The sequence below is a fragment of the Crocodylus siamensis genome, chromosome 2 (genome assembly GCF_052110815.1).
Source record: "Crocodylus siamensis isolate JL-2025a chromosome 2, ASM5211081v1, whole genome shotgun sequence".
Lineage (NCBI taxonomy): Eukaryota > Metazoa > Chordata > Crocodylia > Crocodylidae > Crocodylus > Crocodylus siamensis.
Window position 1 is genome coordinate 87,688,741 of NC_143396.1, and position 72,089 is coordinate 87,760,829.

The 72,089-nt window shown below is 42.5% G+C and overlaps 1 protein-coding gene across 1 annotated transcript; it reads left to right on the forward strand.

Moving 5' to 3' along the window:
• Positions 1-8,155: 8,155 nt before the first annotated feature.
• Positions 8,156-37,417, forward strand: GASK1B (golgi associated kinase 1B). Its single transcript, XM_090036294.1, has 5 exons — positions 8,156-8,402; positions 9,031-10,296; positions 22,300-22,514; positions 32,865-33,091; positions 35,073-37,417. The coding sequence occupies exons 2-5, from the start codon at positions 9,339-9,341 to the stop codon at positions 35,278-35,280; spliced, it is 1,608 nt and encodes a 535-aa protein (XP_089892420.1). The 5' UTR covers positions 8,156-8,402; positions 9,031-9,338; the 3' UTR covers positions 35,281-37,417.
• Positions 37,418-72,089: the final 34,672 nt, after the last annotated feature.

Sequence of the window (72,089 nt, forward strand, 5' to 3'; positions counted from 1 at the left end):
GTCTGTCTATAAAATGAATTCATGAGGGATCATTTAGGTAGTAACTCAGATAATTTAAAGTTGCTAACTGAGGGGGAGAACCTTGAGATGACTTTTATATTAAACTATGGTAGAAATGTGCTGTACTCATGATACTCATTTCCTCCACTCCCTTACTTGGAGAAGCCATTTGTAACAGAATATCCTTTGGCATAAAGGTTGCATTTTCAAATAAAAACTTCCTTTGTTTTCAGGTTAAATTTGTTATTGTCTACAGCTAAAAGACATGCCTGGTGGCACGTGTACCTTCCAACATTGTTGCAGAGTAACAATATCAGAAATAAACCAACAATTGGAATATACTTGGAAGGAAGCATTTCTCCTTCCAAGAATGTGAAAATATATCTGTGATCATTGTTATTACATTAATAGTCTTATTTACAATGCATTACTACTTAAAAGGTTTGATTAAGACTTGGCCTCCTTTGTGTTAGTAAAAGATTCAGTGCTATGAGTATATGATAAAATTATTAGCTATTATACTGACCAGCTTTCAAAATACAACTGACTCCTCTTTAAATATAATACTGAAATAGCAGTAGCCACCACAATGTACTGCAAGTCCAGTCCTCAATGACTGATATTTATCTGATTCATATTCACTTCTGTAACATTTGGGGTGGATCCTCTTGGGGAGAAACAGACCCATTTCTACTCTTCTGTCTATTTTTGAAGCTTCTCTATCAACTCAGGTGCTGCTGCATTCACTGCAATGTGCCTACAGGACAAAAGTGTCCCTGAGAGGATTGCCACAGTGCGTTGATGTCCTCAGGGTGTTGTGAGAAGGCACTGACCTTTAAAAACAGCACTGCTTGGGGTGAATGTTGTTATATTAAAGTACGGTTTAGAAAATATTGTTGGCTTAGCTCCCAGCTGAGTCTGAGGACTCAGAGTGAACATCCAGAACAGAGTAGATTTTTAGACAAAGATTGCCACTCCGTTCTGAAAAACTCCCAGAGGTGCTGAGACCCTCTGCAATATGTCAAAAGGAGGCCTTTTGCAGACTTTCTTGTAAGGAATTTACCCACAGCAATTAAAGCCTAGACTATTATTCAGTAATTTTAGTCATGAAGCAAACATTTCCTCTCTCCTTTCTGGAGCAGTTTCCAGATGGCAGTTCCAATAAGTCTCCTTAGAAACATGGCCCAAACATTTATAAGTAATGTTTCATATTTTCAAACACTAACCTGCATCATCCTTGATAATGACAAGCAGTTTTTTCCAGGTAATAGGCCCTTAGCATCTTAAGTATAAGGCATGGCTAAGAGGTAATAAATCATTAATTTCAACAACATATATGTGCAAGGAATAGACATTACACTTCTTCTGGTTTAGGTGGCTGGAAACAGTTCTATAGCCGTAACAGAACAGAAGTTCAGAGCACATAGACTAGATTAAAATGGCAGATTCTGGTTTAAGATGGACCTGGATCAATGTGGTATCAGAGTTATTTGATCTAGGCTAGACCAGTAAATCGAACTTCAGTACCAGGTCTGCTTGTGAATCAAATCAGGGAGCTGGCTGCCAGCATCCCAGGTACCTTTGTGGGATACTGCTTGCTCCTCCTCACAGGGAGTCACCCTGCATTTGGCTATTCCAGCCGAGCACTCGTCTGGCTGTGCCCCCCAGGCTCTCACAGTGATTGACACTGATGATGGAGGAGAGGGGACGGGTACTGTGCTGTGCCCAGCTCTCTGGTACTGCACCAGCTTGTAGGGGGCATGAAGGCCCCTGGATTGGTGTGCAGGAACCCACTCAGGAACCCCCATGCCTCTGTGAGTGGATGCAGTGACAGGGAGCAGACCAGGCTGGAGATGACTGTCACTGATGCTGACTGCTGACATGGGGGGAGAGGGGTGCTCAGCGGCACTTGATAATCTCCAGCAGCCTGGTGATGCCATGGGTCATGCTGGGAGGTGTACTCGAGTGCCCCCAACCTGCTGGCCTCAGCCTCTGTGCTCCTCCTGCCAAAGGGCAAACTTTTGTGCTGTTGACTCCGGATATAACCTACACTACTTACCAAAACACACATAGGTTTGAGCAATTCCACCTCCAGCTTTTTGAATATCTGTACCTAACCATAGTGTACCCTGTCTCTGCAGAACCAATTTAGCTGCAGTGTATCCAGGAGGAACAACAGGCCACACTATAATTTCCAAACACTGAACTGTGAAAAAAGATGGCTTGCTCTTTCCAAAAGTGAGGTTTTTACTTTTCATGAGTTTAATAATACCTAATAGAAAATGATAGCATTTTAAGACTGAACTATGCAGAAATAGTAGAACTGACAATCAGATAATGGTAAACATTAAACTAACAAAAAGACGCCTCTCCATTACTCCACATCTCCAAATAAAAAACAGGGATTAGAGGAGGCAGCATCTATGGCAGAAGCCTACATAGGCTCCAAGATGGCAAATGGGACTGTGTCAGTAGCTGGGCTATCACTGGTAGAAGTAGCAAGCCTAGAAGTGCAATCAGGGGGCACATCTACACGTGTCCTTCTGGCGCCTTTGTTAGTGTGCCATCATGTAGTACTTCCTTTTGGAAGTACTAAATGACGGCACAGTAACAGCCTGTACTGCACTGTGTGTGCTACACATGGTTATGTTACCTGGATGAGATGTGGAAGGTACACCCTCTCCAACTGAAGGGATCAGTGGGTGCGTGTACACTGTGGGGAGTGTGGCTGCCTAGCTGTAGGCCAGCTCACCTCCTTTTCCTCCAGAGCAGAGCAGAGACCAAATACATCAGTGATATTTAACTACTTACAGGTTTAATGATACAGCATTATATAACACTTGCAACCATGAACTTACGTATATATGTCTATACACACACACACACGCACATTATTTACAAATCTAGGTTTATACAGGCAATAGTTCTTATTAACCCTTGGCTCAGGCACAGGCTTAGCCCTCTGTGGCCTTCCAATTAGTCTTCAGCCTTTGCTCCCCTCGACAGGCCCCTCCAGGCAGCAAGCAAAGGAGCACTTAATGATAAAACTCAGGTTAATCAACAAAACAATGACAAGAATATCTGGCAGTGATGGGACAATAATTCAACATATACAATCAGATTACACACTCTTCCCCAGGGTAGCTGTACTGCATCAGCAGCTGTCTCAGATATAAAACAGCTTACAATCCTCTCCTTATATAAAAATAAGGATGTGTTTTCAGTAAGAATCCTAACAGTGTAAGGAAACAGACCACACCAATGGCCCAGCAGCTCTGCCCAAATAAGAAATGGTACCCAGAGAAGGAGCCTGTTACATAAAACATTATTACCTTCTCCTAGGTTACTTAGCTAGGAGGAACCCATAACCAGGAAACCATCCTGAACAAACAGATATCCTAGACTCCTCTCTGTGTCCAAGGGCGAATCATCCCCTCCCATCAGAGGCTTCCCATTGATCGCCTGCAGTTTGGAGGGCACCTCCATCTCTGGGGAAATCCCCTCCCTGGGTAACTCATGACTCCCGCAGCTTTTGAAGAGTTAAGCTTGTCTCCAACAGTGGGTTGAGGCGAGGCGTCCTCCCTCGCTGGGGTGGTTGGTCCATGCCACTCACTGTGGGAAGGCCTGAGCTGCCTCATGCAGCCACCCAGCCTGCTTTCAGCTCCGTGCACCACCCATGTACCAAAGGGTGCCTGCCTCATGCAGGGATGGGGACCCATGATGCCTTGTGCAGCCACCAAGTGATGCACTGAGGGCTCCTGCCTTGTGCAGGGTTGGGGACCCACACTGCCTTGTGCAGCCACCAGTGTCCCATCAGTTCTGTTCAGCTCTCCTTCCCATGCACCAATATGTGCACTAAGGGATCCTGCCTCATGCAGGGTTGAAGACCTGCACTGCCTTGTGCAGCTGCTGAGGTCCCATCAGTTTTCCACCAGCCCTGTGTACCAAGGGGGCTGGGCTCCTGCATCGTGCAGGGCTGTGGTGCCCCATGCAGATGCCAAGGTCCCGTCTGCTCCCATACCCTCTGTGTACCAATCTGGGAACTGACCCTGCAGCTCCCTCCATGGTGGGGCTGGGGACTCAGCCACCTGCTGCTCCCTGTTAGGTAGTGGCATCTTCTGGGCACTTCTGCTCTGCCCCGCTGGTCAGCTCTATCAGCTCTTCACAAGCCCCCGTCTTCATTGTCCCTTGCTGACAGCCCCTGTGTGCTGAGCACACGGGCTCTTATCCCTTCTGGAGACTCTGTCCCCAGATTGAAAATGGATCAATAGGAAGTTCTGAGGGATTAGTTCTCCCTCAGGTCCTCTTCTTCACCCTGCCCCTGGGTCAGGGTGGGGCAAGCTTGCCTTTTGCGTCCTCCTGATTGTTGGAAATGCTCTACCAATTGGCCTGAGCTATTTTGGGCTCAAGTTAACAATCTGAGCTGCCGGTGAGCCCCCTGGCCAGCCTGCTACAGTTATTTTTAGCTGCTATATTTCCATAGCAATGCACTATAACATGGTGGCATGTTGCTACGGTGATGTAGCTGGGGCATCACAGTTTGTGACCACCAACTCTATGTCACTGCAGCGTGTTGTAACGGTGATGTAGCATCATGAACAGATGCACCCAGAGCCTGCTATATTTTTATCCCTCCCCACCCCAAACTTGGCACTGGGGGCTGGTGCCCCCTTTCCCTGCATAAGCTATACTACTGATGTGCAGAAAAGGGAACACAACATTTGCTATAAGGAAAAATGATCAAATTGGTGTGGGCTTTTTCAAATTTATGAGAGTATCACAAGCAGTAATAACATGCTCCAAGGGTGAAGAGATAGCAACTATTAAAGGAGTTTTTCAGATTAAGAGTAATATTAGTGCTGTGTTGTTATAAATGGTATCCCTTGTGCTGTACATTTACCTTCTTTAAAAACTTGAAGCAAGAAACAGTCTGTGCTCCAAAAGCTTATACTCTAGTGAAGACAAAAAAAAAAAGAGAGAGAGAGAGAGAGGACCTAGGGCAACTGCTGTAAAAAAGGTGGCATAAAGACAGAGATGGAGGAGGAGGAAGAGGAGGAGGTATTCTTCGGTTTTGGAAAGTGGGGAATGGGACATGAAGGAATGGAAAGTCTGGCTGGGAAGACAGGATGTGGGAGGCTGTTCCAAACATGGGCTACATGCGCTGAGCGTTTTGTGTGCATTTTGGTGAACTGCAACTCCCTTGTGAGATAGATAATTATTATTGTTGCCATTTTAGTGTTTTCAAAACAAAGCAGGAAGATTAAGTAACTTCACTCTTTTCATTTGAGTCCATATTAGAGCTTGAGTCAGAGCACAGGGGATAGTTATTCTTCAGAGCACAGGGGATAGTTATTCTTCATCCCCTGAGCAATCCACTAATCTGCTACAGAAGGCCATGCTATTTTAACTGTCAACATTTTGGCCAGAGCTCAGATTGACTGCCTAGTTGGCTCCAGTACAGGCCACCAGCTGGCAGGGAATCTATATTTTTCCTAGCACTGCCAGTAGCAGCCTGGATAGCGCTGTCTCTCACACCCACACAGTGATCTAGTCTTTCTCCAAATATTGAGATACAGATGGTTGTTAGTCAAAAGGTGGGGGAGAAAACCCTTTTTACTAGCCATTATTTTACATTTTCCAGGCAAACAAAAAAGGCTAGACAATGCTTCTTAAATTCTTCTTCCCACCTCCTACCTGCTGTGCCGTATTAGTGGTGGTGTTTCTGGATCCCTACAATAAGGAAGGGGCAGCAGTGACCATGGAGCAGCAAACTGAAAGCATGTATGTGTAAGGTAGAAAAGGAGATGATGTCAGTTCTTAGAGTCCTTGAATGTATAGGTAAGGGACCTGAATTTGATGAAGTAAGAGAAAGGAAGCCAATGAAAGATTTGTGGAAGGCAATGACTGTAATGAAAGGAAATTGACTCTACCATTGGCAATACTAGAGAATAGGTTAGGACAGGCAGTAAAGAGGAATCCAGAATCTAATTTAAATTGTAGAAAGATTTTGGGAGGAAGTGGAATAATTAAAATTGTAATTTTTGGCCAGAAAGTAGGGATAATGGCCCTACTCTTGAAAAAAATGTCAAGAAATACTTATTACAACAATTGTTCAGGATCTTGGCATCTTTCCAATCCTAAGAAATTAACCAGACCACATTTCAAGGAAGACTGATAGTCTTGGAGCACAAAAAATAATGCAAGTGTGTGTATTTATATATAATATATACTTATTATTTACACACACACACACACACACACACACACAATATCAAAAGGGCCTCAAGACAAAAAAAAAAAAAGGAATCTCAGCTATGCTGTCTATATTATCTGTGGAACATCACCAGTAATTACATGGGCTCTTCCTACACATAAGTAAGGAGTGAAAACCAGTGCTCTGAATCATACATAATCTTCTGAGGAATTGTAGGAGTAGGGTTGTATAGGTTAACATTTAAAAGGACTGAAAAGCCTTCAGTGAAAGAAAACCATCAGTAATGAAAACTAAATATGTTTTGACACTATTGGAATGTCTCTGGCAGGTGATGTTATTCCCAACATGCAGCAATTGTGCTTTATATAATAGCTGTGACAGCATAGTTACAGAACTCAAGCCAGATTGTGTCATAAGTAATATAAAGCATAAAACTATAGACACTTCTAAAATAATCAAAATAAATTCAGTAGGACAAATGCCTTCCTGAACTGTGTACTGTCAAAGTTCTCTGTAACTCAGCACAGAATCTCTTCTCAGTGTAATTAAATTATGCTTTTTATATCTTATACAGTTTTTCCAGAAATATAAAATCCATTATGAGCTACTTCAAAACATTATCTTGTCATGAATATATTTGGTGGTGAACCTAACTGTGCTCTTGTTTACAAAGTTGCAGTACTCAGGGGCCCTTATTCTTGCAGCTTTTCCCTGTGTGTTGTTGCTCATTTTGCACTTACTTTGCACTCCTGTAAAATGACATACAGGATCTGAGTCTCTGGAGGCGTCATTTGTGCTGCTCTTTTGGTACCACGGCTTGGAAACCTGGCACTTCCAGTTAAATGAACATTCACCTTTTTAGAGGGATCCCAAGTGGTGTACCTCCAGCTGCAGCTGCTCCACGTTTGCTCCTCTATGCTCCTCATAGTGAATCACACTATGAGGACTTCCACATTTGGCAGCTGTCCCTCTGAACCTTTTTAAGTGGAAAAAATGAAACAAGTTTCTCAAGCAGCGAGCCTTATCCAAATATAACGCATATACCAAATATATATAGTTTAATAAACTTGTTAATGCGCCTCAGTGTTTGTGTGAACAATTCAAATACTGTGAATAACGTCCTTTGTGTTTTTTTCAATCAAACTTGAATTAGAAAAAAGAAAGGAAAGCTTGAAGTGACAGAGAATGCTCTTTCCCACCACAAACCACTTTCCCCCCTCCAAGGTACATAGAAAGATGAGTTTTGGAAGAAACTGTTCATAGGAACATTGTTTTAGTGGAAAATGTTTGGTATGTGGAATTCCTGGCTTGGTGATAGAAATTTTAGACAACATGCACAAAGAAATACAACTATGTCCAGGTTATTTTAAAAAGGAACTATGTTTAGCCATATGATATTTTAAAAATTCTTATTGGAAATTATCTAAAACGTATGTTTCAATGTGGGTGCTTTTTTGTTTTCAGTAATAATGAGAACAAGGATTCCTTCGGTGCTATAAGGAAAATGGGAATGCCTGTGGAATGAATAAGTCTTGTTATTTCTATATAAAAAAATTAATTGTATCTGCTTGGGCATATGCTAGGGCACCAGACTAGAGCCAAAAGTCCTGGCTCTGCCACTGTTGAATGTGTTCAACCCTGAGCCACACATTTCCTACCTATAAAGTGAAGCTGATGTTATGCAGCATTTTAGAACTGTGAAGGACAAGCACGATATGTCTGCAACTTAATTTGTTTCTTCGTAGATTTTAAGAGCCACTTACCCTATTTTTGATACAAGACTGTATGATTTTGAGCTGTCATGAAATCCCAAGTTCTCATTTTACTGTGGAGAAGTGGGATTTCTTCAGCGTATTTGCATGTAGTACACTAGGGGGCGGAAGACACTGCGGGAATATACTTTTTAGAAGGCATATAGTTCACAGGACTTTCAGGACAGAATTGAAAATAGAAGTGTTTTTTATAACGTAAGGTTCATGTAAGTTTATAGCTGTTCATCTACAAACAGCCATGCTGGGCAGTTAGTTCATTTTCAGAGAGAGCTAAACTTGTAATGAAATATCGAAAATATGAAGCATACTTAAAAACAGACTATGTACCAGAGAACTTTAAACACTGCAGCTTTTACTAAATTCTTTGTATTAACATAAGGGATTTGCCAGAAGAAAGAATGGGGCAAGCTGAATGGGTAAGACTATTTCTATAACTTTCTAGAGCAATAAAGAAAGGGTACAATGTTCATTATATTGTGTTTGGGAGGTGAGGTGAAGCACTGTCATTTTGTTTAGAAAATGAACAGTTATTAGTGAGAACTTATTTTATGACTTCAGAGATAGGTGCAGAATAATAAATGTATTTATCTTTTAGTATAAGGTTATCAAACAGTTGAACTGTATTAAAATTATATTGATTAAACTAGGCAAGGAAACCTGCATATTAAGAAATGTGCATATGTGGACTGCTGTGGTTACTGGGCCAGTTAATGCAATATATTTTTAAACTAAGAAGGCAACAAAAGATGTGAGTTAGTGAGGACTGTCATAAGAATGAGAAGAAAGTTTAGTCTTTCCAAAGTTTTCTCCTACTTATGGAGCTTCTTTACCCGAGATTGTGAATTGTAATGTATTGCAGTGTTGGGTTTTCTTTTTTATTTGAATTTGAAATCTGTAGTATGACACATCTCTAGATTTATATCTTCTCTTACAGATTTATAATTTATCCCTCCCTTTATATAAATATTTCTGCCCCCCCCCCACATTATTTGTTGTGGATAATGAAATAACTATTCGCTATTCTTTTCCTTTCACGGTTTGCAGAGGAGACTCTGAGGTATTTTGCACCCTGACACAGTTAACTCTGTGTACACAGTTGACTCCATTCATTCTCTGAAACCAATCTCTTCCCCTGTGGTGGCTGATAAGTGTTTAACAGCTTGTTGAGGTGGCGTCACTATCTTTAATGCTAAGCATTCACATTCCCAGCCACACAGCTAGTATCCGTCCACTGTATACACCGGGAAAAGAAGAACTAGAGATCTGGGAAGGGAAATCATGCATCATCATCATCCTGACTGGAAAATCCCAAGCCCTTTAAACTGCTTTCATCATGTGGATTCACTGGAGAAATGACCTTCTTAGATCGGCCAGGCCAAATCATAAACTGGTTTGTTTGCTCGCTGTGTGCCCCATGGGTGCTGAGGTTTTGGAGTTGCAGGCGCCCCAGGACCAGGAGGAATCTACTGCTGGGCACAGCGTGTGTGATTTATCTGGGGTTCCTGGTGAGTCAAGTGGGTCACGTTTTACCCCAGCACAAAGCGGGACACCGGAAGGGTGATTCTAAGAGTCTTCAAGGTGTTGCTCAGACACCATTCCTGGGCATCCCTCTGGATGGTACCTTGTCCCCACCTGATCTCCAGATTGGTGAAAATGGGACCTCAGTGCCAGCCAATGTGGTGTACATTACCCTGAGGTCCAAGCGCAGTAAACCTGCCAACATCCGAGGTACTGTGAAGCCCAAACGCAGAAAGAAGCATGCAGTTCCTCTGCCGTATGGGCAGGGCCTTCCAGGAGCTGCTGCCGGGCAAAAAGAAACCTTGCTCCAACGACCGGGGAGGATGAGTCAAGATGTAAGGATTATGGATGCAGTTGCTGCTCCAGACACATGGAAGAGCCACCTGATGGAGGACAGAGACAGAAAGAAAGAGCTGTCAATAAGACGCAGGGAACACTGGAGACATGTAGGGATTTCAGAAAACGTCAATGTGCAGCCCAAAACTCAGGAAAGTAATATCAGGATCTACAGTGAGAGTTCCCCCTCTTGGCTGACAAGAGATGACATCGAAAGCATGCGTGCGATGGCTGATTCCCGGATAGAGGATATCCAAGAAGCACCTTCTCAACATGGGATTTTGGCTGTGTTTGAAAGAAATCCCAGGGCTTCAGGAGCAGCTTGTAGTCAAGGACAGTGTGGCCTCATCAAAATCCCCCTGGACACGAGTGAGGTGTTTGCCTTCCATTTGGATAGGATCCTGGGGCTGAACCGGACCTTGCCTTCTGTAAGCAGGAAGTTCGAGTTTATCCAAGGTAATAGATGTCCCCCATTTTTAGTTTCCAGCTAGGGGTTTTGAATATTCTTTCCCCTCCCATGCTCCATAGATAAACACTTTGAGAATTGTAGAGTACATGTCACAGGGAAAATAAACTGATACGGATGCTTATGTCATTTCAGGGGTCCCCTGTAGTGTAACTGTTCTAGGCAGAAAAATGTGACATACCCAGAGTTTATTTATGATGCCAGCTTCCCAACTGCCTCATAGGTTAGTAGAGCTGGTGAGAGCAGAAAGACAATTGACGTTTCATCAAAGTTTACATAGAGTGAGGAACAAAGGGGTGATCCTTTTTATACATTGTAGTTGATATGAAATAATACTAGCCAAAATAATAGAATTGAAAGCGAAGTGTGAAAGTTTCTTAACACAGTGCTCTCTGTGACTTGACAGGCACTTCAAAAAATAGCCCTTCTTCCTATGTTTCATTTTAACAAGATACTACAGAAAACTATCTCTACAATTGATCTGTCATAGCTGGAGGGGAGGAGTAAAGTTTTTATCTAGGACTTACTCTTGAATTTCCTTGACATAATCCCAGTAGTACAAATGCCCCTATAAATTAAACCATAACTGAAGAGCAAAAACTCTCTCTGTCTCCTTCCCACACAATCCAACAGATTATGTTTTAATGAATTCTTCTGCTCAACAGTGTAAAGCTGAAATACATGTGAAAGGTATTTCTTTTGATTAAAAACAAAAACATAATTAATGGAAATATTTGTAGAATATTATATTTTTGCTTCATCCGGAAATGAATCAAAATTAGATTTACTAGTTCCCAAATTATATCACATCTTTCTCTAACACTACAATCTTGTTAAATATGTCTTCAGCCTAACTGCTATTTTTACATACCCACAAATCATGATCTGAAAAGACTGCATTACATTTTAATGAATCATTGCTAAAGTGGTTTGCTATTTGTTTTTGCTTTTCATTTTTTACTGATGTATTTCCGATCACTTAGACGGGTTTATGTGTAATGTCTGTGTGCTGGCAACTCAGAAGAGCAGCAGCTATTCTTCAAGCTGCACTGATGTTTTCAGGGCCTGCTTATCCCTAGCCCATTTCCTAAGCTCCCTGACCTAAGAAACAGGAAAATAATCATTCTGGGGTAAAGTTGATTGCTGTCAAGGTAAGGCACAACCCTCTTTAGTCTACACCTTATCCAAGAAAAATGACTGCACAGCATGTTACTTTGACAACAAACTAAGGTTTGACCTGTACTGGCACATTTAAGATCCAATCTATAGGTGAACTCATTGTGATTATAATAGTTCAGTGGTTTTCAAGCATCTTAAAGTTATGGAACCCTTTCATATCCCTTCTTCTGTTGTGGAACCCCTACCCCTAGCTCTGTGGCTCATGTGAGCTGACATGGAGCCAGGTAACCTGGTCTAGCAATGGCAGCACACTGCCTCCCGGCCCGCTCTGCCATAACCCCCAGTGTCTTTGCAGAACATCTGATAACCTATCATGGAACCACAGGGTTTCACAGAAGCCAGTTTGAAAACCACTGTAACAGATCACGGGCTAAATTCTGTCCTGTATAGAAGCCATCTGCATCAGGGAGCTGATGGATTTCAGTGCCCCAGTTCCAATATAACTTCAAACTATTTACTTCAACACTTGCACAGGGTCTGAGATTCCCTTTACCGGATTACATGTTGGCAATCTTATCTAGGGCTGTGTGATGCTTTGGTAGCTGATTTGATTCAGTTACCAGTTGAAGCCTGGGTGGCCTGTTCAGGCGTGGGGGGGCTCCTGCCACTGCACACACCCTAGCAGAGGCCTGGGGGGCACATGGCCACCCGGATTTGTGCGTAGGGCAGAGGCAGTTGCTGCTGTGCACTGGGGTTTGTGTCCCGAGCCCCGCTGCAGCTTTCCCAGGAGTGCAGTGATGCCATTTGTGGCCCACCACCAGGCAAGCAGGGGGTGAGGTTCAGCCCATCAGTGGGATGCACATGGTGTCCGGTGCTCCTGGGCAGCTGCAGTAGGGCTCAGGGTGCAAAGCCCAGCATGTAGCAGCAGCCACTTCTGCTCTGCACACAGACTGGGGGGGTGGGGCATGTGTCCCCTTCCGCAGGAGCCCTTCTGAACTTGGACAAGCTCCTCCGACCATCCCACCACCTGGCAGAGCCAGGGCCCCACTCACCTCAGCCCCTGACCCATCTCTGCCTCTGCCCCATACCCGCCCTTTATAAGTACCAGATCAGTTTTTGAATTAAAGTGCAATCCAGGATCTATCACATGCCACCCCACCCCCTTCTCTCCCCCAGAATGAACTGCTGGGCAGGGTGGGGGGGGGGGGCGTGGCATGCAGGAGATCCTGGTTGGCACTTTAATTCAAAAACTGATTTGGTAATTTAAAAGGTAGTAGACCACTGTTCTACTGCTATGAATTTTCCAGAGGGGTGTTTTTTCAGTGCTAAACATACTCAGAGAGTAAGAGTATCTGAGTTTGAGCAGCATTGTCTTTGCTTTCTGATTGGCCTTGTGCAAATAGATACTGTGAGCTTGGAGCAGAGGTGGTAGAGAGTTCCACTGATTACAGTTGCCACCCATCTTTGCTGACCTCTGCACAGTGACAAATGGGAGCAGATTTTCTCTGTTACACCGAACATATTTAGTATGCTCTTTCCATCACAACAAAAAGTTATGCATAATCAGGCACAGATGTTACTAATTATTAATAGCATGGCAATTGACAACATGAACTTCCACTTCCCTTATGCATTCAGCTGGTTGAAAATGATGTCTTTTGTGTGCCCTTAATAGACTGAGCTGCACTGTGAACAACTCATTGTCACTGCTGGTGAAAGACCAGAGACTATATTTACAAAACTTTTTAAAATAAAAATTCACTGATTCACAGTCAGTGTGATCAGCAGCACAGTCTATGGTTCAGAGTTACTGAATGTTCACTGCAGACTCCCTCAGATCTTCACAGGATAGAAGATTTTCTTGCCTTCCAAGATTCTCCCAAAGTGTATTCTTACAGATGAGAGAAGGATGAGCAGGGGAGGAAACCAGTGGGCTGTACCTGTTTCTTACTCTTCAGAGGGCCTTTTTTTCCAAAACGTCTTCCAAATCGACCCCTCTGATTCTGAAGTCTTGTTCCACAATTTCCATTTTCTCCTGTGAAAGTATATCCCTCCTTTCCTTCTCCCTCGCTGGGAAGAAATCACATTAGTTCCTTCAAAGACTGAAAGTGTTAAGTTTTGCTTCACTCTAGGTTGTGGTGATAAAGAGTTGGAGAAGAGCTGAGCTATATTAATAGATTCATAGATTTAAGGATCAGAAGGAACCTATTAGATCATCATGTTCAAGCCCCTGCCCTGGGCAGGAAAGAGTGCTGGGTCAGATGTCCCCAGCCAGGCGTTTGTCCAATCTCCTCTTAAATACCTCCAAGGAAGGGGAAAGCATCACCTCCCTTGCAAGCGTATTCCAGATTTTGGCAACTCTCACTGTAAAGAATTTTTTCCTGCTATCCAATCTAAATTTGCTCTCCTTCAGTTTGTGGCCATTGTTTCTAGTTACCCTGATGGGCATCTTGGTAAACATCATATCCCCTATTTCCTGCTGTCCCCCCTAATGAATTTGTAGACAGCCACAAGATCACCTCTCAGCCTTCTCTTGCAGAGGCTGAAGAGATTCAGGTGCCTCAATCAGTCGTCTTAGGGTTTTTCCTGTAGGCCTTTAACCAGATGGGTGGCCCTCCTCTAAATCCTTTCCAGGTTATCTACATCCCTTCTGAAGTGCAGAACCCAAAACTGGATGCAGTACTCCACCTGCGGCATGACCAATGCCTCATAGAGGGGAAGAATCACCTCCTTGGACCTGTTTGTGATGCACCTACTTATGCAAGAAAGAGTGCGGTTAGCTTTACTTATTACCTCATCACATTGGTGACTCATGTTCATTTTGGAGTTGACTACGACTCTGAGATCCCTTTCTGTAGTTGTGCTACTTAAAGTGGTACCTGCCAGGCTATAGGGGTGTTGATGATTCTTCTTTCCCAGGTGCAACACATGGCATTTACCTTTGTTAAACTGCATCCTATTCTGTTTCACCCACTTCCCCAGCCTGTCCAAATCCACCTGGATTTGCTCCCTGCCCTCTAGTTTGTTTACCTCCTCCTAAGCTATATTCCCCTAGGAGATTTGTTCTGTTTATGAAAGATTCCCTGGGTATGTCTGAATGGTTGGATCCAGACATGGTTTGGATTTTACATACTGAAACCTTACAGATGGTACTTGATGGGTGCATCTACATGAGACGCTACATCACTGTGGTGACAAGCTGCAGCAACGTAGCTCGTCACCACAGCGATGTAGCATTGGCAGCCACTAACCATGATGCTGCTGTTATGTCCCTGTAGCAATGAGCTACACTGCTGTAGCTTGTCGCTAATAGGGTCAGAAACCACCCATGCACTGCTGGGACTGCATAGTACCAGCGGGTACTGCGCAGTCATTTAGTAATTGCTAAAGCAAGTACTAAATGACTGTGCAGCATACTACTTTCGCATGCACTAAATGACTGTGCAGTATCAACTGTGCAGTCAGGGTCATGTATAGACACTCCCAGTATTCAAATGGATCTAAGTCCCATTTATATATTGATTCCAAGATGCCTAAAGAACAGATTTAAAAATCATATTTAGTGTCAATAGTTCAGGAATGGAATTAGATATCTGGGCTACTTACAGATATGAAGAACAAAACAAAATAGTGCTTTACTTTCAACTTGGTGTGCCCCACACCGAGCACAGTGCATGCCCAGAAGAGGCATCACATTAATTTGACCCATCTCGCCCAACATCTGTATAGATTGTGCATTTCAGCGTTATGGGGAGACAAGTCAAACTGGAGCACTTCCTCTTCTGGGAAAGTGCCATTTTTTAGGGTGCAGGGGGAAAGTTCACATCTGTCAGTGGCCCTAGACACTTTTGAAAACCCCATCAAAAGACTACTTGAATAGTTTGAAATACTTCCAAAAAGAGTCAACCCAAAGTCATTTTCAGAAACAGGATTTAGGCTTCTATATCACAGAGCCCCTGAGCATCTTGGGTAGATCATATCTGCTTATATTTTGGTAATCATTGACTAATATTGCAGTTATTAGTTTTGTGGTTGCCTTGTGTGAAACTCAAGTAAGCTTAAAGGGAGCCCCATTTCTTGATGTTCCTGTGTGCACTTCCCCTGATACAGATGGTCTTGCCTTTCTGTTCTTTCCCTTCTCTGCTGTTTCCTGCCGCTCAGTGAGAGCCCTTTGAATGACGCATCATTGGTCACTAATCCAGAATGCTTTAGTTCAGGCTTCCTTTCACCTCACCCAGTTCTCTCCTCTGAATTCTGGAGGGCAGTGATTCCCAGAGGGTGCTGTGGCACAGAGACTGGCAGAGGTGTGAAAACTGCAAAAACTGATACTTTCTTCCTGTTTTTTGTATTTTAAGCTGTGGGCCAAAGTGTACATGTAGACCTTGGTGCAGAGCATGGTGCAATGAGGCAGTCCTGGCCAGCTCCCCAGTGGCTGAAATCTGCATGCAAACCACGTACAGGGAGCAGGAGGCTGAGAGAAGCAGTAGTGACAGCCATCCAGACATCTGCAAATCTGCTGCTGACACCCTGCCTGCAGTCCAGGAACATGGCTGTGCCATACACCCCCTTGCTACAGTTCAGCCTGACACTGACTCCATGGCTGTGCCACCACTCTTGTCAACTCCCGCTCCCTGGCTGCGGCATGTATGGTGTTTCCAGCTTCTGGGGAGCTGTGGCAGGACTGGATATCTGTGTTCATGGCACCACTACTGCTTTTCCCCGCTCCCCTTTTTGGGTGTAAGAGTGAAGTGAACCACCAATTTTAATCCAGAAAAAAAGTGTTCCCTAGGTATACAAAGTTTGAGAAGAGCTACTGTTTACTTGTGCTATTCCCCCTACTTGTGTCTGTGTGCACATGCATGTGCTCCTCGTCATGGTCCTAGATTCATTTATGTAGGTTCAATATTGAGTTGTTAATCTTTTAAACTGTATCACAGGGCCTTTACTGTGGCTGTATTTTTGTGAGTGAATACATGTTGGGGACTCAAGCATGTTAATTTGCACCTCCTTAGCTGTGTTTGAGGTAAGGTTAAAGGAGTGTCACCCACTTGATGTCACATGTGGGACCCCTTTGGGCTTTTGAATATTTTAGTATACAGCACAGAGGACATATCCTAAGAGGCCATATCCATTTCTATCCCTACACACCCTGGCCACTTGGTTCCTGTTGGTACTACTCAGTCAGACCCAAGCATAACCTGCTCACTCATTCTCTCTCTCTGCTTGCCACTTCCAGAAATAAGGCAATGTTGTTGCCTTAGTGAATCTGAGCACATGACAGTAAGAATACCTGAGGCAGAGAGCCTATGAGGGCTCTAAGTGTACATCCCAAATTTCTTGAAAATAGCTACATTATCTCATTTCAGAAGCTGGTGCATGCAGTGCTGGAGTACATTGTGGTATATTCCTATGTATGGCATGGTGGTAGGGTGGACATAGGCTTAGGTTCTATATCAATGACTAAAAAGATGACTATTTTATGCATGTAAGAAGTCCTGTTGAAATTAATAGAACCAGACACATCCTTAAAGCTAGCCATATACTTAAGGACCCTGACAAATCAGTCATTTACACCCAATGTTTTGAAATATCCCTGAGGTCCCTAAGAGGCAAAGGAATAAAAATAACCCTAAAGCTAGTAACACTGTGAAAGCTGAGTGAAAGCTACTGAACATTTTGGCCTGCATGTTCCTCATTCCGTAATAAAGCCACAATTAAAACAGTTGCTCTGTGGGTGCTAATGAGCCAGATAAGGAAACAATAATGAAGTTTGAATGGAATGAAGAAAGTGAAGTAAAGCAACATTTTGAGAATTTGAAGAAGGGGTCAGTTTAGTGAGAGACTAACATCTGGGGACATTTTATTCCAGAAATCCCGTTGCCAGCTAAAAACTGGACAGGGATCTTATTTGGAGGACTCGAAACAATTTTCTGTGATAAAAGTGTGAACTGAAATATTGTCTCCTGTGTTTCTTGAATGGTCAAGTTAACAGACTTTGGGCAGGTCCAGATAAGATCATAAGATAAATATGAACCAATAGTGTGCTCTTGTTGCAAAAAAAGCCAACAGCATGCTGGGCTGTATTAACAGGAGTGTCTCTTGCAAATCAAGGTAAGTGATTCTTCTACTCTGTTCAGTACTGTTGAGGCCTCATCTGGAGTACTGTGTCTAGTTTTCAGTTCCCCACTTCAAGAAAGAAGTGGAAAGACTCCAGCATAGAGAGACAGAAATAATTAGAGGCCTGGGAAACATGACTTATGAGGAAAGGCCGAAAGAACTAGGGTTATTTAGTCCGGAGAAGAGAAGACTGAAGGGGGATTTGATAACAGTCTTCAAATACCTGAAGGGTAATTATAAAGAGGATAGAAATAGACTTTTCTTTGTAGCTGTAGGGAACAGGAGTAGGAGCAATGACCTCAAACTGCAGCAGAGGAAATTTAGATTAGAGAACTTTCTAACTGAGAGGGTATTTAAGCATCGAAACAGACTATCTAGAGAAACTCTGGAATCTCAGCAGAAGGTTAGATCATAGGCAGTAGAAGTCCAGGGCTAACAGGTCTTAGGCCCCCCCCAAACTAATTTTGTGGCAGCCGGTGACAGCAGTAGCACTACAGTGCCACCATCCCACAGCACCACTGCCATGTCCTGCCTCTGCAGCACCGCTCCCAGTGCACCCACCACGTGCCGCGTACAGCACCAGTACGCTCTGGCCCTGCAACGGCCCTGCAGGAGGGAGGTGCAGGGGTCATCCCCCCCCACCCCAATAGTATTTTTTCTTGCTATCCATGGGTTAGACAGACACTTGGTTTGGATGATTTAGTTAGGGATGATCTTGCCTTGAGAAGGAGACTGTATTAGACCTCCTGAAGTCCCTTCCAGCCCTGTTTTCCTATGATCCTAAGTCACATTATCTCATGTGTCTGGTACTGCTTTCCTTTCTTTAAGTGATTTTATGAGAAAAAAATATTGCAAGTATGGTGTTCAGATACTGCAGCAATAGTAGCTTTCAGTCCCACACTATGCCTGTAAGTACATAAGGGGTGTGCATCAGGATCTTGGGGAACACCTGTTCACCAGAGCACCCCAAGGGGTGACAAGGTCTAACAGTCATAAACTCCTGTAACACTGTTTTAGGCTGGACATAAGGAAAAACTTCTTTACTGTCGGAGCTGCCAGGGCCTGGAATAGACTCCCCGTAGAGGTGGTGCAAGCACCTACTCTGGACACTTTTAAGAAACTTTTGGGTACTTATCTTGCTGGGATCCTTTGACCCTAGCTGACTTCCTGCCCCTGGGGCAGGGGGCTGGACTGATGATCTTACGAAGTCCTTTCCAGACCCTAATGTCTACAAAATCTATGAATAAGGAGCACTGAAGACTTTAGACCAAATTTGAGGAAGCAGAAACACAGCAGCAGAAGGTAGGCTGGGGACCTAACTTCATCTCTTCAGCATCATCTTGAAATGCTGGGGAGTAAGCCACAACAACAGTGGAAACACTAGATTTGATCCTGGATGGTGCTGAGTTTCAGCTTATCTCCCACCATAATCAACTGAGACTGAGAATGCTTTGCAGTCAGGCTTGCTTTGCTGCTGTCAGGTTAAATTGGGTCAGAGCCTCATATGATATAAATCTGCAGAACTCTGGTGACTGATGGGGCCATGCCAATTTATAGAGATGTGGATTAGACCCTTTATCTGCTTTTACTTAGCAGCTGCACATTTTCCCTGCAATGGTTGGCAACCTGGGTTACTTCTCCTGGCTCCAGCTGCTCTTCCGTGAGCCAGTAATTCCACATAATGTGATAAAGTTGAAATGTTTTGTTTTAGTTCATCTTTGCTGCTTCTGTTTCCTGTGAATCACAAACATTTCCTGTGTTTAACCTTGGTCCTTTTTTTATCCTTGTATTATCTTAATGGAAATTGGCAAGTTATTTTTTCATAGCTTTTTAAAAATAATTCTTTCTCTGTTATAATGACCCTTTTGGTAGGAAGGAGTTGTTTGCTTTGCTTGAAGAGCACTGATGCATCTATTTTGGGAAAATCTCATAAATAATTACATGAATTTCCACTATAAACAGAACAAAAAATAGGTCTGTTTTGCTATGTTCTCACAAAACTTGTTGATGTTTATACGGTAATAACTCTTCTATGAAAGTTTTCCTTCTGAAGTGCTTTACCAAGGAAGGGAGGATCACTGCCCCCATTTCTTAGATAAAGAAAGAGTGGCATGAAGAAGTGAACTGACTTGATTATCATCAATAACGAAGTAGCAAAGCTGGCAGTGAAGTCCAGAATGAAAGGAGAAGGGGATAGGACTTATGAAAAATTTACCCAAGAGGTTAAAATCTAAATTCTCCAAATTGGGCTCCTAAATCCTTATATAAGCACCAAATTAAGAGGCCTGTATTTCAAAAATGTCAAACACTCATTATCATGGGAAGAACAGAAGGACAGTGAAACCAAAGCTTTCTGTCTTGATGCCTAATTATTAGAAAATAATAGGAAGATGAGACGAGCTAAAGAGGCAGTCATTTGGGTGTGACTATCTCATGTTTGAGTGTCAAGACAGGGAAAAGTTGAAAGGCTCCTAGTTTTGCTTTTCACTATCCTCCCAATTTTCTAGTCAAGGTGAAAAAGTTTTTATTCAATCCATTGTGGGATCAGTTGGGCTCATTTGGTTTGTCTGCATAGTGACCTCAGCATTTCCCCTGTAAAGAGTCACTTGAGTCCACCCACTCCCACTTACACATGCCAAACCTGGAGATATACTGGTGAAACTGCTCTGGGGCACCCTCACCTGCTGTTCTCAAGTATACTGGACTTGAAGTCTTAACAGTGAGCATTTCACTAGTGCATTTCTAGGTTTGGCATGTGTGAATAGGTGTGGTGCCTGCAGGAACATTCTTGCTAGGAAATACTGGGTGCACAATATAGATAAACCTATTGTGTCCTGGGAGACTACTGTGGTCTGGAGATTGCGTTGACCTGGGTGGAAGATTCTTTGCTAATAATGGGCAAAGATCAGTTGTCCTTGCTGTTCATTTTGGATCAGTCAGCATTCCCTCAAAACAGGATGGTTTCTTGACTTCACTGTGGATATTGGCAGGAGTCCACAGAAACATTTTTAAGTCATTCTACTCTTTGTTCTGAGTGATACCCTGTGCTAATGATCTCATTGCCATGGAAGTGTTTTCACGTGGGTTTATGAACAGCACTTTTCTGGCACCTCTCCCATTTAATATATACACAGTTTGATATTCTAAGATTGTTTGAGTTGCAACATAACCATCTATGTAAGAGTGAGAGCTATGCTGAAACTTGTATAGCAGTGTGATCATTTGGATATAATATATAATTTTAATGTGTCATTTCTGCTTTTGCTCACTAATCAAGACTAACATACAAGGATGTTCCACCAGCTGCTATTTAATAAACAACAACTTTTCAGCTAAACATTTTCTTTTTTTCACAGAAGCGTGAAAATGTCATGCCCTCTTCCCTTCCTCCCTCCTTAGAAAAATAAAATAAATGTACTGCGGTCTAAACTGCTACATAGGCAATAATTAGTTCTGTTTCAGTGACCAGTTAGACGGTCTGGGGTGGCGTGGGCACTGAAGTGTATGTTTGATAGCTCAGAGGTCACAAATTTGAGGCCATGGCAGAAGCACGTTTGGCCCTGTCAGATTCCAACGAATCTTCAAATTCTGCTAAATACTTTGTCACAAAGACATGAAGAAGGAAGGGGGTGTTCTTCCTTTGATAGCTTAAACTGTCAAGCTATCAAATGGAGTTTAAGCTATCAAATGGAGCAGCAGAGTTAGCAATAAGAACTTTGCACCATCTTGGAAAGTGGTCAACCCCTTTTTCTAATGGGATACACACCACTTGCATTTAGCACTGCTACTATATATTTTGACACACAGGATCCTATTATAATAATACAATATATATAAAAATAATATCTATAATAATACAATGATAAAATAATATGTTGATATTATTATAGAGGTTTAGTTCATTTTAAAGGTTTAAAAATGTGGTTGTTATAATTTCCTTCTCTGAGTCATGAAGAGTTGTATTCATCATAGTTAACACACTTTGCATGACGGTTGCTGGGTAAGAAAAAAATATTTATATAAATTTTTAAAACTGGTTAAAACATGCCTGAAGTGGATTTTCTGGAACATATTAAAGAATTCATGATGGAGTGGGTAAAATGAAGGCTATCCCCTGGGATGATTTGTACAACTCTTTGGCTTCATAACTCATTGTCTATGACAATTTCATGTCACATTGTCATATATCTTATCTATAACTTATCTATTTACAACTAAGAAGTCTTATTTGCAGGACTCAGATGTTAAAGATGACAACATAAATCCACTGTTTGAACTCAAGACTTTTCTGCCTCTCCCTTGCCCCACCTTCATTAGAAAAAAAGAACATTACACCTCAGTGACATAGTTCACTGAAATCAAAGGCACCACATTGTTTTTTATGAGCTACTGATCTGCCAAAAACCTTTTTGATTGATTTAATTAATAGCCTTCTACAATTAATAGATGTGTAAGCATACAGCCCTTGTTGCAAACAGAAAACAATTTTTTCTCAGTTACTGAAGACAATTATAATGTCTATGGTGTTTCCTTTTCTGCGGTTGCTGGTTTTATATGTGGAGTATGGCCACATTAAACAAAGGATGTCAAATTAATGGGGTTTCTTTCCTTCCTGCCACATCTGTAGAATGTCCTCTTTAAAAGCAAATGCCATAAATTATTGTTCTCTTACAGACTGTCTGAAGAATGATCAAATGATGTAAGTCCATGAAAGCATCATTCACATAGGGTAATGATTCCATTTTGTCTTTTCTTAGATGGGCAGCCCTGTCCTGTTATTCTCTGGGATTCCACACTGTCCCCAACAGATAATGGCACCCATTCTTCTGTGAGACTAAACTGGAGAGACTATCAGCAGCTACTGAAGCAGAAGTGCTGGGTAAACGGCAAAGTGCCCAAAGCTGAGTGGGGATGCACGGAGATTCATCACCATGAGTGGTCCAAGATGGCACTCTTTGATTTTCTTCTTCAGGTAAGAGAACAATGCAAAGTATTTACTGAATGCAAATACTAGACTGCAAAAGAGTGTTCGAACCAAAATGACACCCCACTACAGTTAAGGGTTAACCATTTCTACTGATATATCCAACTATAAATTCATTGTAAAGTATAATTTTATCTTCAAATTCTTAGAAAGTGGATGTTCATTCTGGGAGTTTTAGTGCATTGTTCTAATGCTAGGCCTTGCTTAGCATAAGCACTCTCTCACATCACCTCTTCCTCCTTGATAAAAATAGCTATTTCTGACTGAGAAAGCTTAACATATCCTTGGAAATACGGATAACAGTATTTTAACAAAACTGCAACTGTAATGCAAGAGATTATTTTCCCTTTTTTAATAAACAAGGGGTGCATATTTACATTTGAATTGTTTCTGATACATTTTGCAGCCAGAAAATATGATGAACCTAGTTCTTCACTGCCTTGTACTTTGTGCTCTCATTGACACTTATGCAAAGTGAGTGTAAACCTCTCCTATTCTCACTTTGTAGTATTTCACATTTTTACAAGTGTAACTGTAGGTATGAGGTGCTAGGAATTAGAGAGATGGGGCTGCTATTTTTAAGCCATGGATAGAACCTAACTGATGTAAATTTATTTCATATTATTGATGGGGTTCAAGACATTTCACCTACTGAAGTGCAGTTTCTAGGTTATTTTGAAGTTCCTAACTCACATGCTTTAGTTTGAAAATAAGACACAGGGCTACAAAATTCTTCCTTTTCGGCTTCTTAGCAAAATGCTTGTGCTACTGAACTAACCAACGTATGAAGATGTCATTGCTTTTATACCTTTCCATTTTCACTATCAGCTCCAACACTTCAGCTGCCAAGGGGATGCCAAGTGAGTAATCAGCTGAATGTGAGCTCCTAGTGTGATGCTGTGCCCTTAAAAAGCTAATACAGTCCCTTAATGTATTTAAAGGAGAGTTTAGAGTAGGAGTGGGGAGGTTGGTGCTGGTGCAACTTCCACTGGCATCTGTGTCCATAATTCAAGGAGGATGTTCAACATTTGTAGAGGCTTCAGAGAAGAGTTATGAGGATGTTTAAAGGACTGAAAGACCATTCTTAGAGATGTGAAAAGACTGCAGGATTTACTTGATCAACAAGAAGGTTAAGGAGTGATTTGTTCATGGAGTACAGAAACATGATAATGGAGGGCTCTGTACATTAGCAAGCAGAGGTATAACATTGGAAGTGGAAGATAGGCAACTTTACAAGTAATGTACACATTTTTTAAATGAGGGGAATTCAACATTTGAACTACTTACCAATGACTAGAGGGAATTTAGGTTGCACTTGTTCCCATAACTGCAACAGGAATTTTAGGGCTGCATTAGGTTTTGCAGCAGTGCCTGAAATACATTCACTAAGTGCATTGAGCAAAAGATTTCCACTTTGTACATGGTTTAAAAATTACTGCAGAGATAGCACATATTCATTAGGTACATAAAGTATTACCAATGAGCTAAAGTGAAAAGGTTAATCATTCACTTTGGATGGGTTCCCCCAGACCCTGTATTCAAGAAGCCCCATTAAAGATCTTGAATACAGTTCTGTGCTGGGATGACCAAATTGGGAGGAGAGGTATTTCAGCAGAAGTGACCTCTGGAAGGACTTTCACCTGTAGTGGCAGAAAGAAGGCACAACTTCTCCCTGGGCTACACAGAAGAGTAATGGTAGCAGAAGCCCCTTACTATATGTGGGAGCTCGATGCCGAATTATATAGGACTGAATTAAGCACAGGCTCAGACCTGTTCAATTTAAAACTTTTATTGTTTCACAAAGTCATAAAATAAAGGAGGTCTGTTGGTTCATGAGGTTCCCAAATCAAGCCCTTGCTCTCTAACCCGGAGGCTAGGTGCGGCTGCCTGATTCAGTAGTCTCAGAACTGGTCAACAGCTCATTTAAAAGGAGTCCCTTATCTTTTTTTAGGCAAAAGATACAAAACTGTCCCCATGGTGGAAGTGAGGCATCTAACATAACTTTACTATTAGTTATATATGATAACACTTATACATATGCATTTCTAATTCTTACTTCTATTGGTTATTTAGTTAACTTATCTATATTATAATATCAGGTGATACGCTTTGTATTATAATCATTACGCTTCTTATGTTAATCCTTAATGACCTTTATATTTCTTAAGCTAATTTTCTATAACCTAAATACATTATTCATCTATATGTTTTGCTGGTTTTTGCAGGGTTAAAATGTCAAAACTGACATAATATGCGGTTGTTTTTTCGTCATTGCGGTTTAGCCATGCAGTTTCCTATTCTTAACAATGTAAGCGGCATGTCTGCTATTTTTATCATTGTTCAAAGGTCAGAAGTTCAGTATTTTCATCCAAGGGTCAGAAAGTGATTACCAGAATGTCAATCGCTGACTTCTCAACCTCCTTGAAGCATTCTGGGAGTTTTAGTGCATTGTTCTAATGCTAGGCCTTGCTTAGCATAAGCACTCTCTCACACTATATGTTAAAAAAAGAGGCTTGTGTTCTCTCTAGCCCCAGCTCTTCAGCTGGCACATTGCTATAACTCATCTCCATCTTTCTTAGGGCCTTGTTAAACAGTAATTTTGGGTGGCCCCTAGAGCTCTTAACCCCTGGATTGTCTGCACATTAACACCTTAAAGTGGTTTAAAGCACTCACTGACATTTAGAGGTGTGATAGAATTACAGGGGAAGTGGTGCAGGCTCCTAGCCTGGGGATTTTTAAAAGGAAGTTAGATGAGCACCTTGCCGGGGTCATCTGACCCCGGTGCTCTTTCCTGCCAAGGCAGGGGGTCGGACTAGATGATCTACCTAGGTCCCTTCCGACTCTAGCTACTATGAAACTATGAAACTATAAGCCTCCTGAGGTTCATGGCTAAATTTGAGGTTAGTGGTAAGCTAAGTTGCAATCACTTTCCAGGTTAAATGGATTTGGACCTTAGCTCTTAATACATACTAGCAGAACAGGGAAAGATAGTATTGATGGCATGTGTACCCATATCCACCATGCTTGTTTTGGGGGGAACAGAATTAAAGTTTTTTGTACATATATACTATAGGAAAGAGCTCTTGTTTGGCAAGGTGCTAGGCTAGACCATCTAATGTGTTTAATTTCTGACTTGGCTAATCTTTTATCAAGAATGATTTTCTGTTCTCAGATAAACTTCTGCAGCCCATGAAATTAGCTGTAACCAAAAGAAGAACTTAGTTCTATACTTAAGGTTTTTCATTTGACCAAATATAATTTTGTAATTAATTGAATTGGCCACTTAGTGGGTGTGGAGAGAGCACAAGGAAGAATTTCCCTTACCTTTATGCTTCCCCATGCAGACTTGTCTGTCACAATTGCAGGACTTATATTCATCTGAGCACAAGGATTAGTAGGAACTGCATTACCAACAGCACTGTACACTTCAAGGCCATGCCTCCTCATTTATTCTTTCTACTGACCAACAGGGATGCCTCCCTATGGAAGGAAGTTCATGGTATTCCCTTACAATAGGCAGCATATCCTCCATTTTCCCTTGCATGAATTTTATCTTGTAGACCTCCTGCTGATTCAATTAATCTCTGTATTGGGTCCATCTGCACCAGGGTCTAAAAACTGCAGTAAACCTCTTGTATGCTCTGTATTTGATCTCTCATGAAATTCAGCTTTTTATAAAATTATGTTCTGCAAAGTGTAAAAATAATTGCTTTCCTTAAATGAAGCCTATTCCTGCTCTATGCAAGTTGTTTCCAGAAAGAATGGGTGTTTCCACATTTGGGTTATATTTCTGCAGCACTGGTTATGGTAATTATAGAACATGAATTTCTTACTTAAAAATAGGTTGCCACTTGTCTAGTGACTCCATCTCCAGTTGCACTGTGAATGAGTAATTCTTGGAATCTGATATAAAGTTATATGTGGACTATATAGGTTCTAAACTTAGTAATAGCACAGTGTGTATCAAAGCATTTAAACGGTTTCTGATTTGTAAACCTAGAATTGCTACTGTGTTCTCATTTACGTGTAAAAGTTAGTCCGATGCCTGTGTCAGACTGGTGCACAGAAATACATATTGATTTTAGGACTCTTTAATACTGCAGTTTAGCAGTGACCATTGCCAACAACAGCCAGTAGTAACTTCTGTTGTTGTCCAGAAATGGGCATAAACTGCAAGATTAGATGCAAAGGGACTGAGCTGTACATGATTTAAAAGGAAATCAAAACACTTTTATAAGGTCTGCTATGGCTCAGGAATTCTTTGAATTCTAACTTATACCTTATTAATTAGCACAAGTGCGTGCCAAGCAGATGAAGATATGCAGGAGGGATCTGATGGCTCTGCTCAGTTAATATTTTCTGAGAGGTGCACTTGAACTAACATCTAATTTGTGAGGGGTTTCATCAGGAGAACATGGAAAATTGTGGTGACAAAGCAATGGCGTGTATAATGCATTGCTAAGAGTGATTAGTATTCTGGGAGTATTGACTATAAATGGAATGAAAAGCTTTCAGCTGATCAGGAAATCTATAACTGTCTTGCAAGTATTACATGTGGTGTATAAACATCTGATCTATTCCACTGCTATGGGGAAGATTGATCTACTTTAATAACTTTAAGCATCTTGATGGTACCCATATTTTTAAATGGTATGAGATTGCGTTGCTGGCTACCCAGCTTGAAATTTTCCTGGTTCTGCCTTTGCCAGCTGGTTTGCCTTCTAAAGTTGGAAATCTCTCTCTTTATATTACCAATATATCTTAATTAAGAGCCTGCTCCAGCAAACCCTTATTCATGTGAGTACATAATTTTCACACAAATAGTCAAATTCAATCTAGCATACTCCATGCCTTCATAGACAAGAAGCCTATTTCACTTTACACACCCGAACGGCAGTTTTCCAGCCACATAATTGTCATTTTTGGCACTCAAATACAGTTTATGAATCTATTTCCTGTTACATGGCTACTAAGCATACACTCTGGTTGGTTATGCACTCTGGATCTTTACACATGTACCAACAGGAGTAAGTCCGGAGAAAAACAAGAGGAAGGCTTGCACTTGTCCAGTGTACACATATACACAGAGACATACCTGCCTGGCCAGTGCATAGCCAACTTTTTACACTCAATAGCTGTGTGGATACTTACATGTCTACACTGTAGGAAGGACTTGTGTAAAAGCCAGAAATGGGAGCTGGGCAGGCAGTTTGGGCACATAAATGAGATAGGATTCTGCCCATAAAGTCTTCCTGGATTGAGCTGTGAGAAAGTAACAAATAGGAAAAATGGTACTAAATTGAAAGGAAAAGGTTTTGTAGGAAGCTTTTATATATTATATTTTAGTTTGGATTGTTATAAAAGGTTCAGAGAAATTGGAGGGAATTCATAGAACAGCAGCTGATGGTGGTTAGAACTGATTAATGAGGAAAGAATATCCAAATGATAACTGCCTTGGAGAGGCATAATAGATTACAAGTATCTTGTATATATACATGGAAAAGGTAGAGGTATTTTGGGTGGTTCAAGGGGATGTAACAATGAGTGATGAGGTGAAATTAATCAAAAAATAATTAAATTGATTAGCAAGAAACATACCTAGCAGTATAGTCTTTGAGACCATGGTATATATTTTTAAAGAACATATCTACTTCATGAGTCATATAAAACTAGAAAAGGAGGATAGAAAATATTCTATCTAAACACATAATTGGTGAAATAATGGAGCAACTGATCAAAATAAATGCTTTTAATTTCTAATTTCAATAATCTTATACAAGATATTATAGTATATATAATACATTATGCATATTATACTACACCACCCCTCCCACATTTAAATACACGAAAGAATGTGAATTTGATGGGGGGGTTTATTTTTGGAGATTCCATCTGTTTTTTTTAACATTTTACCTTGGGCATATGAATTATGATACACATTTAATTAGATGATTCTATACTATATTTTTTCAACAGAACCACTCCTTTATTCAATGTGCAAGATGGGCTATGCTAGGGAAATGAAACAGGTTCCCATGTTGCATGAGGCTGTTATCTGGAAGGGTATTGCCTCACTTGCAGTTGTGCAGTGAACTGAGGCAGAAGATTGCAGGAAGAGAAAGGGTGCTATTAGGTATAAAGGCAGTTTAATACTATCCTGGAGAATAAGTTTCCTATCATCGAATCGTAGAAAATTAGGGTTGGAAGGGACCTCAGGAGGTCATCTAGTCAAACCCCCTGCTCAAAGCAGGACCATTCCCAACTAGATCGTACTAGCCAGGGCTTTGTCAAGCTAGGTCTTAAAAACCTCTAAGGATGGAAATTCTACCACCTGTCTAGGGATTGTGTTCCAGTGCTTCACCACCTTCCTAATGAGAAAGGTTTTCCTAATATTCAAACTAAATCTCCTTTGCTGCAACTTGAGATCATTGCTCCTTGTTCTGTCGTCTGGCACCACTAAGAACAGTCTAGCTCCATCCTCTTTGGAACCCCCCTTCAGGTAGTTAAAGGCTGCTATTAAATCCCTTCTCAGTCTTCTCTTCTCTGGACTATATACATCCAGTTCCCTCAGCTTCTTCTCATAAGTCATGTGCCCCAGCCCCCAAACCATTTTTGTTGCTCTCTACTGGATGCTATCCAGCTTGTCTACATGCTTTCTGTACATCTACATCCTTTCTGTAGTGGGGGCCAAAAGTTGGACACAGTATTTCAGATGTGGCCTCACCAGTAGAGAATAGAGAGGAAAAATTACTGCTCTTGATCTGCTGGCAATACTCCTACTAATGCAGTCCAATATGCTCTTAGCTTGCTTGGCAACAAGGGCACACTGCAGAGTCATATCCAGCTTATTGTCCACTGTAACCCCCAGGTCCTTTTCTGCAGAGCTGCTGCTTAACCAGTCAGTCCCCAGCATGTATCAGTGCATTGGATTCTTCCATTCTAAGTGCTGGACTTTGCACTTGTCTTTTTTGAACCTCATGAGATTTCTGTTGGCCTAATCCTCAAATTTGTCTAGGTCACTGAATCCTAGCCCTACCCCCCCCTCAGTGTATCTATTACACCTCCCAGCTTGGTGTCATCCACAAACTTGTTGAGGGTATAATCCATCCCATCTTCCAGATCGTTAATGAAGATATTGAATAAAACTAGCCTCAGGACCAACCCCTGGGGCACTCCACTTGATACCAGCTAGACACCAAGCCGTTGATTACTACTGCTGAGCCCAACAATCCAGCCAGCTTTCTATCCACCTTATGGTCCATTGATCAAACCAATACGTTCTTAGTTTGCTTGCAAGAATGCTGTGGGAGATGGTATCAAAAGCCTTGCAAAAGTTAAGGTATATTATGTCCACTGTTTTCCCCACATCCATAGAGCCATTTACCTCATCATAGAACACAATCAGGCTGGTCAGACATGACTTGCCTGTGGTGAATCCATGCTGACTTTTCCTAATCACCTTCTTCTCCTCCAAGTGCTTAGAAATGGACTCTTTGAGGACATGCTCCATGATTTTTCTGGGGACAGAGGTGAGGCTGACTGATGTGTAGTTCCATGGATCCTCTTTCTTTCCTTTCTTAAAGATGGGCTCTATATTTGCCCTTTTGCAATCGTCTGGGACCTGCCCAATCACCATGAGCTTTCAAAGATAATGGCCAGCGGCTTTGCAGTCACCTCAACCAACCCCCTCAGCACACTTGGATCCATTGCATTTGGCCGCATGGACTTGTACAGGTCCAGCTTTTCTAAATAGTCCCTTACCTGTTCTTTCACCACTTTTGGCTGCTCACCTTCTCCCCAAACTGTGCTGCCTCGTACAGTAGTCTGGGAGCTGACCTGTGAAGACCAAGGTGAAAAAGGCATAGAGTACTTCAGACTTCTCCTCATCATCTGTCACTAGGTTGCCTCCCTCATTTAGTAAGGGACCCACACTTTCCCTGACCTTCCTCTTGTTGCTAACACATAGAAATCCTTCTTGTTACCCTTCACATCCCCTTGCTAGGTGCAACTTCAATTGCACTTTGGCCTTCCTGACTTCATCCATGCATGAATGAACAATATTCTTATAGTACTTCCAAGTTGTTTGTCCATGCTTCCACTTCTTGTAAGCTTCCTTCTTATTTTTAAGGTCATTAAAAGTTCTCTGCTAAGTCAAGCTGATTGCTTGCCACATTTGCTATTCTTCCTACACATCAGGATGGTTTGTTCCTGCACCCTTACTATGGTTTCTTTAAAATACAGCCCGCTCTCCCTCAGACTAGCCTCCCAAGGGATCCTACTCATTACTTCCCTGAGTGAGTCAAATTTTACTTTTCTGAAGTCCAGGGTCCATACTTTGCTGCTCTCCTTTCTTTTTTTTTGTTAGGATTCTGAACTCAATCATCTCACTGTCACTGCTGTCCAATTTGCCATCCACTTCTACATTCCCTATCACTTCTTCCTTGTTTGTATGCAGCAGGTCAAGAAGGGCATGGCCCCTAGTTGGTCTATCCAACACTTGCATCAAGAAGTAGTCTCCAGTGCTCTCCAAAAACTTCCTGGATTGCCTGTGCATGGCTGTATTGCCCTCCCAACAGATGTCAGGATGATTGATGCCCCGCATGAGAACCAGGGCCTGTGATCTGGAAACTTCTGCTAGTTGTCTGAATAAAGCATCATGTACCTCATCTTCCTGGTCTGGTATTCTATAGCGCACACCCACCACAACATCATCCTTGTTGCTCTCCCCTCTAACTTTAACCCAGAGACTTTCAACAGGCCTATCTCCAGTTTCATCCTGGAGCTCTGCGCAATCATATGGCTCTTCCATATACCGTGCAACTCCCCTCCTCTTCTCCCTGGCCTGTCCTTCCTGAACAATTTGTACCCATCCATGACAGTGGTCCAGTTATACAAACTATCACACCAAGTCTTTGTTATTCCAATCTTGTCATAGTTTCTTGACTGTGTAAGGACTTCCAAGTCTTTTTGCTTGTTTCCCAGGCTCCATGCAATCATGTACAGACACCTAAGGTGACTAGCCAATTGCCTTACTAGTCACCCCTGCTGCCATCTTGTGACAGGATGAATGAAGCCTCCCCTGCTGCCATCTTGTGTTTCTGCTCCCTCCAAGTCCCTGGCTTTCCCACTTACCTAAGGGCTTTGTTTTTCATCCTTCGGGGCAACCTAGTTTAAAGCCCTCCTCACTAGGTTAGTGAGCCTGTCCCTTAGTCTTCCACAGAGTTCTTGCATGATGGTAGTCACATCACTAATTGTGTGTTCATCCTTTCCTATATGCCTGGCCTGCCCTGAATCTTTGAGGTCTGGTTGGCATAAGTGGTGAGCATCTATAGTTGCAACTGAACTGGAGTGGGAACTGTCTTTGAACATACAATAACACTATGCTCTGAAAAATGAAGTCCAAGGCATCTCATTATGTACTCCAAATTAGACATTTTTTTCTGTACCTCAGTTCTTTATCTGTAAAATAGGGAGCATAATCAGACCTTCCCTTAATGTGGCATTGTGAAAAAGTTGTTATTGTCTGGGAGGCTCCATCTCCATAAGGAAATTAATTATCTTGTATTTACAGCTGAATTTGAAAAGTGGGATGTAAACAAAGAATGGAGCCCATCCCTTGCAGAAAGAGGATAAAAATCAAATATTGACTTGCAGCTTCTTAAGTAAGCATAATCTGTGTTATACACTGAGGGCGGTAGGGCTGATAGAAAAAACAGAATGTGACCATTTAATTAAATACTGTGATAATGCATCTTTATGAGGGGATGAATTGAGGTTATTTTCATTCTGATATCTTTTAACTTTTGAGTGCTTTACTTTGCAGCCTTAATTTTCTTTTATCATAGCTTTTTGTATGTAATATTATGATAAATTACATAACACAAACCTCTTGTGTACTTTATGACCATTAGACTTTATAATTACTTTCATGCTCCAGCCTAAAGAATTAAAGAATAATCCTTCTTTCTGGATATGTTAGACTTGCTTCACCCCTTGCTTACTTTAGTTTCACATCAGCGTCACTTCAGTGTTTCCACTGAATTTGTACTGTATATAACCAGAACAACAGAGTAGTAAATCACCCCCCCTGGGTACAATTAGGGAGTAGAACATGGGTTTTAATAGCAGATGAGTTATGAAAACCATGTGTTGAAGCCTTTTTTCCCCCTACCTCTGACTTTAATTTGTTCTGTGCTCACAAACTTGGCGCACATATTAGTAAGAAATGAGATTTCCACCCCCACCCCAGAGTCTCAAAAATAAAGTTGTAGGTACATTTAATAATCCAACCTGTGTCCTGTATTATGTGCTTTGTTAATGTTGCATATTCATTTCCAGGTCTACAGTCGACTAGACAGAAATTGCTGTGGGTTCAAACCTCGCAGGGAGGATTCCTGTGTGCAGAAAAGACTGAAGCTGAAATGTGATGATCAAGACTCCATTGACCTGACACACATCATTCAGAGAAAGCATGACCCAAGGCACTTAGTCTTTATAGACAATATGGCTTTCTTTGACAGAAGTGAAGACAATCTTGACTTCAAAATATTACAGGGGATCAAAGAGTAAGTTTTAGGACAGTCCTAAAAATTTACACAGCATTTCATAGGATTATTCCTAGCTTTTCTTTCCAGAGTTGTGCAAGTAACTGAGATGGGGGATTATATAAATATTCCCCAGCAAACAACATTGTTAACCTCAGTATAAATATAGATCACAAAGGCACTGGATGCAGGTGTTGCCATGGACATAGTCTTTCTAGACTTCAGCAAGGCCTTTGACACCGTCTCCCACCCCATCCTCATTAAAAAACTAGGCGACTGTGGCATTGATGCCTACACAGTCAGATGGATTGCAGATTGCCTGAAGGGTCATACTCAGAGGGTGGTGGTGGATGGGTCATATTCAACCTGGGGGGAAGTGGGCAGCGGAGTCCCCCAGGGCTCGGTCCTGGGGCCTGCACTGTTCAACATCTTCATCAGCGATTTGGACGACGGGGTGAAATGCAACCTGTTTAAATTTGCTGATGATACCAAAATTTGGGGTGAGGTGAGCACCCTAGTAGGGAGGGAAAGACTGCAACAAGACCTGGATAGGTTACAGGAGTGGGCTGACATAAACAGGATGCGTTTCAATACTGGCAAGTGCAGGGTGCTGCACTTAGGCAGTAGAAACCAGCAGCACACTTATAGAATGGGAAACTCCCTTCTTGAGAGCACGGAGGCAGAAAGGGATCTTGGAGTCATTATTGACTCCAAGATGAACATGGGCCGACAATGCGAGGTCTCGGTTGGTAGGGCTAACCGGACCTTGTCGTGCATCCACAGGTGCATCTCAAGTAGAGCCAGGGAGGTGATCCTCCCCCTATATGCGACACTGGTCAGGCCACAGCTGGAGTACTGTGTCCAGTTCTGTGCGCCCCATTTCAGAAGGGATGTGGACAACATTGAAAGGGTCCAGAAGAGGGCCACACGCATGATCCGGGGACTACAGGGCAGACCCTACATTGAAAGACTGCGGGACCTAAACCTGTTCGGCCTTCACAAGAGAAGGCTGAGGGGGGACCTGGTGACTATCTATAAACTCACTAGCGGGGACCAGAAGGGTTTAGGGGAGACCCTGTTTCCCCTAGCGCCCCCTGGCATGACAAGGAACAATGGACACAAGTTATTAGAGAGTAAGTTTAGATTAGACATCCACAAGAGCTACTTCACAGTTAAGGCGGCTAGGAGCTGCAACCAACTTCCTAGGGAAGTGGTGCTGGCTCCTACCCTGGGGATCTTTAAGAAGAGGCTTGATGACTACCTGGCTGGACTCATCTGAGTCCAGTCTTTTTCTCCCGCCCAGGCGGGGGGTCGGGCTTGAAGATCTACAAGGTCCCTTCTGACCCTACTTCTATGATTCTGTGATTCTATGATTCTATGAACATGAATAATAGAGGATGTCTAGAGAAACTACTAGGAGGTGAGCAATACAAATTGGGAAGAGGAAGCGTTTTTTCCATTCTACAAGCCACTTAACAGTCACTAGTGGGCATGTCTACACGTGTGATTTAATGTGCATTAGCCTTATTTTAATGATTATTTAAGCATCCCTAACAAACCTGTGCTATTTAGTTAATGTGCATTAAAATAGGCTAATCGATTTGGCTAAATCTGATTTGAAGATTCGGCAACTGCTGAATCAACTAAATCTCTGAATCAAACAGACCCCATCCCCCGCCTGCTCTCCCAGCCCGGTCAATGGCTGCCCTGCACAGCCTGAGCGTCCTCGCACTTAAAAAAAAAAAAAAGCCCCACATTCACCAGCTCCTGCCAGGTAGGGGGGTGTTCCCCGCTGCCCCCCACTGCCCTGCACTGCATGGGAGGGCTCTGCCATGAGCCCCCAAAGTCCCCAAGAGCCATTGCAGCAGCTGGTGAGTGCAGGTCTTTTTTTTTTTTAAGTGCTAACTAAGGGACTGACTATGGATATGATTGTTAACTTCAGTATAAATACTGCAGTTCACAGGGGTGCCAAGTTTGACCAGTTTCTTTATGCTTTTTTCAGGTTCCCTGAATTGGCAGTTTCAGTGCTCAAAAGCCAGCACTTACGGGAGAAGCTTCTTCAGTCTTTGTTCCTTGACAAAGTGTACTGGGAGAGCCAAGGAGGTCGCCAAGGAATTGAAAAACTTATTGATGTGGTAGAAAGGAGGGCAAAAATTCTTCTTACTTACATAAATGCACATGGAGCTAAAGTAATACCCATGAATGAATGAATTTATCTTGTTTCTAACTCTAAGTTAGAAAGTATTTTTACAGATCTATAAAGCAACAGCTGAAGGCAGGACTGATTTTTTTCCCCACCCTGTAGTTAAACCCCCCCCCAAAACCAATACAGGAAATTAGCAAGCTCATTAAAAAAACATTTTAAATGTCCTACCTACTTATGGAGAATATAAAACCATCAGGTCCTATACTCTCTAAAATTCAGTGGATTTATTTGTGTCCTTCACTTATAACACAACAATGTCCAAACAGTATGATAAATGCCCTTATGGTAACGTTATGGGTGAAATTAACAGCAACCAAGCACCAGATTGAACTCTCACTTAAATGCTATAAAGGACAAAGACAAATTAGGAGCACATATTTCGCAGAAGAACCACTCCCTTTCTGATGTCACTATCTGTGTGCTCAAGGGAAATCTATTAAAGACCTATAAAAGTCAAGTTTGGGAACAAAAAATTCATAAACTGGCTGGATTGAACACTGATACTGATTTATTTAAGGACAAATATATTTTCACTGGATCCTTTTATTTTAGAATTAAAGGCGAGGTATCCAAACAGCTCTCAGTATTGATCCAACTGGTCCCACTAAAGCCAATGGACTTTTTAACCTTGATTTAAACAGGAACTAAGCTCACTCTTAAAAATTCCACTCTGACTTTATAACAGAGCTTACCAAAGTGAACATGAATGCAGGCAGTTGCATTCCTTTCTTTTGGCTTGTTTTTATTTTTAAGAAAACACAATTCCCACTGTCCCTTAAGCCTGATGTGTTTTATTGTGTGTATTTTATTGTGAAATGTATTGGGACCAAATTCAGTTTTCTTGGAAATAGATGCAACTCCCACTGGAAGTTGTGCCTGCTTTCCCAGTGTGAGATGCAGGGACATACTCTGTAGCAATTAATATATTCGATAAATTATGCGCCCTCCCCCAACTTTTGTCCACAGATTTTCCAGTTTAGTTGCAGATTATTCACAAGCCATTCATTCATGAGTCATATGCTGTGTAACTGCAGAAATCTGAAATTCAGCTGATTCTCTGGTGCTCATGCATTACAAAGCATGGACTAAGTATAACTCATAGAATCATGATTTTAGTGCAGCTGATAGTGTTTATGGATTCAGAATTAAGCTTTCCATGATGTTGTGCTATATTTGTGCATATGGTTTTGTTTCTGAAACATTCCTGCCAATGCATTTATCCTGTAGACTTCTGACAGAAAGCAAACATAAAGGGACATGGGCGTTGTTAATATTAGAACAGAAAATGTTGCTTATGATAGTTGGTCAGCTCTAGTGAGCCCTGAATTTAGCTGCTTGTTTTCTGTTAAAAATGACCCCAACTCTTTAAGAGGTGGTTTGTTGTTGGCAATGGACTAAATAATAAATATCAATGGAATAGTTCCTCCGCTGTCAAAAATTGTCATCATTTGGTTGAGTTCAGTGGAGGTAGGGCAGTTGCCTCCAGCTGAGGATCTTCCTGAACATGGTCCTGAACACAGGTTTGTTAGGAAATCTTGGTTATGCACCTTGTTCTGAGACATTATCATCATTGTTATTGAAATAAGCCCTGTGCTATATTTTACTACACTTCCAGAGACAACTGACAATGCTGAGTACCGTAAAACACAGCTGCTCCTTAGTCCTCGATAAATATTCAGGAAAGTTTTTCTTTTGGAGGGTTTAGACAATAATGGGATAAATAACATTCCTGTAGGTACTTATAATGTAACAGCGTATAGTATTTGCTAATTTTCTGTATTGCTTCTTTGAGACGGCTTGTATAATTGTATTATCTGGCCGTAATAAGAAATTAAAGTACTGTTTTGTGTGTTTGTTTTTAAAAATATTTTAAATAAGTTGAATGTGATAATTTATATCTTTCTTTTATTCTCAGTGTATGAACAACCATGGATCAGCAACAGGAATAACCGATTTTTTTGAGTGAGTTCTCTGTAATCAGAAAAAATGGCAGCAACATTTTAAGGATTTGATCACCTGCTTAATCTTTAATTCTCTCAACCAGGGATAATTAATATTTTCTTGAGGGATCCCAAAATGACTTCTGCATGTTAGGTGAACTGTTGGGAAGATCTGTTTTAGTTACAAAATATTTGCGTGGCATTTCAGGTACTTACTCTTGGTACAGCTGAGGCAGAATTTTGGTTAATTGGATGTAGATTTTAAAAATATTAATGCTAGCCAAACTGACTAGTAGTAGAAAAACAAAGACACCATTGTCCTGTGGATCCTGCTTGGAACCAGAGAGTAGGCAGTTCTCAGCTGTATGGACTTGAAGGTCACCAAGTGGCCAGACTGGTCCCCATTGTCTTTGAGCCTTGCACAGGTTACCTATATAACGTTAAAAATCTGTGCAATGTTGTGATGTCATAAAGCCAGGGCATTTTTAGGGCAGCTACAGGTAAAGCCTTTATGTTGCTTTAGATCTGCATGGCTGTGATTTGTCACTAGAGAGCTGGTAAACAGGGACATGGACAGGAGTCAGGACTCTATTCCTCCCCTGTGGTGGGAGAGGAGGGTAAGGGTGGCAGGTAGCTTGGGGGTCTTCCCTCTCTCCACACCCAGCAGAAACCCAGCCAGAGTGCATGGTGGGTGGGGAGAAATCTTGAAAAACTTTTTGACATAAGGCAGGGTGCATATGTTTGGGGGTTGGGGGAGAGGGAGTTAGACAATAAAGAGAAAGGAGTGATTTTTTTTTTTTTTTTTTTTACAAATTAAAGGAGTAAAATCATGCATGTGACAGTGAACTGGGATTGGGTAGGAGGGGGGAGTGGGGTTAGGGACAGCTTGGGGTGTACTGGCTGGGAGAAGGGACCTGTCCTGGCTCTTGGTGGCAAGACCCTAGATTGGGGCAAGTATGCTTTCCCCAGCTCCAGAGTCCTGCAGCTGTGCTCATTTCCAAGATAAACCTCCTTTTGAGTGGCTTATCTTTAAAACATTTAGAGGGTACTTATAGGGTGTGTCTACATGTGTCACTATGGCAATGTTGTTACTGTGTTGTGATTTAGTACATCCTTTTCATAGATTTCATAGACATTAGGGCTGGAAGGGACCTCGGGAGATCATCGAGTCCAGCCCCCTGCCCAAAGGGCAGGAAGTCAGCTGGGGTCATAGGATCCCAGCAAGATAAGCATCCAATTTACTCTTGAAGGTGTTCAATGTAGGTGCTTGAACCACCTCCGCTGGCAGACTGTTCCAGACCTTGGGGGGCTCGGACAGTAAAGAAATTCTTCCTTATGTCCAGCCTGAAACGGTCTTGCAGGAGTTTGTGACCGTTCGACCTTGTCATCCCTTGGGGCGCTCTGGTGAACAAACGTTCCCCCAGATCCTGGTGGTCACCCCTGATAAACTTATAGGTGGCCATCAGATCACCCCTGAGCCTACACTTTTCCAGGCTAAAGAGTCCCATGGCTCTCAGCCTGTCATCGTAAGATCTGTTTTCCTGACCTCTGATCCTGCGCATGGCTCTCCTCTGGACTCTCTCAAGCTTCTCCACATCCTTTTTGAATTGTGGAGCCCAAAACTGGACGCAGTACTCCAGCTGCGGCCTCACCAAGGCCGAGTACAAGGGGAGAATGACGTCCTGGGATTTGCTCGAGAAGCATCTATGGATGCAAGCCAGCGTTTGGAAGTACTAAATCATGGCGCAGTAACAGCCTGTACTGTGCCCTGTGCACAGCACATGGTTATTTTTAGCAGCTACTTCGCCATAGTGTCGCACTATACTGGGGAGTGCATCGCTATAGCAGAGTCATGTGCAGATGCCCATAGATGCTGTGTCACCGTAACGTGTTGCTACAGTGACATAGCACCATGTGTAGATGTGCCTATAGCGGTTTAATACATATTAACTAATGGCTGGGTTAAGGCATTTTAAGTGTTGTTATGCTGATTTTTGCATAACCTGTACCATGGGTTTTTGTGTCCAGGCTCCCTCATATGTAAAATTCTCATGGGACCATTTTTTCCCTAGTTCTTTCTTTACCTCCCCACCTTCACTTCAGCCATCCATGATATAGCCCTACATTTGTTCCAATCTTGCTTCCTCCATGCTTGGGAATAATCATTTACCCTTTTATTAAAGTCATTTTGAAATGTTATGGTCATACAAAGCAATATGGTCTTAGTGAGGGCAAGGATCCAGTCTGCTGTCTCTTCCCAGTTGACATGCAGTTATTACCTTGCAAAGCACATGTAAAAAGCTTGAGATGTGCTTCTTTTAACCTTTCCAAATACAGCTACCAGGAACCACATTTTTTCATGGGATTTGGATTTGTAGCTGATCTAGATCGCTTAACATGTACATATGGTTCTGCAGGCCACCTTAACATTCCTCAAAACATTTTTCCTGTTGGATGAGAAACAAATACTCTGCCACTGAAATGCAGAGCCTGATTTTACTCCTGATTCACAGTGTTGTAAATGAGAGTAGGTTCTGTGAAATCATGCTGGCATAACAGAAAAACCACACCCATAGCCGTGTATTAACTTATGGGTCAAAACCAAGCTAAAAATAGTGGTCAAGGGTTGTTTTGTTGTAGATCCTTGTATGGTTTTTTATTTTGATGGGCACTGTTTAGGGCTTCCTTGCACATTTTGCATATAATACATTGTTTTCAATTTGATAGATTCAGGTTCAGTGCCTTAGTAGACTCCACCCGATTCATGTTTTTAATTAGAGCTGGCCAGAAAAAAACATTTCTAGTTTTGGCTCTGGACAACAGAGAAGATATATCCTTTTCTATGGAGGCCCAAAGTTACCTCAGCTCTTTGAGTTTGGTCCTTTATTGTGACTGAACAAGAAAATCTTAAATGCAGGGCTGTTTTTCAAGGCAAACAGTGGCAATGTACCCACATAGCAGATGTAGCCCAAGTAACTTGTGTATATACTCCCCTCCTCCAACTGAAGGGGTTGTTAGCTGGCAGGCGTGCTGTGGGGGAACTGCAGACCGCTCAGTTTCCCTCCATCCCTATAGAACCAGGCCAGGACAATCAGAGGACTTAACTATATGCACATTTATTTACATTAACTTATCACAAGGGAAAAGAACGTGGATATAAACATATGTACAATGTATATATATATTTATAAGATGTCTAAACCAGTAACATAAACAATACCCTCTGGGTAAATGACATAAAACCTTATACCAGTGCTCCATATACAGATAAGTCACCATAAGTATCTGATCTGAAACAGATAAACCTCAAAGATAAACAATCCCAAGGGGATACCCCAATGCCTTTGGACTTTTCCCAAGCCCTACAAAGAAGCTGGTAACTTTAGGGGGGCCCTCCCAGTGGGACCTCAACTTTCCGGAGCCTTAACTAACCAGGGGGGACTCCTCTCCCCTGTGGATATCCTCTTTTCCCTGCAACTCATGGCTCCCAGGCCTGGAGGGTGGCCCTCATCCTCTGTGCCAGGCTGCTCTCTCACCTGCAGTGGGCTTTGGAGGGGTCGCTGTCCCCTGGAACAGAGCTCTGCTATGAAGGGGTTCTGGGGCCTCTGGCTCAGCCCTGTCTGCTGGCTCAGTAGCTTGATCACCATCTGGCTCGCTGGACTCAACCTTTTGCTATGGTTTGGAGGCCTGGGCTGCCTGGTGCAGCACCAGGATCGGTCTGCTCCCAGACCCTCCGTGCAACGCCTCCTGCACCGAGCTCCCAGCTTCATTTTGGGGGTTGGGGACCTGAGCCGCCCAAGCGCTCCAAAGGTCCTACTCTGGGCACCGGCCTTTGCACTGTGTCTCTGGCCGCACGCCAGAGGTTGCAGACCCGAGCTGCCTCACGCAGCTCCCAGGGTATGGATACCATATGCCGTGCTGCACACTGACAGTGTAGCTGCTGGAGCCGTCCACCGTTCCCTGCTGATGGAAATCTTCAGGGGTGCTTCTGGGTTACTGCTTCACCCTGCTGAGCAGCTCTCCTCAGCTCTTCTAAGCCCCGCTGTTCTGTCTTCATTCTCTCCCGGACGTGCTTTCCTCATGCTGGGCATGCAGCTCCATTTATATGCTCCAGGGCTCTGCCCCTGAAGTCTTCCAGACCTGAGGTTTGCAGTCCTCAATCAGGTCCATGGGGGGTGGGGGAAAAAGGGGGGATCCTCTCCCCCTCCTCTCAGGAAAGGGGCATGACTGAACTCCTCTGACTGCCTCCTGATTGGGGGATGAGCTCCACCAATCAAAACAGCAAGATTTCAAGCCTGGGACTCAACCCAAGCTCCAAAAGGCAAGCCTGCTACATAGATATATGTATATATGTAACACCCAGTAGAACTGAAGCTTCAGGGCAAGTTTACACCTCTTCTGGTGTGGAGTGTCCAAGGGAAGGAGGAGGTTTTACTTAAGGAGCCTCCTTATTCTTGTTCCTTTGTGAATGGATCGGGCACTCAGTGTGTGTGGTCACTAGCCTCACAAAACCAAGGTCAGGCTTGCTTTTCCAAACTGGGTGGACCCAGCCAGAGAATGGATGACTGTGTGTAGAAAGGGGGAATAAATATTAATCTTTTCAAGGTTGATGCAACACTACCCTCAGGGATTCAAGCTCTGCGTCTACTTGGGACACAATTTTTCTGGGGCCAGATAAACCAATGCTCCCTGAGATTGCCTCAGCAATACAATGTGTGGTAGCCCTTTTTCTGGCTTCAAGGCTGGATCCGGCATCCCATGTCGATATTTTTTGCTTACAAAGAGTGCCATCACCTTCAGGAGTTAAGAATACCCATGTTCAGATAAGATGTGAGATGATATCCTGCATCATTCCTTACACTAGTAATAAGGTTTAAAATTCTGAAAAACACTACTCGTCCTCTTTAGCATTTGGCTTGTAATTGTGTGGCATGGTGCCAAGTCCAGTACTGTTGATAGTACAAAGAATGATGGCTGCAGTGCATATAGATACTGAATAGGTGAAGGCAGAATAACTTTTAGATTTTGTTTTCATTCACTAAAGTTGAAGGATTTCTCTATAATGAGGAGAATTTCGTATAATCAAGTGCCCTTACATAGCTGCTGCTGCAGTGATTTGATCCAAATAAGCACTTAGCACAGTGTATTTATTTGCTGCTAACACATTAAAACAGAAGAGACCTACTCCCACCTCAGTAGCTGGGGTAGGGCTTTCAGTTGATTAATCTATTTCCTTTTAAAACAACACAATAATGGTCTGACGTCCCGGTATGTAAACCAGAAACAAAAAAGAATGAATTAAAATAAGCCTGATTTCTACCTATTGTAGGGATTCAGAGTCAGTCAAGAAACTGTGCTTCATTCATTCACTAATACATCAACTGTGCTGAACTACCTTCCATTTATAGTCATGTGGGAACAGGCACAGCTTCATGTTCCAAATTAGTTGGAAGGGCATTGCCAATGGCAGCAATCTAAGATCTATGGGTGGGAAAAGGAAATTGTGTCATTCCTGAAGCCTGCTGAAAACCAGAACCACAGAAAAATCAAATGATAAAAGAATGTAAAGCAAATTTCTCTGATTTCATAGCACTGGAAGAGGACACAAGACAAGTAGCATAGACTCAGATGTCTGAAATCTCCTTAGTCATGTTGCTAATCTTTTTTTTTCCCCCAAAAACATCATGCTAGACAGTTTCCTCAACACAATAGAAGCAATTTTGCTCTTCTTTGCATATTATATAATACATCATATTGCTCATAAACTGCCCACATACTCCATAACTTAAAAACAACATGCAATGTGTTTAGATTAAATTAAAGGATAAACTTCCAACAGGAATTCTGGAAGGCGTCTGTATGTTTTTTGCAAAGACCTTCATTCTTTCTATAAATTGGTCCACTGTTCTCACAAATGCTGATTTCTCTATACAGTTAACTGTTTACATGTACAATAGCCTGAGGTGTAGGCACAAGTCCTGCATCCTGTAAACATGTTGGGAGGTCTAGTCCACAGATAACTTAATCACAACAGAAACTGGCCCTAAAAAGTGCCAAGATCCTTCTAACATTTTCTTATGATTTAAGAAATCTACTAACAGTATGAAGGTTAAAGGAATGAAAAACAGGCATTTTAAGGTAAATTAATAGCCAGAAAAGTAATGCTAGATCTGAGAGGTTTGACTGGCATGGTAATACTACATTTATACGGGGTGCGTCTACACGATACATTTACTGCAGACCTGCCCAATTAGTTCTGCAGTAAAACATCAGCATCTACACATGCAACCCTATTAGGCTGCAGTAATTAATAAATGCTTCCATAGGATAGTACTGCCCAACACAAGTACTATCAGATGGTAACATTATTTAATACACTGCTGTGCACATGTAGATGCTGTTAGGGCTAGCTGGAGCACAAGGGTGCTTCAGTGCATGGACTGCCTGCCAGCTATCCTTGCACTGGAGCACCCTTGTGACACAGCCAGCCCCCCCCTGCAACGCATTGAGCCACATCAGAGCATCACCAGGCTGGCTGAGGCTCATGATTAAATGCTGTGCCTGGGAGCAATAAACTCCAGCACAAAATGTGCTGGGTTTTATTCAGTCACATTAATTTCACATGTAGATGCACTCAGTTCTAGATAGTGTGTTGAATCACAAGTTTTCTCTATGATATTTGTAAATTTTATGACATTTTGTTGTTATATTATTGATGCTAGAACTACCATCATAAATGAGTAACTTAGGCAGTTATTTCCACTGTTGTTGTGAAGTGTGTATGTCCTCGGATGTAAAGAACAACATGTTTTTTACCTGATAGCCCTATAACATAAAAGGTATCAAGATTTGGAAACAACCAAAAATCTCTACATGCAGCACTGGCAATTTGGTATTTTCAAATGAGATATAAATTTGAAGCTATTTCTTTTAGCAAAATAGTTCCAGTTTGATTATGAAACTCATCCTGTGGTAACATCTTCTGGTTGTTTACTTGTTAGTCTCATGACTCTTTTGACATAGATCGACTAACCTTGTAGAGCCCCAGAGTACTGTGACATGGAATATTAACTGTATGATTTTAGTCTTTCCCCATTATTTGTATTTAAACAAACATTTAAATGCAATTTAATTAAGAATGTCCCTCACCCATTTTTGTTAATCTTCTGGCACCAGAAAGGGTTGATACATAGTGGTAAATTTCACAACAGAGCTAAGAAGGATGGGACAATGAACAAAGGGCTGAAATCCAATGTCAAGAATAGATATGCAGGTAGTGTTGAAGCAACTTAAGATTGTTTTAATAGCCTCTGAGTCAGTCAAAAGTATCTAACAGGAAACAAGAGGATGTTAAGACATATTTATATATTTTCCATACAAGCAATTGATATATTTTTTATATTATTTTTTATTATTTCTTAACATTATAATGTACTTTAGATCAAATTCTTTCACATACATTAAGGCAAATCCATAAAGAATGCTATGGAAAACGATTGCCTTTTTAATAAGAGCAAACTTAGTTTGAACTATTCCAAATCTTTAGTAATGTACTGGAGGGCAGAGGAAAAAAATATGTCCCTAAATCTGTACACAGACTGGAATTGCTGCTTTTCAGACTCTTACGTGGATGGGGGCAGCACTAGAGGCCCAAGCCCTTCTCAGTAGCCTGTGGAGGCTCATTCTCTACATTTCCAGACTCTGTATAGACCAGGAAATAAATTCTGCCTGACGTGTTGAGGAACTAGGTGACCCATTGTTGGGTTGAAGTGGTGATGGAAGAACACAAACAATGTTCTCTGGCACAGCAGAGATTAGATTGGGAAAATAAAGCAGCTGAGGACATATTCTCTCTCTCCCAGTGATGATGACTCATTATTAAGGGAATGATGATAAATTAATTTCTGTGGCCACTGTGAGAAGGGCAAAAAGAAACCAGTTTACTTTGCAGCAAAGGAGATTTAAATTAGATGCTAGCTTAAAAAAACCCAACTTTCTACCTGGCTTGGTGGTAAAATATGGGAACAAGCTACAAAGCTCTTTCTTTTTAGTTTTTAATGGCTAACTGAGAAAAATATCTCTTGAGTATGTGCTTATGTATACAGGCAGTCCTTGACTTGTGTTTTGAGTTACAATGTTTCGCACTTACATTTATAAATTGATGCCCTGTTTCAACTTTATGACGTCAGCTTCAACTTTACAATGCTTGGTCAGATGCATTGCCATGCCAGCATACAAGTTCACAGTGTCACCCATCTCCCTGGAGAACATCTGTCCAAACTTCCTTGGACACTTTCTTTAAGAAAGCAGACAAGACTCCAGAAAAACCTGCAGCCGAGACTCCTGAGAAGACTCCAGCCAAGAAGCCTTCAAAAAGTCCAACCAAGAGCCTTTCAAAAAGTCCAGCAAAGTTACCTCAAAGAAGTCCTTCCAAATCAATATGATTTATATTTACAATATAAATGCATTAATGTAGTTATATTACTCATCTATAATTGATTGGGAGCAGGCCTTGGTTCAGGATCCAATCCCCCATTCATAACATTGTTTCTTATGAGAAAATTGGTTCCTAGTTACAACATTTCAACTTAAGATGTGGTTTTCAGTAACCAATTGTGTCATAAGACTGAGGACTGCCTGTACTTGACCTTGTCACACTGCTGGGGCTTGGACTAAATGATCAGTTGAAGTCTTTTCCAGACTTGTATCACATTGATTGGGACCCCGCTTTGGACTGTGATCCAGTAGTGTAACTAGAGGGGGCAGGGGGAAGTGGTACAGTAGTTCTGGGTGCTACCTTTGTGGGATGAAGAATAGCCATGGCTGCAGTGATAACTGATTGCCCACTGCACTGCGGCTGTCTCAGGTGTGGACCTACCTTGCTTTCCCTTTGCTATTACCCCACTTGAATAGGTGGCATAGTCACATGGGATGCAACATTGCTTTAATGGTGTAGAGTTTCTCCACACAAGTGACTCTGGTCTCCTACAGATACCATGGGCTCCAAAAATGACCCTTGGGATCCACAAAAATTTGGGGCAGGCTTTATAGCTACCTATCATTTCAGCCGATTATTGTAACTGGCTGTGGATCTGGCCTGAAATGGGCAGAACTTCCATAAAATAGTATCTGTAATCATCAGCTAGAAAGGAAAATAAAGTTCCAGAAACCTGAATTATGGAGTTATGGAAAACAGATGGAATTATCTTTTTTTCCATGACCAAGAACAGCTGTAGATGCAAAATGTTCTGCACACGTGCAAAATGCAGATTAATACAGGAGAAAATTCTGTCCCATCACTGGAGAAAAATATCTATCATGAAAGGAAGATATTATATTTGGAAATATGAAAGGCATGATAGGAAGTGCCTTCCTAATATGTGGCAACCTACCAACTGGTAAGAAATAAACATTAAATGAATGTGTATATATAACATATTTTTTTCACCATGAAACTCTCTTCTTGGAAGATACAGGATGGTACCATCTGCATTTAGCACTTGTCATAGCAATAGGTTTATTTAACTGAAATCAATCATGAAATAAGCAACTAACTTTTACTAAAAGTGATTTCTCGCAGCTTGTATTAGGACCTTTCCCTGGCTCTGGCAGCAGATCTGCAATTTAATTGTGTAGCCTCAGCAGTCCCTACTAAGGAATTTTATCTATGCTTTCTTCCACAGAAATGTTAGCATGGCATTCCCTGGAGTTGTGCTAAGTGGCATAGGCATGCCTTATCATTGATATTCTTCAGCTACTTATGTGAGATTTGTATGGAATTTATTAACTGTTAAAGAAAATAGTGCCAATGAGAAAGGCAGCCTTATGAAGTATAAGAACGATGCCTGACAGATGGTAAAAACTGGCACTCTACCAAGCCCTTCTGCTTTGGGAATTTTAAAACAACAGCCACACTTCTTAATTCTCTAACATGCACTACATACCAGAAACAAGTTTTAAGATTGTCTTTGGTATTTTTTCCTGCTTCAGTTCTTTCCAGAAAAAGAACCACATAGTCTTAAAGCTAAAATTGCTTCTTGGCTCAAAAACACTGTCGAGGTACTTGGGGCAGAGTTGCGGTAAACACAGGAAATGGTGATATCAGACAGAAACTAGATTTTCATTGTAAGAGTATCATAAATGAAGATCAAAGAGTTAACTGTTTCAGACACAGCAAGTTATAGTTCTAACATCCTTTGGGTTCTCTGAAATCTCCTCTTGCATGCCTAGAAATCAGCTCAGACTCGGCTGATCTAAAACAGAGTTCTTACTTCCCCCAACTTCTTTCTTAGTCTCTGGACAACAGCATCCTTTTGCCTGTAATCTGTCATTTGGGACTGTAACCTGGGCAATATCTTCAACCTAAATTCCTCTCCAAGTAATTGCATCCATGATGCCATCTTCCATCATTCACTTATTCAATTTGCAAACATCTTGCTGTCTCTTATGCTTGGGGGGAGCTCTCCATAAACATTGACAAAGCTCTCTCACTATCCTCCTTCAGAGCCCTTCTTAAAACTCTCCCTTTCAGTTATGCCTCCAAAAACATTCCTGGTAAAATGACATTATACATTTCCTTTGAAATAATGATATTTCTGTGGCTGGGAAGCAGTAAATCAATTTATTCTGTCAGTGTTACAACTGGGACTTGCTTATCTTGCTGTGTTCGTAGAATAGTTGTGACCTATTTAGATAAAATTGCAAACTTACATTGATTTTAAACTTTGTCCCTTCATGATTAGGTAAGTTCTCAGTTCCTTTAACATTGGCTTTGAGTATGTCTGTTCTTACACATTACTATATCTAGTAAAATAGATAGGTCTGGCACAAAAACCTGTTTAGCTGAACGTTTCATACTTTCTAGGGTCGGAAGGGACCAAGTCCAACCCCCTGCCATGGCAGGAAAGAGTACTGGGGTTAAATGACCCTGGCCAGGTGTTCATCCAGCCTCCTTTTAAAGACGCTCCAGGGTAGGAGCCAGCACCACTTCTCTTGGAAGTTGGTTCCAGATCCTAGCTGCCCTGACAGTGAAGTAGCGTCTCCTGATATCTAGCCTGAATCTACCCTCTGCCAGCTTGTGACTGTTATTTCTAGTCACTCCTGGTAGTGCTTGGGGGAACAGGGACTCACCCAATGCCTGCTGGTCCCCTCTGACTAGTTTGTAACAGGCCATAAGATCCCCCCTCAGCCTTCTCTTGTGGAGGCTGAACAGGTTCAGGTCCCGTAGCCTCTCCTCATAGGGCCTGTCCTGCTGCCCCCTGATCATGCGAGTAGCCCTCCTCTGGACCCTCTCCATGTTGTCCACATCCCTCCTGAAGTGTGGCGCCCAGAACTGGACGCAGTACTCCAGTTGTGGCCTGACCAGTGCTGCATAAAGGGGGAGTATCACCTCCCTGGACCTGTTTGAGGTGCATCTATGGATGCATGACAAGGTGTGGTTGGCCTTCCTCACTGCATCCCCACACTGCCGGCCCATGTTCATATTGGCATCAATAATAACTCCAAGATCCTTTTCTGCCTCTGCACTGATGAGAAGGGAGTTCCCCAGCCTGTAGGTATGCTGCTGGTTCTTCCCCCCCCAGGTGCATCACCTTGCACTTGTCAGTGTTGAAACCCATCCTATTCTCATCCACCCACACCTGTAGCCTATCCAGATCTGATTGCAGCCTATTCTTTCCTTCTAGTGTGCCCACTTTGTTTAGCAAGGTTGTTTTAGGAAAGGCACAAAATAGTCTAGGATAAGTACATCCATTCATTCTTTTCTTTTTTCTTTTTTTGCCAGTTAATGTAAGCACAAACCTGGGCTTACCTTCCTTCAGAGGCAATTGTCAGTGTAACTAACATGGCCCTTTTTTTGCAATTGGCCTTTATTTTTTTGGCACGTGCAACAACCCCTGATTAAATTCTGCAATTTCACTGTTCAGGTGAGGCAATTATAAAATGTTTCTAGTCCTTCTCTTAGACTTTTGCAATCCCTAAGTCAATGGTGTCCAACTTTGGCTAGGGACTGAATGGTCTGTGGGCTATACCGGAGGGGCTGCATACCCCTGGGTGGCATCAGAGAAGCCATGGACCCCACAGGATGAATGCTGCCTGCCTCCCACTGCTGCATCACACCATGTGCCCCCCCACAACTGCACTATGCACCTACACCTCCTTGTGAAAGGACTTGCCTCCAAGGATGGCTGTAGTGTCCTCTGGCAATCACACTAACTCTGCCCCACCCACTCTGATCTCTAAAGCTACTGCTCTGTTCTACCTGCCACACATTTTGATCACAAATGTATGTTTAAGAGGCTGCCATCAGAATATCAGAATGAGCCCTGGGTGCTTTAATTTGCCATGCTCATCATCGGGCTGCCTTGATCTAGTTCAATCTCTGTCTTCAGCATGATATTATTCTTTCTAACTGGCTTCAGCTGTCTCCCCTGCCCTGCTCCTTACCTTGATCCATGGGGCTGGACCCTACACTCACTAACTAAAATGCTTATTTTCTTGTGATTTCCCATCTAGTCTAATAAAAGGTATCATTCTGGAACCGAGAGTTCAAGTTTTTTGTATGTCTTAGTGCCTCACCAAACCCAACTGTGGCCTCCTGCCTCCCTTACAGTCACACAGAGACCTTGTGGATTAAAAACTAAGGGCTTTGTCACGTATTAAAATTAGTACATACAAGGAGATAACTCTCTCCTGAATGGGAACAACTTTGCAATGCTCTGAGAGCATTAATATGCTAAACTGCTTGAACACGAGTCTGCTTGTAATTTATCTGCACTTCATAAGTGCTAAGATGAATATGTGCACCCCCCTACCATAACATGACCATAAACTATTTATCTCTATGTAGATGTCTCTTCAGAGCTCCTTTACTTTCTCTAGTGCTCCTTGTGGACTGCTCTGTATACGCTCCTGTAGCCCATTAGTCCCATGGCCTTGCTGTCCCTCCGTCAAGTAACAGGGGTTCTGCTGTCTGTGTCCCTGCAAGCAGGCCCCCCAACTCTGTAGCTTGCCTCACTAAGAGCTGCCCTAAACCCCATTTTGCAGCCAAACCAGCTTCTCTGTAATCTGCAGTTTTGTAGCCACGTAGCTCTACTACTTGGCCTCATTCTCAGCAACAGGGGTTACTCATTTGCCTAGTTATCAGCAGTCTGAGGCTTTGTGGCTTGATTCTGTACCAACTGCTTCCCCCTAGCCTGCCCTCTGTAACCCCACTCTTGCTTTGCTCCAGTAAAAGGGGTAGGGGCCCCTGATACACCCCCACTACTGCACTGTGCACCTGCATGGCCCTGGGCTCACACTCGGTTCCCCCTGCTGTACTGTATTGTAGTGCACTTCCCCACCGTGGGGACAGGTAGGGATGGGGGCAGGTAGTAAAAGCTGTAGGGAGGAGGGGGACCCCATAGACCTAGCTGCTGATGTAGCTGGAGTGATGGGGAGAAAGCAATTGGGCAGGAGTGTGGGGGCAGCAATTTAACCCCTCATGGGCTGTAGGTGGCCCACAGGCCATCAGTTGGACAACATTGTCTTAGGTGATCTTCCCATATCCTTTTAAAAATATTTTCTTAATATCCTACAAGTCATAGAATCATAGAAATTAGGGTTGGAAGGAACCTCAGGAGGTCATCTAGTCTAATACCCTGCTCAAAGCAGGACCATCCCCAACTAGATCATTTCAACCAAGGCTTTGTCTAGCCAGGTCTTAAAAACTTCCAAAGATGAAGATTCTACCACCTGTCTAGGTAACCTATTCCAGTGCTTTACTACCCTCTTACTGAGAAAGTTCTTCCTAATATCTAACCTAAACTTCCCTTTTTGCAATTTAAGGCTGTTGCTCCTTGTTCTGTCATCGGCCACCACTAAGAATAGCCTAGTTCCATCCTCTTTGGAACTACCCTTCAGTTACTTGAAGGCTGCTATTAAAACCCTCCAAAGTCTTCCCTTCTCTAGACTAAATTAACTCAGTTCCCTCAGCCTCTCTTCACAAGTCGTATGCCCCCACCCCGTAACCATTTTTGCTGCCCTCTGCTGGACCCTCTCCAATTTGTTCTTTCTGTAGTGGGGGGCACAGTACTCCAGATGTGGAGTCTTCACCAGTGCTGAATAGAGAGGAATAATCACTTCCCTTGATATGCTGGCAATGCTCCTACTAATGCATCCCAGTACACCATTATCTTTCTTCACAATTTGTCATCATACAGGTATTTTTTAAAAAGAACAAAATCCCATTTAAGATTGAAAGATTCCCCCATTATGTGATAATGGAGCTGTGGGGATTTGCTTTCCTGGACAACCTGTGCTAATAGTGATGGTGATTTTATACAAAATCTCACCATGACTGCTTTGGCAATAACCACTTTCCACCGAAGGCCAGACTAGCTTTTAATCATCAAATTGACATATACAATGCACGTCTCTGGATTTTGCACCACTGCACTTTTGTCAAATGTTCCAAAGGATGTGTCTTTAACCTCTAAATCTTGCCCAGGTGTGATTCTATTTGAAAAACTAATATCTGTAGCTTAAAAAAACCTTTGTATTGTCAAGGGGTGGTTTTCCAGGTCCTTTATGGAAATGGCACTGGCAATAGCAATGGCAACAGGTAGGTAGAGGTCAGAAAGACTTTAAACCTTTTATACCCTAGGCCTAAAGCTACAAACTCTTTCTCTTCATGAGCATTGTGGGATTCAAGTTTTGTTAGCTGCTGTGCTGACAAGCTCATTAATCTTCAGTTTTGATCAAGCTGGAGGACAAGAGTGTCCAACCCATGTATGCTTGCCATAAGTGGCTCCTACAGCTGCTTTGTCTGGCATGCAGCAGATTTGGCAGGGAGCAGGGAGAGCAGCTGCAGCTATTCAGGAGAGAGCAGAGCAGGAGATAGGGTAGGAAGTAGGAAGTAAAGCAATGGATCAGGCACTAGAAGGCAATTGGAGGGGTGGCCAGGAAGAGGGAAGGGCTTACTTTGTGACACAACACCCAAAAATGTTGGGCCCAATGCTGTAGGCAGAGTGCTCCATATATGCTCCTGGAGGCATCTTTAAACAAATTTGTTTTGTACTTATGATCATAGTGTGATGGGCTAGCACTCCAGTGGAAAATTTGGTTATCCTTCTAATAATCAGTCATTGGCTGCTACGTTGGCAGGAAGCCAGATAGTTCCAAAAAATAGTCTTTAAACCATCAGGGGAGACCAAGATGAGCTTGTCTGCACTGCCAGGCTCCAGGTGAGTTTTTTGACTATCTTCATCTCAGCATCTTGCCTTGACTCTGGTTCCTGCTCTTGCTCTCTGCTCCTGTGATATCTATGTCTTGCTTTTGATCTTTGGCTTGCTGCTGACTACAGCTTTCAGTTCCTGACTTCTGGTATTGCTGACTCCAGCTGCTGACCCTGAACTGTCTCTCAGCTTCTGACCCTGGTTTAACCTGTGGCTTTCTGACTCTGGTTCCTTGAGTTTCGTCTGTTCTTGACCACTGTCCCAACTTCCTGACCCTGGCTGTTCCTGACTATGGTGAGTCATCCAAATTCAGGCTTTGACCTTGTCCTCATTCCTACTTCTGTACTCAGATTTCAGATTCCAGACCTAATCACTAATCTTGATTGCTCACTTCCTTGTCTTGACATACAGAACATCAGGCCCAGGGGCTTTTTAATTATGGCTACACAGCCTTCATTTTGTACTTGACAACTCCAGGTCCTAACGCTCCATTATATAGCCAGTAAGTATTTTTAGTTTCTTTTGTATTTCTCTCTGTTACTCTTTCCCATTACTTCTGGGGAAGTGGCACATCTTAATAGTATCAGCCTTAATTTTTCAAATAATTGCTGTTTCCCTAATTTCTCTTCTTTAGAAGTCAGAAACTTAAATCCTTTTCCCTGTAAAAAAGTCAATGTTTTATCCATTTAGGTATGTTGTTACAATCCAGAGATGTGATTGTATTTCTCTAAGAAATTTTAATCTTGGTAGCTTGAGTATGTCTACATGAACTGCCATCACACCTTTGATCTGCAATGTAAATTTGATTCTAGGGCACTTCTTTACTCCAAATAGATTTATGTAGGATGTACCTTTAAATCTGCCCTCTTGCATCTCTCATGTTTGCAGAAGGGTGCATGAAAGGAAGTTGTATTATTGTGAAAGGTCCCGAAGGAATAGTGATTACTCATATATATGCAATGTGGCCTGCAGCTGGAATCATTATTTGTTGAGTCTGGGGAGTAGGTGAAGTATAGACATTGCAGAAGATTGGGACAAGTGTGGTTAGAAGGAATTCTTCTGGCCTCAGTTACTCCCCGCTCTTCATTATTGTCTGTTTACAAAACTCACCCATAAATTCCTGGCTAGATTCTGATTGGCCATTTTTGTAGTGGTACAAAGATAAACTACCCTCTAACATCTACCAGGGGAGTCCATTTACAGGGAACTGAACATGAGTGAGTGAGTGTATGCTGTTGCCTCTACTGTATTTATATAGACAGAAATTCCAGGGCTGTTAGTTCAGCATCTGTTGTAAGACCTAAATTTGTTGTGGGGGGAGGGGGGAATACAATTGTGTGTGTTTGTACTGAATAGAGTTATTTTCTTTACTTTCAAAATCAGAATTTTAGGAAGTAAAATATGAAATTCTGTATTTCAATAAAACAAGTTTTTATCTGTCTTTCTTTGGCCCTGCCAACCTTTGCCTTACACAGAACAGGGGAAGACTTAGGGGTTTCTGAATATCATGGTGGTAGTAACTTCTGAAGCTTGGCCATGGGGGCCATAACTCCATAGCTTCCCCTGTTTTTTCCTACTTCAGGGGTGTTAGCACTCAACTCTTGAAGCATTTGTGCAATAATTTGTAGGATTTGGGCCTATTTGAGTGCTTGTGAATGCCTGCAGCTAGGAGTGTTAGATACCACCATAACTTGTGCTTTTAGCAGCAATTGAATGCCTAAATGGCTATATCAGCATTGACTAAATCAATAAGGCAATTCATGCGACAGAAGTGTTGATGTATTCTGAGAGCCATAGAAAGGTCAAAGAACAAAAGAGGTTAAAGCCCCATTAAAACAACAACTTTCCACTTCATTTTGCTTTGTGCGTTAGTATGTCTAAACTTGAACTTGAAATACTAGTTTGCAAGTAGATTTAATGCACCAATACAGTTTTTGTTGACTCATTAGCATTTGTGTTCTGAAGCAAGAGATCTGAAAGGCAAAGAACAACAGATTAAAGCTCCTGCAATATCAACACTGCACTGGGAACCAATTGTTACCTTCTATCACAGTTTTATCTGAGTGATAATCTGCATGGCTGCCGAGAGCCAACACTCTTTTTATGTTACAGTGTTGCCTTAGCGTGAAGGTTTCTTTGATTTTCTGCTGTTAGCTTTACCACCCAGTGGTGACATCCTCCAGCTTCTACAATGGCTGCCTTTCCTGCTAAGAAAACAGAACTTACTTCTGTTTCAGTGCTTCCACACACCGCTGACAGCCAAATTTTCATCACATGTGCCCTACATATGTCTCTCTTTTTAACTGCCCTGGCAGTTTATAGGATAATTGATAAGAAAAAATAAATCAATTTTTTTACCTCCAATAGGGTAAAAAATCTGCTGAGCCCTGACTAAAAAGAACTGTCTGTGCTTAGAACCATCATAGTGTTGGATTCAGAGGAGATTAGAATCCTGCTTTCCTTCTCCCAGAAGCAGGGCGTCTGTTCAGAGCTTGGTCATGGCCTGGTAGTTCATGCAATGAAGTGCTTCAATAGCATAACTAAGGGTGGACAAATGGGGCACTAATCCCAGGTGCCAACTTAGGAGGGGCTCCAGAATTGCCTCCCATCCCTGTGAAGTCCATGCTCCTGCAGCAAAAACAGGTCTGAAGCATTCCTACTGCAGCAACAGCACATGGACACTGTGCTGCTGTTAGAAGAGCAACAGCCAGGATAGGCAGAGTGGTGGTGGCTGCAGCAGCTTCAGGGGACTGATTTTGAGTAAAACTCAGGTCCCCCAACTCTTGGAACCACACCTCTCTGTTGCTTAATGTCACCTCTCTACCCCTTCCTCACTCTCCTGCAGGGCACAAACCCTGCTCCTTACACCTGTGAGTTGCCTGTATTATGTTAAGTCATTACATTGAAAAATGAAGGAACTTAAGGCAGAGCAGACGTGCAGAACCCCCTATCTATTCATTTCCAAGCTCTTTAACACTTGCTCTTCTTTTGAGACCTGGGATTCTTGCCAAGAAAGTATAATTTTTCTGGGGTGTTTGCTGGACACCCACTCCCACTTCTTAATTTAGACTACAAGTCTTTGGGGAGATCCTGGAAGTGTTGCTAAGAAATGCACCTTGCCCACTCATGCCTGCTGCCAGAGTGAAATAGCATCTCTTAGGTTATCCAGGACTTTTACCTAGCTGCCCAAGACCCCAAGTGATGCTGGATTGATTAGTTCAGGAGGGCCTTTTCTGTGCTCCTAAATTTTCCTATGTTCATCAGTTCTTTTTGGAACAATTTCAAGGACAAACTAGCATGAATATACCTTAATAAGAAACACAAACAAAAATGGAGTGGTGGGAGTGCTTTTATGGGAGGTGGGAGATCTGGGTTCAAATACAGTGAGATTAGAAGAAGGATTTCAACTCACATCTCTTAGGCTACAGGATAAACTATGATAAACCATTTTGTACAGACAAAGTGCAATTCTTCAGATGTCCATGTCCATTCTGGGCGCCACACTTCAGGAGGTATATGGACAACATCGAGAGGGTCCAGAGGAGGGCCACCTGCATGATCAGGAGTCAGCAGGGCAGACCCTGTGAGGAGAGGCTACAGGACCTGAACCTGTTCAGCCTCCACAAGAGAAGGCTGAGGGGGGATCTAGTGGCCATTTACAAACTAGTCAGGGGGGACCAGCAGGTGCTGAGGGGTTGCTGTTCCCCCGAGCATGACCAGGAGTGACAAGAAATAATGGTCACAAGCTGGCAGAGGGTAGATTCAGGCTAGACATCAGGAGACGCTACTTCACTGTCAGGGCGGCTAGGATCTGGAACCAACTTCCAAGAGAAGTGGTGCTGGCTCCTACCCTGGGGGTCTTTAACAGGAGGCTAGATGTATACCTTGCTGGGGTCGTTTAACCCCAGTACTCTTTCCTGCTATGGCAGGGGGTCCGACTTGATGATCTGCTCAGGTCCCTTCCTACCCTACCAACTATGAAACTACGAAATTGTCCCAGGATATATCCTGAAAAAGATTCCTGGGATAAAAAATACTAACAGTTTATCTTGGAGAATGGTTAAATACATCTATACATTTATCCTGGGATTGCATAATTGACTCAATGGCAGAAAAGCAGCAGTGTTTACAAAACCCTGATTAGAAGGACAATGTGTGTATACATCAATCCTGGGACATTTCTGTCCCAGGACAAACAGACACAACTTGTCCTCATACGAATGCAATGTTTGTTCCTTGCCTTATATTCCAAGCAAGTGCAATAACCACTGCACTAATGGGCACGAAGGTCTTTATGCCACCCTCTCATGTCTAGGCTAAGTATCCAACTCCATGAGGAGTACCCCACTTAGCATGCTGCTTTTTTGTGCCACCTACCTCTCTCCATGCATTAAGGAGGCATAAGGTACATAGGAGGTTTCAGGGCATGATTTCCTTTGGATAAAGGGGGACCTAAAGGGTAGCCAATGCACCACTGAATGTATGGTTAATCTAACACATGGTGAATCTAGCATCTGCTCCTTCCTAAAAGCTGGCAATATATCCTATTCTGGAGGGGAAAAAAACCATGGATGCTTGTACATGTGACGGGGGTTTAGCCCTTTAGAATTGCATTCTATTCCCCCTAAATTGAAACAGTAGGTTTTATTTTTCTGTCAGTCACTGGTTTTAAATCTCATGAAATGCTAAGTGTGCTATTCACAGTAAATTACTGGGGGGTGCCGCATAGCAATCTACCCCACTGATCACTTCATACTAAATTATAGCAGAGGGGAGCCACACACCACTAATCCCCACTACCATAGTCAGAGGAATGGGGGTGCTAATGAGGCTTAGCCCCCTCCAAACACAGGGCAGTGGTAGGGCTGCAAGGCTGAGGGCTTCCAGTGATTGCAGCAGGAGTGAAGAGAGGTGCTTACACAGCGGTGATGGAGGGAGTGGGGCTAGGGGAGGGTCAGACACTGCACAGCCAGGGTGTGGTGAGACAGGGCAAGGTGGGGCATGGGACTGAGCATGGGACTGAGCTGTGAACAGTTAATCGGGGGGTGAGGGGGCATGGCTCCTGATGCTATGTTCATCCTGGAAGACATGGGGTGCATGTGCCCCCAGATCTGAGTGGGGCAGGGTGGGCTGAGGCTGGGACAGCACCAGGTTCTTCCCAGTAGGGGTTGAGCTGTGTTGCCCTTGGGGGTGGAGGGGTGGGGCATGCACACATGTGCATGTGTGCTCAGGCCCCCCAAATAATATTTTTTCCTTCCACCTATGCCCACTACATACTGGTGATATCACAGCATGCTATGTAAAGATGACCAAAAGTGGCACAATTTAATTAATTTAATTGTCATTTAATTAATTTAATAGCAAAATGTTAGCTGGGATATGGTGTTACTCATAGTTTTGCTAACTCCATATGCAAAATCCATCCATTTTTGGATACAGCAGGATATAAATCTAAATAATAATCATGTACATCCTCTCTGAGGGGCTTGGAGATCATAAATACAATAATGGATTGTATTCCTCATCCGCACATGGCTTTCCACCTGCAACTCACATTGGTACTATTTTTTATTTAACAAGCAGTCTAATTCCACACACGTTCCAACTATAATTTAGGATTTTTTTCCATGTAATTTAATTTTCTCAGATAATCATGTGTGGGAGGATATAGCAAAATAGAAACAGCGTATGTAATTGCTAAGACATCCAATTTGAAGATGACAGGAAACTTAAAGGCTTGAGTGATAGGCAGAATGATGGTGTCATCCATGCTGTTTGAGGTGGGAAATAGTTGGGAAAAGTCTGAATGGAAGATTAAGAACTGAGTTTAGCATGAGCTGGTGCCTAGATATATCCATGGGGTGTTATCAAAGAGGCAGGCTGACCTAAACAAAACACACCTGAACAACAAGGAAAACCTGGTTAGTGTGCCAAGAATGTGTTGGGGTGCTCATTTTTTAGTCAGTGGCAGGCGTGCCACAGATTAGTCTTGCACCCTCCCCAAGTACCACTCCAGTCCTCTTCCCTTGCTTGATCTGCTGTGTTGCTTTATGCTTCCTTCCATGTACTCCCAGCTCCATCTGCTGCTTTGCTTTTTGCTTCTTGCTCTATCTGCCACTGCACTGCTTGTCTGATCTACCATGTGACACACACAGAGTTCCCTCTGCCATTTGTGAAATGTGCACAGGTTGACCACCCTTGATCTAGATCATTGTTTTACCTTTGGTTCCCATTCGATCTCCTTTTGATCCAATTCCACAGCAAATAACCAATGTAAATAAATTCCCAGAGTTATATACTATACTCATATAAAACAATACAGTGATTTCCCTCTTACTCTCAGTCACCTATGTGATTTGGTGTATAATGTGAGCACTCTCATCCTTCTGTCATAGGCTTTTGTGTGGTTGATATCTGAAGATACTGTCTGTTATTCAGGTTATTATATATACATCCACTATGGGAATGTGTTCTTCCTGCAAGCACAAAATGGTATAGAGGCATGGCCAAGCATCTCCCTAAATATTTTTCCCAACCTGCCAATAAAACCTCCTGATGAAGGAGCACAAAGTTTAAGAAGATTATTTGGGGGGTTGGGAGGAGTTCAATTCCTAGTTGCCCATTTGACTCATTACAGCCTTGTGTTCTAAGCAAAGCTGAGGAATGGAAAATTACATCTTACAGGAATTTAGATAAATAAGTTCATTTCTATAGGATATATGCTGGCACTGCTCCAAACAGCTGGGTTTCTACAAAGAAGTCTTTTTACTGTAATAGATTCTGGTGCAATTTTGTCCCTTTTCATTAAAAAAGTGCTTCTATTTTAATAAAAAGTTTATCAGCTGAGCTTTCCATGACCTGATTTGGAAACATCAAGTTATTCATTTTGGAAAGAAACTTAATTTATTTAAATTATAACAGTTAAATAGGAAAGAAATATCATCTTAGAATTGCTTGGGAAGGTCAAGGAGACAAAAGTACATTATAAATTCATTTTGTTATTTAATTTTGCCCAAGACAGAATTCTAAGGGAGGACTATGGAAGTTTTCAGTGCGCATCTGTTGTAGAAAGGTACTTCCAAATATACATAGGATTTCCTAAAGCCATCCAGTTCTGTGCAGGAGAACTACCACAAGGAACAGTTTTTTGGGATCCAGGGTTTGATTGTGTTACGTTGTGGAATAGAAAGTTGTCAAGGGATGGGGTCCTGAAGGATGGCCGAGATCTCCCCAAGGCCCCTTTACCATGTCAAGTTGGCCCAATGGGCACCATCTATTCTCGCTGGCCATGTCTTTGATGGTACGATTGATGGGGAGACTGCCTTTAAGTCCTCTTGGACATGGTTTTGATTGATTCTCTGGACCTTGTGGGTTTCCAGACCTCTGGTGGGTCCTGCTCCAAAACAGAGGTCACAATGGGTGTTTCGGGGCACCCTAGACTTATGGGCTATGCATGGCTCCAACCACCCCTTTACCACACCCTAAGCCTCGCAAATGATACCAGTGTTGTTTGGTCTAGGCCTTGTTGTAATTTGGCCCCCCGTCCTCCCTGGACTCTTCGAAGCCCCGTCTCACTCTGTGCCTCTCTGGCGCTTGTACTTTCCATAGCCCTGCAAAGTGCTGTGCCCTCTCTGGCGCCAGGGTCACCCCAAATGCCATGCCCTCTCTGGCACCAGGGTCTCCATGCTGCTGTGGGCCCCCAATGAGGCATCCTCCTTCCCCTAATAGCCTCACCCAAACCACTGGTCTTATACAACAGCAAACAAAACACAAGCCCCTGGACTATAACATAAATTCAAGCCACCTGGCTATAATATCATTCAAGCCACACCAGGGGTGCTCCATCCCTCAACAGTATCAGAAGCTATACCTGCAGTCAGGCCTCTCCCCTTTGCTCACTCTGGGGGAGCTCCTTCCCCCTTTGCTGCTGGCAGGGAACTGCCTTCGTGGTCTCAGCCCTGAAATTTATATATGAGCCAGGCTCTGCCCCTTCTGGTCAGCTAACCGCTGCCATGTGTGGGCCACTAACTCATTCTGGCTGCCCTGATAACCAGCAGCTGGGGCTCTCAACTCACTGCTAGGGCTCTTCCCCTAGCAGTTTCAGCTCTTTAACGGAGCAGGGCATCCTAATGTCATGTGACAAAAGTATATCATTGCATTAATCAATTGGAGATGTAGAATAAGAATGTTATTAACTATAGGCCTCTTTATTAGGAATATAGTTATCCCTCTCTATTGAAAAGAAAAAAAACCCCTTTTTTCTTATTTAATTTTCAGCTAATTCTTTTAAGACCTGATTTTTCTGCTACTGAAGTAAAGTCAAAGGCAGAGTTTTCCTAACTTTGGTAGAAGCAAAAGCAAGCTATTATGTCTTGACAAATTAATTCATCATGAGGCTCCATTGACAATTGTGTAACTATTTCCAGGCTGAATTTATTTAACCAATATTTTCTACCACTTTATCTGGAGGTATCTTAGGAATTTGTTCTCTCATAAAAATGTCAAAATTTAAAATGATTGTTTTTAATTTGTTACCAATTTGCCTAATGGCTGAGAGTCAATATCCTCTATAATAATTTGCTTCATTTGTATCTTTGCCATTCTGTGTGTTACACACAAAAAACCATATTCACACTCACATTTCTGGACTTGTAGTCTTTGATTTCAATTAGTTATGGTGTACTCTCAGTATCCAAGCAAAAATTGTCCCTTACCACCCTTACTTTAAGTTTAACCCATAACACCCTTACCAAGGTGAATCAGAGAATAGACGGCAATTGAACACAGAAAGCATGGCAAGAGTAAGATAAAATGATACAAATGAGCAAAGAGGATGTCATAGAAGAGATGCAATGGAAAGGCAAAGGATTTGCAGAGACAATAGAAGACAGGCTGAAAGAGTAGGCAACAATATATTCACTGAAGACGAGACTGAGGAACATACTTGTGGGTCGATGCATGTGGTGTGCCATTTTTGTAAGCTGAAAGACCGTCAGGTGGGCAATTCTGGAGTTGTTGTCATAAGGGTAAAGTGATTCTGCTTCCAAGAAGACCATTTTCAGAGTATCTGCAAGATTTGATGATGTGCCAGAACAATGAACATTACCACACCTTTAAAACAAACATTCGATAGCACAACAGTGCATTCTCTATTGATCAAAGATTGTTGTGATGAGATGTGTGCTTCACGGACCATGTGGAAGATTGAATTCAAATGCACCGTGCACGGAAAATCATCAATGTCTGAAGAAATATCCAAAGGAGTTTACAAAGGCAACACTTGGAAATGTTGATGGATACCCATTGTATAGATGGAGACCAGGCAGAACAGGTCAAGTTGGAAATGACACAGTGGATAAAAGAAAGGTGGTACGCTATAACCATGTAGCATATTTTTACCTATTATTTGTATGGGCTTTTACACTACTGTATTTAACTGATTGTCATATTCAAATTGAAAGCATTTATAACATCAGGGCTGTGATCCAGAAAGTTGTTATCCCTATTTTACAGATGAAAAAGAGAGGCAGAGAGATAGAAGGCAATATTTTTAAAGGTGTTGAGGTTCCAAGCTCCCACTAAAATCTATGGAAATATTTAAACACCTTTAAATCACTGGCCTTAAATAACTTTTAGTGAAGTCTTCCAGAAAACTTTTAGTGAAGCAGGGAACTGAGTTTTTATCTCCCACATTCCATCTTAATATACTAGGCACTGACCCACCACTTTCTTTAATCTCACAATATTTCAAGTAGATTAATTTAGGAGCTGGGAGGTGGGGTGTACAAAAGGAGGGACATCAGATCAAGGGTATTGGTTTGATTTTTTTGAATATAAGAACCATTGCAAAATTTGCATCCAACTCTTGGTAAAATTAAGTTTTTGGAGTGTTCAGAGAAGAATTTCTATTTTAGGCCTATTTCAGGGCCCTTCTACACATTCAAATTACAGCTGGATAGTAATCAGCTATAGAGTTGTTACATATTTTCAAGCACTAATTTTATAGCCAGTTGGCTCTTTTTATAGCTGGGTAGTCATTTTTATCATGTGATAATTACTTTGTACATGTGGCAGTCTAAATTTTTTGCAGTTAATTGTGTAATATATGTAATGTGTAGTGGGGCCTTTGTCTACATTTTTTCAGTCATCTAGATTTACATTTCATGAAATTTCTTGTGATGTTTGAGAAATGTAATGTGGTAAAGCCTTAGGAAACTGCAATCCTAGGAAATCTATCAGAGCAATAAAATATGCACAGCTCTGATCCTGGGCAATAACATTGGCATCACCTCCTGTTGATGCAGATATTTGTCTTCTTTCATAGTGGTAACAAAAAAGCTGGGGAAGCAGCTGCCCACAGAAGAAACCCTCCAAAAAAAAAAAAAAAAAAAAGGGAAAAGATGAAAGATACATTTGTATTGGCAAGAGTTAATAGCTCTGCACATGACTTTCTTTTAAACATTTCTGCAAAAATGTAGTCTGTCACTTGCACAGTCTAACTCCACAGAAGACAGTGAGTTGGCAAGAATGTACCTGGACCCCAACGTTGCCTCACTATTTGTAAAAATATACTAAAAGGGTGCTAAGGTATGCTGAAAGATTATTGTTCTTTGTTAAATATTTATAATTGCTTCATCTCTCTTGAAATATTAAATATAAATCTTTTCATTAATAAATTAAACTATCTAGATTAGCTGTGGCTTCTGTAATGATCCTCAACGTTCTTCTGATGTTTGCTGTAAGCCTGATTATAAGCCCATTTTAGACAATTGGAGTGTTTCCTTTGACTTCAAGGATATTGCCTGGATCAAACTCTGTCTGAGGTGAATTGATATTGTAGGTTTAAAAAAAAAATGTTTAAGCAGAAATCCTTGCAAACCAGCATTACAACTGAGATTGTATTTTTCTAACCAAAGTGACAAAGCTTTGTCATAAAATCAGATGTTGAGGAAAGGAGGAGGATCTGATTGTAACAATTTCTGTAAGTCATGCACTGAAAAAAAGGCTAAACCCAACTGGGACACTAACCAGTGCTTACATAAATGTACTAACTCTTCTCTTTATGTTCTTTCCAATCCTTTATCACTTGATGTAGTATACAAAACTGTTAGTTTCCCAGTGAAGTTTAACTAAAAGAGATTATATTTCTTATTCTATAAAAAGACCTTACAAAGAACAGTAAGCCAAGGTCAGTGGTTATTGCTTTCCATTACTACTTGCATGCTTTGTTGGGCCAGGCAGAAATAATTGACATATTTTATTATTAATACTAATTCAGTACACCTCTAACTCTGACTTACTGATTGTCCCTGCCACCTTTATAACAAACAACAGGACAAATTTCACTTTTTATAATAATTTAGTGTTCTCTGCATGAAGAAAGAATGAAGTGGTAAAGTTTGTTCAAATTCTCTGTATTGTTCAAGAAGCTGAGCTATGGGGAGCTGTCCTTGACAGATTTTCAGGAAGCATAGATCTGAAAACCAAGAACACTGTCATTCATATTTCTTATGAGTATATTAGAATTAGTACTGCAACATTATTTTAAACCTCGCTTGTGTTTTCTCTCTGAATACTTGCCTGGGATAATTTTCTCTTGTCTTGTTTTTATGTGACAGCAGCTGTGACTACGTAAGATGCTACAGTGCAGGGGTTACTGCACATTTGTTTAGTATGTGTATAAACAAGCATTAAATAAATGTGCAGTAGCCTGAGTTACAGTTCAGTAGCCCTGGCAAACACCTTTTTTGTGATGGTACTGTGCAGTAGCCTGATGGTACTGCAAAGCAACATCAGGTCATGGTTTTTGCCATGTGATTCTAATGTGCAGTAATATCAGGCTACTGTGCAGTCAGCATCTTGTGTAGACATACCTACTAAGAATATTTTTATAATGAAGTCATGCTGATGGCTACTGTGTACTGTGAAGGTACATGAACTAACATTATATTACCTACTTTGGGTACTAGTGGCAATCTACTTTTAATAGCATGAAGCCTGAAATAAAAATTTATCCTGTTAAATTCTTAAACATCTTTGTATTTTTGCCTTGCTGCCCTTATACTCGGTAAGAACTATAGGCTAGGGTTACCATACGTCTAGGTTTTCCCAGACATGTCCTCTTTTTTGGATCCCTGTGCTGTGTCTGGGTGGGTTTGTAAAATAAGAGGAAATGTCTGGGTTTTCTGCTGTCTGGGTTTGGCTGCTCCAGGCTGGGAGCAGCAGGGAAGCTGATTAGATGTTAGGGGTCACGTGCTCTCTCTGTGGGCCCTGGCAAGAGAGAGAGAGTGTAAGAGAGAGTGGGTGCATGCACAGTGCAGAAGCTGCTTGGCCTGGACAGCAGGGCTGGGAGGGCAGGGGGCTATGCGTAGGGAGTGAGAGGCACTGGAAGGGCTGCGGACCTGGAGTGAGGGACACTGCCAGGGCTGGAGGGCTGGACTGGGGGCTGTGGGTCTGGTGTGAGGGGCACTGCCAGGGCTGGAGGGCTGAACTGGGGGCTGTGGGTAGGGAGTGAGGGGCACCACCAGGGCTGGAGGGCTGGACTGGGGGCTGTGGGTCTGGCGTGAGGGGCACTGCCAGGGCTGGGGAGGCAGGGGCTGTGGGTTGGGAGTGAGGGGCACCAGGAAGGGGTGGGGGGGCAGGGTACTGCTCTTTGGGAGTGAGGGGCGCTGGCAGGGCTGGGGTCAGTTTGTCCAGAGTGAGGGGCAGCAACAGGGCTGGGGGTGGGATGTTGCTTGTCTGTGAGGGGCAACAGAATGGGCAAGGGCAGGGCACCAGCAAGTTATTGCCCGCCCTTCCCTCCCCACCCAGGTGTCTTCTTTTTTGGACCTGGAAATGTGGTAACCCTACTATAGGCCATAGGACAGAGACTGCCCAGGACAGTAAGAGTTAAAATATTCAAGAATAAAGTTCTGTGGAAAGCACCAGAGTGCATTCAAATGTTTAGAGTCTGATCATGAACATGATGAAATGGACAGAATCAGTATAACCTGCCATAGCAGATATGAAAAGCATATGGCACAACCAAAACCTACCACATGCCTGGGAAGAATGTTGTAATGAAATAATTACTGAGGAAACTCTAAAGTGCATGACATCAAATGTTATTAATCATGGGCGTTCAATGACAGGGTGTGATATAAGCATTTCCAAAGAGTAGAATAGAAATACACTTTGGATTTATGCTTATCTTTGCTGTTGTCCAATCTGATCACTTACTAGGGCCTACCACATGCCTGGGAAGAATGTTGTAATGAAATAATTACTGAGGAAACTCTAAAGTGCATGACATCAAATGTTATTAATCATGGGCGTTCAATGACAGGGTGTGATATAAGCATTTCCAAAGAGTAGAATAGAAATACACTTTGGATTTATGCTTATCTTTGCTGTTGTCCAATCTGATCACTTACTAGGGCTGCATGAACCTTTGGGAGCTGATTCAAATTGGAAGAGATTTGAGCCGATTTGGTGGCCAAGACTCCGAATCCAAATCGAATCAGGAGACCAATTAAAAGGTCTGAATCAATTTGAAGCTCTCCAAATTGATTTTGAAAAGATTTAGTGCTGGCTGGCTGCAGCAGGGAGCTGGACCTGGACTCCATGCTGGTAAGTAAGTGATAGGGAAGGGGAACCTAGAGAAGGGGGGGCATCGCATGTCTGCTACCTCTGCCTGTTCTCCCAGCCCCCACCATGGCTGCCCTACCCAGCCCCAGCTCCCGGCTCTTAAAAAAAAATAAAGCCCCAACTCACTGGCTGCTGCAGCAGCCTTGGGGCTTCTGGGGGCTTGTGGCAGAGCCCACCATGGAGTGCAGGGCATTTGGGGGCAGGGGAACCACCCCCACCCCTGTGTGGCAGCAGCAGTTTTTTTTAAAAGAGCTGGGAGTTGGGAGAGTGGGCGGATCAGCCATTAAGAGTGGGTGGGGGATGGGGCCAATTTGGAGATTTAGCAGTGGCCCAATCTTCGAATCAGATTTGGCCGAATCGATTCACAGTGATTCGAATGACCAAATTGAATCACTGTCCCCCAAATCAGCTGAATCTGAAGCAAATACTAGCCGCTTTGCGCAGGTCTATCACTTACCCATGACTGATGGCTACAATAAGTTTATATTCATTGAATGGCTGCCCCAGGCTTAATCAAACCATGCTGCAGGATGACTTAGCAGGTCCTTGGATACAACAAGACTGATTGTGAATTCAGTCCCATCATAACTGCACATTTTAACTTGTGCTAAACCGTGAAAGGACTTATCAGTGCCCAGTGGTGCCTGGGGTAAACCCTGCAAGGGAAGGCAGAGGTGGGGCATATGGTGTGCACAGTTCTGAGAGCTGGGGAGAGAGTGCATTGGTTCTGAAAGTGTGGGGAGAGTGGGTAGATTCGGACAGCGGGGAAGGGGCATGGTTCCAAGAGTAGGGTAAAGTCTGAGTGGGTTCTGAGAACAGGGGGAGAAGTACGTGGGTTTTGAAAGTGTGGGTGAGGAGGCCAGTAGCCTTAACCATGCTGGAAACTCTTGAACAATCTCAGGTAAAGTGCTGCTGCCATGCATGGGATGCCTGCTCCAGCTATTGCTCTTAAAGCAGCAGCATCTGAGGACTGTTTCAGCATTCCTGGCATAGTAAAACTGCCAGGGTATGGACTCTATGGGAATGTGGGGTGACTCTGGCCCCCTCTTAACTTGGTGCCCAGGGCAAGTGCCCCTCTTGTCCCCTCCTCCTCTTCCCCCCCCCCAGTTAAGCTACTGTCAATGTCTACATAATACAAACATGAATCATAGCAAAACGATAGCTTTTTAGTTTAATATTTTTTCAGTCGGCTATAGATAAGAAATAAATTGACCTAAGACATTTCACCTACGTTGCATAATATGTAAGGAGATGTGTGTGTATAATATATAATGTATACAATATATATATGTAAATCAGAATAAGTCTGTTGATATTTTTTCCTCTAAGAATAAGATAGAAACATTTTCTTTCCAATGGAAAAAAGAACCAACAGGTTTGGTAGTATGTAATTTCCTTGGTACAGCCACACAATTATGTATACTGTAAAGGGAGTACAAGTGCCAGCTTGTTCTTTGTTTTTAACTATAACCATACAAATGGAATAAGTTAAAACAGAAAACACCCACAGGGACACACAGAGTCCATTCTATGATGTCTATGTATTATGTTTAGAAGAATGACATAATGTGAAAAGAAAAAATTAAGCAATTCACATGATTAATGTATATTCATTCTTGCTTGCTAGAATATTCCCAGGAAAAGAATGCAAAAGGGGATTTGCATTGGTATAACTGTGAAATGAATTTGGCTCTTCATGTTTTCTTAATTTGGATAACCAGAAAACTGCCAGCAGTTTTCTAACAAACAAAATACAGTGAGACATAATGTAGGAATTTAACTGCTACAAATGCTATTATTTAAAAAAAAGTGTAAAAGTTTGGATTTGTATGGTAATTGACTTTATAAATCAACATTAAAACATCACTGTTATGGAGCTTGTGGCCCAAGAAGAATTTGGCAACAAGACAATGGTGACATTGTTTCAAGCTGGAGAGGTTTTATTTTTTGTAAGTGACCTCATTTTTACGATGTTGCTTTAATGTGCCTGTCAGAGGATTTTCAAATGCATATGACAATGGCCATGTGGTGGGTAAGTGGACAAGTCATCAAAAAACATTTATTCTGATATTTTTTTGTGACGACCTGGTGGAATTCACTAAATAATAGGCCTGTGCAAACAGGGAAGTATTGGATTCGGATTTGGATTCAGCCAGGTCAGAGGGCAGTGATTTGATTTGGATTACTGTCGTGAACTTATTCGGTTGAAACAGCATCGGAAGATTAGGCGCTGATTCGGAGAGATTCGGTGATTTGGACATAGACTATAAAGAGGAATCACTGAAATACCTATAACTTTCTCATTTTTTGGCATCTGGATGAAAACAGCTGAGATGGTAGCCCCTTCTGAGGGTACAAAGCTTGCCAAATTGCATGGAGATAGGTGCAGAGGTTTCTGGGAAACTGCCCCTTAAACTCTTCAAAGCAAAACTTGCGACGTGTGACTGTGTATGTTAAGGCACAGCAGGGTGAAAATTGCATGGATGGTAGCCCCTGTTCTCACCCTTACAACTCCATTGCCACTAGTAAGCCTCAGACCTCTCAAAGATCTTACAAGTCTGGCCTTTCCCCAGCCACGACTGTGCAGTGGCTGGAGGTTATCAGGTGTCTTCTGCTCCTACCCTCCTTTCACCAGGGAGGTTCGCCACCGGCAGTCCCACCCAGGCCTTCCTACCCTGGCAGAGTGCAGTTTTAGGTCACGCCCAGGATGATGTGGGGGCACCTCCTCCCCAGCCCTTATACCTGCAAGCTCTTCCTGGTACGGGAGTTCAGCAGGTAGATGTTCTTCCCCTGAGGCCGGTGAGAAAATAAACTGTCACCTCCAGGTCTGAGAGCGGGGCATTAAACGGCCGCCCTCATTAGCACCTGTCCTGCCAGATACATAGTGCCTTGTGAGGGCATGAGGGAGCCTGCCAGGTTTCAGGCAGAGTGGTGCAGGGGTTTCTGTGAAACTCCATCTCAAACTGCTGAAAGCAAAACTCGTGTCACTTGTGCGTGTTAAGGGGTGTATGTTATAGCCATATTGCTCTAAGGACATAGCCCAGGCAAGGTTCTTAGGGTCAATTTGATGTCTTTTATTAGACCAGTGGAATAGTTGGAAAAATTCTTCTTTGCAAGCTTTTGGGTTTACAAACCCTTCATCAATTTACAAACTACTTTTCACAGGTGGGCCTATGAACTACACTTCAACCGCTGCCTAGGTACAGAAACTCATGGACTCAATATAGACATTGGATTTATGACACACTACAACCTGCCAGACATCTGACTCCCCAGGTACCTCTCCACTTTTACCTGTGCTGCTACATCCCCCTTTCCCACCCACCCACCCCAGCCAGTCCCTCACCCCTGACAACTCCAGTTCCATTTTCACTGACAGGTTTTCATGCCTGCATTGCATGCTGGCCTCTGGCTTCTTTACTATTCCTTCCATCCAGGAAGAGCGCACACACAGCAACTGCAGATTTTTCCTCAGCCTGATGAAGGGTTTTAAACCCAAAAGCCTATGCCTTGCAGATGGCATCCCAGGGAGCAAAGCTTACCTGGAGCCTCACAACTCCACTGCAACCAGCAAGCCTCAGGCCTTGCAAAGATCTTACAGGTCTTGGCTTCCCACAGCCAGGACTGTGTGAGTGTGTGGGGCTGTATCTGCAGGTGGAGCTTGGGGAACCTCAGCAGCAAGAGGTTTACTTTCAGGAACACTAGCTGCTCCACCAAACCCGGATCCAAGGAGGTGTGGTGTGGTGTCACAACATCCCCAGCAATGTTGAACACCCTCTTGCTTGGAACACTGGTTGGAGCATGGATCTGGGTGGGAACAGGCTTCCCAGCCCCTCTCAGGGAGCTCCCAATTCCAGCTCCACACCATGGAGCTGGTGCTGGGAGACCCTTACCTCCCAGCAGCAGCTCCGTGACCACAGGGCCAACACTGGGAGACCTTTATCACTCCACAGTTATGGGGTTGTACCTGGGAGAAAAACATCTCCAGGAACAGCCCCATGATCACAGAGCTGGCTCTTGGAGATAAGAATCTCCCAGACCCACTCCCCATTCATGATCTCAGAGCAGGAGGCTTGGAGATCCCTGCTGCTGGGGCATGGGGATATAGTCCCTGCCCAGGCTGCAGTGGTGAAGTCCACCCCGGCAGCAGGCAGCTCCCAGGAGCAGGGAGCAATTTCCTGCCCACTGGTGGATGGCGGACCAGGAGCAGATTTACTCATGGTCAATCATCTACATGAGTGCTACTGATCTGTTTCTAATCAAAAGTAAATATGCTACTTGTATTTGCAGGTGCAAATGATTACTTTGCAGTAAACTACGCTACTGCGCAGTTAAGCATCTCATGTAGATGTGTCCTAATTAGTCTGTTCTTCAGTAAAGCTCATAGAGGGTAGTAAATTTCTTCAAATAAAATGTGGCAGTTAATTCCTATCCACTCCCCTTTTTGAGGAAAACAGGGAATCAAATAATGACTGATATGCTGCAGGAACCAACCAACTATATATTGCTGCTTTACTCAGGAAATGATTAATAATGAAAATGAAAATAAATAACATATGGTATCCCAGGAACCAGCACTATAAAATATTGTAGTATGAGACAGCTGTCATTAGGAAATCAATTCATTTATGTAAGTGTATGCTCAAATGTTGTGAAATAAAAAAGAGTAACACATCAGCCTTTCACTGACTTTTTTGTTCCTTAATTCAGAGTGAGACAAAAAAGACATGAAAAAAAGGGGGCAGAATGTTGATGTTTGCAAGGTGCAGCTGGGCTGTGGGGAGAGGTTTCATTTGTTACTGCTAATGATATTTCCTATGCCAAGTCCTCCAAGTAAATTACAGCTGTGAGCAGGCAGTGGTGTAAGTGCCTGTGTACAAAATGGAGAGTGGTTTCTTGTATAATCTTCAGCCAAGCATGGAAAAAAACCACAGAACTCCTAGTTTTATGATAGCAGACAAACATTAAAAAGATTAGTCAGCTAGAAAAAGAAAGCAAAGTGTTTGCTCAAAACCTTTAATGTTGTGCTTTCCTTTCATTTAGGTGGTGCACACTGACCAAATACACTTTAGAAAAAAAGGACAGAATGGATAGATATGGTTAATTCAATCTTATTAGTTGAAGAAAAAATTCAAGTCTCTGCCTTGTTGCTGCAGTTTTTCCCCCATAAAAAATAGATTTGATTCCTCTCCAAACATTGTTTCCTGTATTTCACAGAGGGGAAATGTTTGTTCCTTGTTTCAAATGAATGGTAATTCTGTAATTACTTGTTCACAAGAAAGAAAATATAGGACAGTGGTTTTCAACCCATGGTCCATGGACCCCCCACATCAAGGGAGGTCCTGTCAGGATTAGGATGGGTCCCCTTGTGCTTAGTATTGAACAATGAGTTGTCGTCTCAATCAGTTTGTAATACAGTTCAATATAAGTTGTAATAAGTGGGAGTTACAATGGAAACAACGGGATTGATAAAATGAGTGATAGCTACATAACCTGTCTGCACAATTAGTGCATACAAATTTGTAAAGAGTTTTAAAATAATAGGAACCATATTTTTTTTAACCCAGAGTTGTTCATAAATTGAAATTTGTTTCCTTATAGAACACACATACCAGCCAAAAGTTTAGTGCCCTCTCACTGACAGGGAGGCCTCTCAGGGCTGACTTCCCAGTGGCCCACCCACCTGTTTCTGAGCTAACCGCCTGCCTTTCTTTCCTGCCATGCCTTGTTGATAATTGATTAATTGTTGTTAATAAAGCGGGAGGCTGCCCATTTCTTGCCCTGATGCCAGGAGGCACTATCTGAGTCTTCGTTCCTCCCCTACACCTCAGCCCAAGCCTCATAGATGGCATCCAGTTGTTCTCACAATCAATGACCCCACACTGGACCCCATAATCCTAGTGTTGAACCCCTCTATGATCCATTCCAGTGGCCAAATCCACCTTCATCCTGGGCAGCATAGCTCCCTGAACTGCTTCCCCTTCCAGGTATGGTCCCCCCGGGACCTTTGGCTCACTAGCCCTGGCCCACCTCCA

Bases quoted from the DNA above. Each gene is read 5' to 3' on its own strand.
- GASK1B (XM_090036294.1), top strand. From the start codon at position 9,339: ATGACCTTCTTAGATCGGCCAGGCCAAATCATAAACTGGTTTGTTTGC. The intron at 10,297-22,299 runs GTAATAGATGTC...GTCTTTTCTTAG, and splicing joins GAAGTTCGAGTTTATCCAAG to ATGGGCAGCCCTGTCCTGTT. The intron at 33,092-35,072 runs GTAAGTTTTAGG...TGCTTTTTTCAG, and splicing joins ATATTACAGGGGATCAAAGA to GTTCCCTGAATTGGCAGTTT.